This window comes from Zingiber officinale, chromosome 1B (genome assembly GCF_018446385.1).
Source record: "Zingiber officinale cultivar Zhangliang chromosome 1B, Zo_v1.1, whole genome shotgun sequence".
Lineage (NCBI taxonomy): Eukaryota > Viridiplantae > Streptophyta > Magnoliopsida > Zingiberales > Zingiberaceae > Zingiber > Zingiber officinale.
The window spans coordinates 55,307,555-55,379,643 of record NC_055986.1 but is presented as its reverse complement, the minus strand read 5'-3'; the positions used below and the strand labels follow the sequence as shown (position 1 = coordinate 55,379,643).

Here is a 72,089-nt window from a genome sequence, read left to right as displayed (position 1 = left end):
ATTTAATTAACTTCTGTAATATGGTTTAACTTATGAAGAACTCATCGGTTAAATTTAGAGTAAAAATGTTAAGTATCGTTTCCAATCCAAGTTTAACTTCTGAAGGATAATTTGGATTAATAATGTTAAGCATCGTTTGCAATCTAAATTTAACTTCAGTAAAATACATGGGTAGCTAGGATAGTTTTATGCTTATACAAATTTTTATACAGGGGAACTAGAACGGTATTCCGAGTAGTAACCCACAATTGGTATCAGAGATAGGTTTTACATCTGTGTGTTTCGTTTTTAGTTTAATTATGCACATGTTATACATATTTTAGGCATGAAAATAGTAGGATGTGCAAATAGATTAATTCTGTGGTTGCAGGCTCCAACTATTATGACCTATTGTGATTATGTGTGATTGGACCCTTGGACATGTCGAGGGCATTTTATGTGTGTGCATGATTGTATTTATTAAATACAGCAAAAGCTGTTTTAGTTTTAGGATTTTACATTTTGTTCAATCTAGACTTTATGTACATTCCTTTGTGGAATATAGGATCGATATATGTAAAATTTTATTTTTGTCGTGGATCATTGCGAGGCGTGGTGCTATTTGAGGACCAGAGACGTAGCGGAAAAGGAAGCTCGATTGACGCGAAGACATGAGCCCTAGGGCTGACGGTTAGTTTTGACGACTGCTAGGGCTAACGGCATACGGAGGACAGTGATGGAAGATGCCATAATAGTTGAAAAATTATTTTTTCATATTTATTGCTTTTATTTGCTATGATGTGTGTGTGTGCATGATAACAAAATGGGAGAGAGATTTCTAAATAAATTTCATGATCTCTATTACTGATTTGTAAGTGATGCAATCAAACTTGCGCGTTGGTTTTGAGTGTCTTCCTTCACATTGGATGAGTTTGTTTACGGATCACTAGATCAAACTTCCTTTATGGATAATTATAGGAAATTATTTAGGAGCGTGTGATCTTCTTCATCTGAAGGGGCACAATCCTATTTAATGGACTAAGTATCGAGTAATGGTATACACTTAGGAGCATTTAATAGTATCCTCCCCATCGGAGTCACTGCTATTATTTGTGTGACTGAAGGAATACCAACTATTAATTTTATTTGTCACGTTGACAAGAATAAAATTAATGGGTAAAACCTCCTCTTACAAATGTTTGAATTTTTATATGTCCACACTATCGTGGCATATAAAATTCACGGTGTTTTGAGGTATTGGTGAATTTAAATGATATTATTTGAGGAATCAATATTATTCTAAATTCTTAAGTTTTGATCAAAACTTATTTTGTGATTCTTAGGATTTCAAATGGTCTTCAACCCACTTGCTGTTATTCTGAAAGAGAACAAACTTATTGGTCTAAATTATATAGATTGGAAAAGAAACCTAGACATTGCCCTAACTACTGAAGGCTATAAGTTTATACTATTAGAGGTCTGCCCTAATGAGCCTAATAGTGATTCTAGTGAAGAGGAGACTGAGTATCATAAGAAATGGATCAAGGCAGATGAGATGGCGCGGTGTTACATTTCGGGTTCTATGTCAAATGTGCTGCAACATCAGCATCAGGCCATGCATACTGCCTATAACATGATGTACAATCTCAAGGAACTCTTCGGACACCAGAATCGGGCTGCTAGGTAAGAGGCTATGAGAAATTTAATGACAGCCACCATGTCAGAGTGGATACCCGTAAGGGTTTATATCCTCAAAATGATGACTTGAATGAGATACAAATTCTTGGAGCTGAAATCGATGGGGAAACCCAGGTCGATATTATTCTCCAATCGCTACCCAAAAGTTTTGAGCAGTTCCGTCAGAACTACAATATGAATAAAATGATTTATTCATTGGCGGAACTACTGACAGAACTTTAAGCAGCAGTAGGGTTATTTCGTCATAGTTCTCAAACCCACTTTGCTGAAAATGTTTCTACTTCTAAGTCAAAAGGCAAGAAGAAGAAGAAGAAATAAGCTGACTCGACAAAGAAAGTGAATCGATCTCTAGGTACTGGACTAAAAGCAGGAGTGAAGAAGTCGAAAGACAAGTGCTTCATTTGCAAATAGTCTGGACATTGGAAGACGGATTGTCCTCGTAGGAAGAAGAACAATAAAGGTATATCTTATTCTCTAGTAGTTGAAACATGTTTAGCGGTGTTATCTACCAGTACCTGGTGTGTAGATACAGAGCCACTGATCAAGTCTGCAATTCATTGCAGGGATTCCAGGAAACCCGACGACTATATGAAGAAGAGTTGTCTACATGGGCAATGCTACGAAAGTGACAGCTGTTGCAGTGGGAGATGCTTACTTATCATTTGATAGGAATAGAACTTTGATTTTGAGAAATTGTCTTTATGTACCAAGTTTTAGAAAGAATTTAATTTCAGTTTCTAAACTATTTTTGGATGGATATTCTGTTTCTTTTGATAACAAAGTGGCTATCAAGACAAATATGATAGTTATCTGTTCTGATATATTAGTTGGCAATTTGTATACTCTAAATCTAATAACTCCCACAAAGCAACAAATGGAAATTAATAACACATCATCTAATTCTAATAATAGAAAGGAACCTTCAGAAATGAACCAAACATATCTTTGACATCTAAGGCTTGGTCATATTAATTTGTGTAGGATTCAAAGGCTAATAGTCGATGGACTTTTGGGTTTATTGGTGGTGGAAAATTTTCCAACCTGCGAATCTTGCTTGGATGGAAAAATGATCAAAAGACCTTTTAAGGACAAGGGGTATAGAGTAAAAGATGTGTTGGAATTGGTTCATTCTGATTTATGTTGACCTATGACTATCCAGTGGATTCGAATATTTTATTTCTTTTATAGACGACTATTCGAGATATGAGTACATTTATTTGATGCGCCGCAAGTCTGAGTGCTTTGATAAGTTCAAAGAGTACAAGGCTAATGTGGAGAAACGTCATAGTAAAAGTATCAAGATACTACGGTCTGATCGTGGTGATGAGTACCTATCAGGAGAGTTTAGGAATTACTTATCAGAGGTTGGGATTTAATCCCAATTGTTTGTACCTGATACACCCCAATAGAATGGTGTGACGGAACGAAGGAATAGGACTCTTATGAAAATAGTTTGATCGATGATGAGTTATTCAGAATTACCAAATTTGTTCTGAGGATATGTACTAGAAACGGTAGTGTACATTCTGAACTTGGTACCTTCTAAATCAGTACCCTCTACTTTCATAGAATTGTAGAATGAGCATAAGTGTAGTCTGAGACATGTTCGAATTTTGGGTAGTCCAGCACATGTGCTGAAGGGAGATGCTGATAAGTTGAAATCTTGTACAGAAGTTCGCTTGTTTATAGGTTATCCTAAACGAAAAAAAGGTGGTTTGTTTTATAGTCCTAAATATCAGAAGGTCATTGTTAGCACTAATGCTCGATTTTTAGAAGATGACTATGTAATGAACCACAAGCCCATGACTGAAATTGTTCTAGAAGAAATGAGAGAGGGTACGTCTACTTGAGTACCAATAGTGCCCTATCACAAATGATGCACAACTACAGACAGTGTCTCGTCGTAGTGGGAGGGTTGTTAGGCAACCTGAAAGATTCATGTTTTTGGGAGAGTCTTCGGATTTAATCCCAGGTAAACATGAACCTGATCCCCGAACATATGACGAAACACTCCAAGATAAAGATGCAGCATCTTGGCAAAGAGCAATGAATTCAGAAATAAAATCTATGTATTTTAACAAAGTCTGGGAGTTAGTAGAACCACCAAATAGTGTAAAAGCTATTGGATATAAATGAGTCTACAAAAGAAAAAGAGGGACAGACGGGAAGGTGGAAACCTTCAAAGCAAGACTTGTTGCGAAGGGTTATACTCAAAAAGAGGGAATCGATTGTGAGGAAACTTTTTCGCCGGTAGTTATGCTTAAGTCTATCTGGATACTCTTATTTATTGCTGCTTATATGAATTATGAGGTTTGACAAATGGATGTCAAGATAGCTTTCCATAACGGAAGTTTTGAAGAAAACATCCATATGAAGCAACCAGAGGGGTTTATTGCAAAGGGCAAAGAACATCTTATATGTAAGCTCAATCGGTCTATTTATGGACTGAAGCAAGATTCAAGATCTTGGAACATCCGATTTAATGAAATAATTCAGTCTTATGGATTTATTCAGTGTTCGGATGAGTCTTATGTATACAAGAAGTGTGACGAAAACGTGATGGTATTTCTTGTACTATACGTAGAGGACATTTTGATAGTTGGTAAAAATGTCAAAGTATTGTCAGAAGTAAGAGTATGGTTGTCCAAGCAGTTGGATATGAAGAATTTGGAAGAATGCCAATATATTCTTGGGATCAAAGTAATAAGGGATCGCAAGAAAAGAATGTTGTGTTTATCCCAAGCTTCATATATCGATACTATCCTAGCTCATTTTGTTAGTTAGAGCCCTAGAGCCAATCATTTGATGATTGTATGGACTCATGTATATCATATTCTTGTATATTAATAAAGGTATTTGTTTGGTTATTATACTTATTTATATTAGTGCCAAATAGACTAAGTATAATAGCGTCCTTGAGTAGAAGGTTCATACCTATATCAATCGATTAGTTGAATCGATAGTGAGATGATATAGGGAACACTACTCTAAATCATTCCTAGTCGAGTATTAGCATTCAGGGACAATGTTAATACAATAAGACTAGCATGTAGGTCAGCTCGATGACTTGATCTCACAAGTCATGGATATAGAGATATCAAGCTGACACATGGGTATGCATTAGAGAATGTATACTGAATGACCCGCCATGAGAAAGTATCATGGATCGTTATATGAGTGTCATATACTTTCTCATGTGACTATTAGTATGACTATTAGTCCTTAGACCTGAAGTCACCATGGATCCCTACATAAGGAGTTATGTACTTTAGTTTCGTCAAACGTCACCTGTAACTGGGTGGACTATAAAGGCGATTACTGGGTATGTAACGAATTATGCAGAGGGATGTGAGTGATGTAGATGGGATCTATCCCTCCCATATGACGGGAGCGACATCGCTATTCTTGATAGAGTGAGACCACTAAGCGCATGGCCATGCCCAAATGAGTCAACATTAGATGTTGAGCTCATTTGATCGAGTGAGTCTAACTTGGAGTTCAAGATTTAGATTGATTAGAGGATGACACGGTCTATGCCTCATATTGATCAATCTAGATGTCTAGGATAGAAGGACACTTGTCATTATTTTGTGAGGAGTCACAATTAGTAGTCACAAGGTGATGTCGGATCTCGACATTCTTGTAACTTGGGTAGTAATGATGTGTTGCTAGATACCGCTCATTACTTATGCTCCTAAATGGGTTTAGGGCATTGCCAACGTTACAAGAACCTATAGGGTCACACACTTAGGACAATTAGGTGGAGATTAGGTTCATATGATGAACCAAGAGGATTAGATTCATTTGATGAATCAAATTGGATTAAGAGTAATCCTAATTGGGCTAACTTGAGTTCGACTCAAGTTGATTCATGTGTTAAATGAGTCTAATTTAGATTTTGACTCATTGAATCAATTTAATTTAATGAATTAGATTCATTATATTAAGTTGGCTCGAATTAAATGGTTGGATTAGATCCACCATGGTAGAGATTGAGTCAAGTTTGACTTGACTTGAGAAGGAAGACCAAAGGTCAATTTTGACTTGACCTTTTGCCACCTCATTGGTGAGTTGGCATTAGGTGGACCAATAATGATGTTCCACATCATCATGGGTGCCACCTCATGGAAGTTACAAAGCCACTCTCTTAATGGTTTCATATTAATTGCAATTAATGCAATTAATGTGATTTTATGGTTTCATATTACTTGGAATTAATGAAATTCATGTCATTTTGTGTTGCATCTTCCTCCTTCTCCCTCTCAAGCTCTCCCTCTCCCTCTCCTCCCTTGGCCGAACCACATAGGTGCTAGCACACCTTGGTTTTTGGTCATCTCCATCTAGTGTGTCCGTGTGGATACTTCTAGAGGACCGACGCTTGACGGTCTTGAGATCCGGCATCATTTGGACGAGCGGGAACGCGAAGGGCATCGCATCAAAGGTATAAATGGTTTATCCTTATGTAGATCTACTGTAGATTAAAGTTTTCAAACTCGTACTCGTATTTTCGTTCGGTTTTACCTTGCACGAGATCCGTGGCTTGGGCGATTCGGGGTTTCCGCGACGCGAAAAGCAGTTTTCGCGGCCCGAAAAATCCAACACATTTTAGCATGCAAAATTCCAAAAAAGGTTTTCTACCTTTTCGGCATGGAGTACTTTTATCTAAAGAGATGTCTCTTAAGACATCAAAAGAGATAGAGGAAATGAAGGCAGTTCCTTATGCTTCAGCTGTAGGAAACTTAATGTATGCAATGTTATGCACGAGACCGGATATCTATTTTGCCGTGGGCATGGTTAGCAGATATCAAAGTAATCCAGGATAGGGACATTGGATTGCTATAAAGCATTTATTAAAGTATCTGAGAAGGACTAAAGATTATATGTTGGTTTACCAAGCAAATGATTTGCTCCCTGTGGGTTACACGGATTTTGACTTCTAATCAGATAGGGACAATAGTAAGTCTACCTCAGGTTATGTGTTTACTTTAGGAGGTGGAGCCATAGCATGAAGGAGTGTTAAGTAGAAATGCGTTTCAGACTCCACCATGGAAGCTGAGTATGTGACAGCCTCTAAGGCAGCCAAAGAAGCTGTATAGCTCAGGAACTTCTTGATGGACTTAGATGTGATTCCTGGTTTGTCCAAAATCATCACAATTTATTGTTATAATAGTGGTGTAGTAGCAAACTTGAAGGAACCACGAGCCCATAAGGCGAGTAAACACATTGAGCGCAAGTACCACCTGATACGAGACATTGTAAAGCAAGGTGAAGTTGTTGTCGTCAAGATTGCATCAGTAGATAACCTGGCAGATTCTTTCACTAAGGTCCTTCCGCCGAAAGCTTTTGATCGGCATGTTGAGGGGATGAGAATCAGATATATGACAGCATTTATGACAGCATTGTCTTTTAGTATAAGTGGGAGATTGTAAGAATGTATACTAAAAGTTTAGCTTTTTGTATAAACATTTATTTTTAAATAAGAATCACATTGGTCAAATGTCTACATTTATATGCTAAATGTAGTTGTTCATTTAATTTATATTGAAAATAACATGGTGTGTGGTGTCACACAGAAGATCATGTTATCATCTTCCTTATAAATTATAAATAATATCTCACAACCAAGATGGAATGGGATAAACCATTGGAATGGTTGTAGTATAATTTAGTATTAGTTTATCTTGACTTTAAAATTATACTAGTACACTCTGAGTGTATTGAGCAGGACCATTTGAGGTTATTCTTTTTATACTGACTGTAAAAAAGAACAGGACCTCTGTTATTATGGATGTGTGTACTTTTAATCATGATATAATAACAAGCACGTATACTTAATATTTATTTCTTTAATTTATCAAAGGGTGAGATTTAGTTTGTTAAATCAATAGGTCCGATAAGTTGAGAAATGATATTATTTATATGCTGTGTTGTTGATTATAGAATGAAACTGTGTACTAGTAATCTAGGTTGATGATGCCCCCTTGAGGAGCCTATAAGGCGAGTAAACATATTGAGCGCAAGTACCACCTGATACGAGACATCGTAAAACGAGGTTAAGTTGTTGTCGTCAAGATTGCATCAGCGGATAACTTGACAGATTCTTTCACTAAGGCCCTTCCGGCGAAAGCTTTTGATCGACATATTGAGGGGATGAGAATCAGATATATGGCAACATTTATGACAACATAGTCTTTTAGTATAAGTGGGAGATTGTTAGAATGTATACTAAATGTCTAGCTTTTTGTATAAATATTTATTTTCAAATAAGAATTACATTGGTCAAATATTTACATTTATATGCTAAATGTAGTTGTTCATTTAGTTTATATTAAAATAACATGGTGTGTGGTGTCACACAGAAGATCATATTATCAGTTCCTTATAAATTATAAATAGTTGCTCACAATCAAGATGAAATTGGATAAATCATTGGAATGATTGTAGTATAATTTGGTATTAGTTTATCTTGACTATAAAATTATACTAGTACACTCTGAGTGTATTGAGCAGGACTATTTGAGGTTGTTCTTTTTATACTGACTGTAAAAAAGAACAGGACCTCTGTTATTATGGATGTGCGTACTTTTAATCATGATATAATAACAAGCATGTATACTTAATATTTATTTCTTTAATTTATCAAAGGGTGAGATTTAGTTCGTTAAATCAATGGATCCGATAAGTTAGGAAATGATATTATTTATATGGTGTGTTGTTGATTATAAAATGAAACTGTGTACTAGTATCTAGGTTGATGATGTCCCCTTTAGGAGCTCATAAGGATTGTCATGTAAACCCTGCAGGTGGACTTAGTTCGACATGACAATAAGGTTGAGTGATATTACTCTTGGAGCTAAATATTAATTGAGTTGTCAGTAACTCATTTACATTTGATATCTTAAACACATGGAGACTAACACACTTATGATAAGATAGAGCTCATATTGTAATATGAGATTGATGCGGTAGTGCATTAATAAATCTTTAGTGGTATGAGTTATTATTGATGAACTTGAGTTGAGTGTTCGGGGCGAACACGGGAAGCTCAAGCTCATCGGGAGACCAAAATCAATTCCTCCTCTCGATCCCTATTGTAGCCTCTTATTTATAAAGCCTTATATTTATCCAAAGCCCAACTTTTTAACCAAGCTTAAGGGCCGGTCATATCCTTGCTTGGAGCCCAAGCAAGGGGCCGACCAAGGCAAGCTTGGAGCTCAAGCTAGGGCCGACCAAGCCTTGCTTGGTGCCCAAGCAAGGGGCCAACCATGTAAGAAGAGAAAAGGAAATAAAAGGAAATTTTTATTTTGTTAAAAACTTTTCTTTTATGATGTTTTCCACATGTTTTTAAAAGAGGGTTTTAAATTTTAAAATCTTTCCTTTTATAGCTTTCTACAAAGGATTAAAAGAGAGTTTTGAAATCTTTCCTTATTTGTAATTATCTATAATGTTTAAAAGAAAGATTTTAATTTTAAACTTTTCTTTTTGTAACCATGATATAAAAGGAGTTTTATTTTAAATCTTTTCTTTTATAGACATCTACAAAACGATTTAAAAGAGAAGATTTTAATTTTATAAAACATGTCATTTATAGCTAACCACAAAAGAGATTTTAAAAGAGAGATTTTAATTTTTGTTTAAAATCTTTCCTTGTTTAGACATGATGTGGCCGGCGATGTAAAGGAATAAAGGAAGTTTTATGTTTTTATTTTAAAACTTTTGTTTTTTGGATTCACCAAGGATTATAAAAGATAGGGAGAGAGTGCCTCATTGAGAACAACCTAAGTCTTGCATCCTTTCTATTGTGGCCGAAACTCCTCTCCTCTATTCCCTTGGTGGTCGACCCTCTTCCTTCTTTCTTCTCCTTTTGTTTTCTCTCTTGGAGGCCGCGACATCAAGCTTGGTTTTCTCTAGGTGGTCGGTTGTTTGAAGGAGAAGAAGAAGAGAAGGAAGCTCTCTTGTCTAGCATCCCTTGGAGGTTAATTGGTGGTTGAAACTTGGAAGCAAAGGAAGAGGTTGGGTGGATTTTATCTTGGTAGATCGTCGCCCACACGACGTCCAAGAGAAGGAGAGGAATACAACAGAAGATCAAGAGGTCTATAAGCTACTAAGAAAGGTATAATTATTTATTTGTTTCCGCATCATAACTAGTTCATCTTCTTTGTATAGATCTTGAAAAACCAAATACAAGAGGTTATCGATTTTAGGCTATCGTTTTTGTTATCGATTTTGTGTTTCGATTTCATGTTTCGACATTGTGCTTCTATTGAGGTCTCTGTAGTTAAACCTAATTTATTTCAAGAAGTTAAATATCTATTTTCTTTGAAAGGCGTTGTATAGGACGTGGTGTATAATCCCATACCCAAGAAGGCTTAGTGTCTCGCCTTGTTTAACTTGGAAGCCGATCTTTGATATAGATATTTAATTAACTTCTGTAATGTGGTTTAACTTATGAAGAACACATCGGTTAAACTTGGAGTAAAAATGTTAAGTATCATTTACAATCCAAGTTTAACTTCTGAAGGACAATTTGGATTAATAATGTTAAGAATTGTTTGCAATTCAAATTTAACTTCAGTAGAATACATGGGTAGCTAGAATAGTTCTATGCTTGTACAAATTTTTGTACAGGGAAACTAAAACGGTATTTCGAGTAGTAACCAATAAGATATTGGTTCCAACACCGAGAGTATCCTAATCACGAAGTCCACTTACCCTACTAGAACTATGCTAAGGAGTTCGTCTAGAGTTACTTGGGTATTCTCGAACTATACAATCATTCGATTATAGTGATATACTATCATTGTTAAATCTTATCAATGGTAGTAGATACCTCCGATATCCATGATATGATAATTTTTGTCTTATCGAGCCAAAATAAGGTATTCCTTCGTCGTTAGTCTCTACAAATTTCAATAATGGTTGGTCCGGGCGTTGCATCGTTACTACCCTTACTTGACAATTGATTTAACTGTAGTACAATAAGTGACCAACCAATCTATGCCAAAATGGATTTCAAACTCCATCATCTTCCAGTACTCGTAACTCAATAGTGAGGGTATGACCACCAAATTCCAAGGATAACCCTTGATTGCTTAGTTAGACATCGATACCTACTATAAAGGTATCACTACAACTCTCATAACCATACTATAAATGCTCCCCTACAAGAGTCAACAAAAGGGTTAAATATTTTGATCTGAATGTAGACTTCAAGACCATTAATGAATGAACCGGTGATCAAGGCCCTGAGCTACTTTATGGAGTAGTGTTAGCTGAGTTAACTAACCATTGCCTTAAAACCCATTACATTAAGGTAGCACATCTGAGAATTCAAGAACCACCACAAACAAACTATAATGCAGAGAAAACTATCTATGAAAAAAGCTTTTCAAAATCATCACCAACTGATGTTCTGCTCCTCAATGATTGTCTACTACAATCTTCTGCCAAGGGGTGGTCTAGTCTCGTAAGTGATAATAAGTTAGCACTACCTTTTTCACACCAGTGCATGCTATATATCCGAATGTACCTTCTAGGATATCTAACTAGGTACAAGTTATATCTCGTAAGTGTTAATTAGCTATCTCTATACTTGTCTACATTAGTGTAAGTCATTTATTTGAATGTACCTTCTATGTTATCTAACCAAATATGACCGGTCTATGGTCAAAATTCAAATGGAATAGGATATATCAATCCTCTATTGATTGAGATAGTATGGGTATACATGCTTTGTCCATTATCAAAATGGTAGAGGTAGAGGCAGTATTGTTGTTGGTATTTCCTAAGAATATGCTTATTGATCTCCAATAGGTAGTTGACGGGCTTGACCCTTACTTTTTAACTCAGTCTCAATTGGTACCATAGAAGAATCTACATCCTCTACATTAGGTTCGGGTCCTAAGTATCAACTAGTTGCGTTGATGGTCAACCACTACGATTGCAAATAAGGCTTACTCACTAAGTGTCATCATACTAGAACCGAGTAAGTGAGTACATAATAGACAGATATCGAAATAGTTACACCATACAACTAAATTGGAGGGAGTCTAATAAACCATACCTTAATTCTTATAATATTCAAATTGTCTAATAATAAACTACACCAAGTAGTGAACACAAAATGTAAGATAATCACTAGAAATATGCCTTACTTCCCTATAGCTCAGAAATGTCCTTCGATTTGCCTTGCATCCCAAACTCGAAAAAGAATCATAAATCAAAATAAGATGGAAGCCTCAAAAAAATACAAAACCAAGCATTCGAACTCTAACCATGCTTTGATACCAATAAAATTATCACACGCCGAGGGTATACTTGTTAGCCACATCTGATGGTACCCTCTAGTGACAATGTAGGAAATAGATATCAAACCAATTAAAACCAACACAAACACCAATTCGATATAAAATCTCTACACATAAAAATTTGATGAGTATACGTATGCATGTACATGTGATCAAATTAAACTACACAAGATACTATCATCACAAAACCTCAATGATTCAACAAGGAAAAGAAAACAATACATAGTGACAGTTGAACAAAAAATAAATCGAATCCAAAGAAGAATCTAACTCGAGTGGGACCGGCAGCTAAGACTTCTGAGTGACACACAACCTCTATCTGCTAAATAGGAAGGTTAAAGAAAAATAAGAGATAGTGAGTACAAAACACTTAGTGGGTATAAGAAGATAATGTATGATTAATATAGTAAAAGAAGATCAAAGGGATACAATTTCAGGTAAGATACTTACTACAAAAGTAAGAGAGTTAATATATGCAACTGCTAACCAAAACATAAATGACTACATAATCGTCTACTAACCTACTCAACCCAATGTAAACAATTAATCGACAATACATACAGTACATCCAATTCCTACACAAACAAATATACAACTAGCATATAACAAGCATCTAACAAGTATTGACTAGCACAACAACATGCTATAATGAATGGGTCTCGTAACAATCAGAGTATATAAATAGTCACTATTTGCAGGAGAATATCCTATCATGGATGATCTTATGGGTGGACAGAATGATGTTTCTATCTATCTTTTCTACCACTGACTCCAGGAGAATGTTCTAAAACGGATAGTCCCATAGACAGTCGAGGTAAGTAACCAGTCACTATCTACGGGAGAACACTCTACCACGGATGGTCTGGTGTATAGACAGGATAAGTAACCTCAGTCACTATTTGCGGGAGATCACTCTGTTAGGATCGATGGACGCGGCTAGAGAGGGGGGGTGTGAATAGCCGACCTCAAATTCTTTCGTTTCTTCCTACGATTAGGGTTAGTGCAGCGGAAATAACAAATAGAAATGAAAAAGGAGAAGCAAACCTCAACACGAAGATGTAACGAGGTTCGGAGATGATACTCCTACTCCTCGGCGTGTCCGTAAGGTGGACGAAGCCTATCAATCCGTCGGTGGATGAGTCCCCGGAAAACCGGCTAATATAAACTCCTTATGGGTGGAGAAACCTCGCCACAAAAACTTACAACAGCAAGAAGGAGTACAAGTACAGCAAGAAGCAAAATACAATACAACTGTAAAACCTTCGCTTACTTGCCTTCTCTTCGACTGGATGAAGCAACAGCTTCAAGCGACGCCTACAACAGCAGGAACCCAGCCGAAAGGAAGCTCACGCGAAGCTTAGACGAGAGCTCAGCAAAGCTCTAGTGAAATAGTAGCAGCAAGAAGGAACAGAGAGGAAGAAGAAGTGTAAGAGAGAGACTCCACTGTAGAAGCCCTCGGCCCTTTTATAGCCTGCTTCGACCTGCGAGAAGAACAGAGGCCAAAGACAGCAGAAGAATCTAGTCGTTGTCTCTCAACGGCTAGGGCCAGACCTATCAGGCATCACCCTGATCGGTCTGGGGCTGATCTGATCGGTCGTGGGGACCGATCAGGCTCTATGCTGATCGGTCCCCAGACCGATCAGAATGCTTTCACAGAGAGTTGCCCAACTCTCTGTGCGTACCCTGATCGGTCCCGGGGACCAATCAGGCTTCCTGCTGATCGGTCCCCAGACCGATCAGTAAGCTTACAGAGGCACACTGATCGCTTTCTGATCGGTCTCCAGACCGATCCAGGTCTTTGTTTTTGCCCAAACCAAGTCCAAACCAATATCCGGTCAACCTTGACCTGTTGGTACATCATGCTTAGCATCCGGTCACTCCCTTTGACCCACTTGGACTTTTCTCTTCGTGTCAAGTATCCGGTCACTCCCTTGACCTACTTGACCTTCTCAACACCAGATGTCCGATCACCCTTGATCCATCTGGATTTTCCCTTACCCGGCTTCACTCACCAAGACTTTCACCTAGCTTCACTCACTAGGGTTTTCTCCTGGCTTCACTCACCAGGATTTCCAATCTGCCCGGCTTCACTCACCAGGACTTTCCAACTGCCTGGCTTCACTCACCAGGACTTTCCCACTGCCTGGCTTCACTCACCAGGACTTTCCCACTGCCTGGCTTCACTCACCAGGACTTTCCACATCCGGTCCAGAGAACGAGCTACCGAGCCCTCTCTGACCTAGTCCGGAGAACGAGCTACCGAGCCCTCTCCGACTTCCACTTGCCAAGTTCCCATACTTGGACTTCTCCGTGCCAAGTCTCCATACTTGGACTTTTCCCGTGCCAAGCTCCCTGCTTGGACTTTTCACCAGATGTCTGGTCAACTCACCTCGGGTCAACCAGGTTAACCTTGACCACGGGTTGCACCCACAATCTCCCAAGCTTGTATCCTTGTCAATCATCAAGATACAACTTTTCTGTTCACGTCAAACATTGTCAAACATAACTCGTCAAACATCAAAACATAACTCGAGTCAAGTCAACTCGAGTCTGGTCAACCAGGTCAACCTTGACCTAAGGTTGCACCAACAATCTCCCCCTTTTTGATGTTTGACAAAACCCATAATCAAACCCATAATCAAGTTAGTTTAACCCGATAACCTAACTTAGGTTTTCCAATGTTCTTCCCTGAACATTCTCTAGACATTCTCCATTCTCCTCAAACTCGAATGAGACATTCTCCCCCTTTTTGACACACATAAAAAAAAGTGAATCAAGGTCAAGAGTTTCTTCCTAATGAAAGTCCCATACCTTTCATTGAAACTCTTAATTTCCCCCTTGATACTAAGGTCCAACAATTAACTTAGTGATAATCCCATACCACTCAAGTCTTTAGGAGTAAAAACTCCCCCTAAAAGTCAACTCCCCTTGACTAATAGGTAAAATTCCCCCTAAAGGTCAACTCCCCCTTGACCATTGCCCCAACAATGTCTTGGAGAGTTTCAAACCTTCAAAATACCAACTCCCGAGCTGAAATTTCAGACAACCAGTCGAATTTCAACAATTTGGCATGCCCTGATCGGTCACCAGACCGATCAGGCTCCCTCTGGATCGGTCCAGTGACCGATCACACAGACCTGGACCGATCAGGGAACCTCCTGATCGGTCCACGACCTCTGATTTCTGATTTCTGAATTTTTCTTCTCCCGAAATTCAGAAATCTCTAGAAAATCACAGAAAATTTCAAAAATTATAAAATTTTTGAGGATACATTTCTCATAACATATAGTATCATGGAAAAATAGTTTTCTATGAAAATAGCTTCCATTTTTCAATCTTGATACAAAGTTCACAAGTCTTTGAAATAGCTCAAAGTTAACTCATCTTTGTATCACCTTGTTCAATGATGAATGCTATCACTAGAAAAGCTTCATCAAGGTTTTTCAAATCAATTTTGAAATGATTTTAAACCCTTCAATTTAGGATCATAATCTTAGGTCTAAATGTACATGACTTGTACAAAGGCTTTCCCTATGATCCCCAATTAGAATTAGGCTCATCTAGGTACAAGAACTATGCACCTTGATCCTAACTCACAATCCTAATATCTCACACACATCTAAGGTGTATCAAACACATCCAAGTCAATTTTGATGTGAGATATGGGTTTAGGTTAGCTTAATCTAAGTTCTCATGCATTTTTCTAAATAACAATTTGATCTCCATATCAAATTGTGTTTTAGTTCTTAAATCAATTTCATCGATCATTAATGCATAAGATGATGACATGACATATAATTGTATCATAAATGGAAACATGTGCCAATGTCATGATGTCATGGCATAAAGTATGAAACTTAAATAAAGCATGACATTTAACTAACCTAAGCATTATCATGACATTTTAAATGATCATAAAATAAATATGATGTCATGACATGACATATGGCAAATAATATATGGCAAATAGCACATAAAGGTATAGAAAATACCTAATTCCAGCCTTAGTTGTCATTTTTGATAATTTTGATCATTTTGCCATAAATTCTATATTCCTAAGTGTAATAGACCTAAAATCATATCCTCAAGACTTTTAGATCATTATGTGCCAATTAGATTGACTCTAGAAAATTCCTCAAATGTGGTTGGCACATCCTAATTATCTTAGGAATAATTTTCCATTTCATTTTCAAGGCTTGATTACACCTTGAAAATTCCTAAAGTGCCACCTTTTGCCATGATTAGGTTAACTACCTATTCAAGTGAGGTTGGCATACCTTAAACCATCTAGCGTGATGGAATCACGCTCCTAGGAACCCAATACCTATTGGAGCTCATTGGATTCACTAAATATTCACTAGGGATGACTTCCCTAGCAACCCTCCTAATGACCCTCCTAAGCTTTAAAACCTTAGTCATTTGGGACTCATCAAGATCAACCCTAGAGGCGATTCCCCTTGTGACCTTGGTGATGGTCTTCCTAGCCCTAGATTTTATTCCATAATCGAATGGAACATTGTGATAAGTGGGCTTGACCACTTGGGACTTAGGTTTGTGACCCAAACCTTTCATGTCCTTGGACTTGAGTTTTTGACCCTTAGACCCTAGAGTTGACTTCTCTAAATTTTTAAGGGTCTTTTCTAAAGTGTCAAGTTTTGACCTCAAGACTTGATTCTCCTTTTCTAATACCTCAAGTTTTAATTTGTCATTGTTCTTTGAGGTACTCCTAGGCATATGTCTAGTTGTTTTGGGATTTCTACCTACGTTCTCCCTAACCTTAGATGGGTTAATCCTAGGATTGACATTTCTAGTGTTGTCCTTACCTAGGCTAACATGTTTAGCACCTAAGCACATATATTGGTTCCTAAAGTTAACATGCTTATCATTATTAACAATTGCAACAAAACTACTAGCATGTGTCTTATTGCAAGAGTGAGACTTAAATGTTACCTTAGGGTTTGCCTTCGCTCCCCCTATTGACGTACTCGGTCTCTTGTCCTTGTGAGGTTGCCTCCCCCTCGGACATTGACTCCTATAGTATCCCCTTCGCTTGCATTGGAAGCACACCACGTGCTCCTTGCCCTTGCGTGTTGGGACTCCGGCTTCTTTGACTTTTGGCGCCGGTGGAGTTTTCTAACCCTCTTTGGACATTTACTCTTGTAATGTCCAAATTCCCTACACTCAAAGCACATTATGTATAATTTGCTAGAAACTAAATGGCTTGAGTTACCTAGAGTTGAGGATGGATGAACGCTCTCTCCTTCATCCCTTCCGGAGGTAGAAGCTTCTTCTTCTTGCTCCGAACTTGAAGAAGAACTCTCCTCCTCTTCTTCTTTAGATGTTGAGTGGCCCTCAACTTCTAAATCCATTCCTCCATGAAGTGAGCTACTTGGCTCACTTGACTCCTCTTCATGACTTGAAGTGGAGTTCTCCTCATGGAACTTTGCCAAGTTGTTCCACAACTCCTTGGCATCGTTATATCCACCTATCCTACACAAAACATCATTAGGTAAAGAAAATTCAAAAATTTTCAATACCTCATCGTTGACTAAGGATTGGTGGACTTGTTCCTTGGTCCACTCCTTCTTCTCTAGGGTTTCTCCTTTCTTGTCCATCGGAGGCTTGAAACCTAATTGAACACAACTCCAATTTTCAAGGTTAGTCATAAGAAATTACTTCATTCTTACCTTCCAAAATGCGAAGTCGTTGCGATCGTAGAAAGGTGGAATTGTGACGTCTTCTCCAAATAACTCCATTCTCTAGCTCGTGCTCCCCCGGGTGTTGATCCAACGAAGAGCGACCTCGCTCTGATACCACTTGTTAGGATCGATGGACGCGGCTAGAGAGGGGGGGTGTGAATAGCCGACCTCAAATTCTTTCGTTTCTTCCTACGATTAGGGTTAGTGCAGCGGAAATAACAAATATAAACGAAAAAGGAGAAGCAAACCTCAACACGAAGATGTAACGAGGTTCGGAGATGATACTCCTACTCCTCGGCGTGTCCGTAAGGTGGACGAAGCCTATCAATCCGTCGGTGGATGAGTCCCCGGAAAATCGGCTAATATAAACTCCTTATGGGTGGAGAAACCTCGCCACAAAAACTTACAACAGCAAGAAGGAGTACAAGTACAGCAAGAAACACCTTCGCTTACTTGCCTTCTCTTCGACTGGATGAAGCAGCAGCTTCAAGCGACGCCTACAACAGCAGGAACCCAGCCGAAAGGAAGCTCACGCGAAGCTTAGACGAGAGCTCAGCAAAGCTCTAGAGAAATAGTAGCAGCAAGAAGGAACAGAGAGGAAGAAGAAGTGTAAGAGAGAGACTCCACTGTAGAAGCCCTCAGCCCTTTTATAGCCTGCATCCACCTGCGAGAAGAACAGAGGCCAAAGACAGCAGAAGAATCTAGCCGTTGTCTCTCAACGGCTAGGGCCAGACCGATCAGGCATCACCCTGATCGGTCTGGGGCTGATCTGATCGGTCGTGGGGACCGATCAGGCTCTATGCTGATCGGTCCCCAGACCGATCAGAATGCTTTCACAGAGAGTTGCCCAACTCTCTGTGCGTACCCTGATCGGTCCCGGGGACCAATCAGGCTTCCTGCTGATCGGTCCCCAGACCGATCAGTAAGCTTACAGAGGCACACTGATCGCTTTCTGATCGGTCTCCAGACCGATCCAGGTCTTTGTTTTTGCCCAAACCAAGTCCAAACCAATATCCGGTCAACCTTGACCTGTTGGTACATCATGCTTAGCATCCGGTCACTCCCTTGACCTGCTAAGACTCCCCACCAAGTGTCCGGTCAATCCCTTTGACCCACTTGGACTTTTCTCTTCGTGTCAAGTATCCGGTCACTCCCTTGACCTACTTGACCTTCTCAACACCAGATGTCCGATCACCCTTGATCCATCTGGATTTTCCCTTTCCCGGCTTCACTCACCAGGACTTTCACCTAGCTTCACTCACTAGGGTTTTCTCCTGGCTTCACTCACCAGGATTTCCAATCTGCCCGACTTCACTCACCAGGACTTTCCAACTGCCTGGCTTCACTTACCAGGACTTTCCCACTGCCTGGCTTCACTCACCAGGACTTTCCCACTGCCTGGCTTCACTCACCAGGACTTTCACCTAGTTTCACTCACTAGGGTTTTCACAACTGCCTGGCTTCAATCACCAGGACTTTCCCACTGCCTGGCTTCACTCACCAGGACTTATCCGTCTGCCTGGCTTCACTCACTAGGACTTTCCACATCCGGTCCAGAGAACGAGCTACCGAGCCCTCTCCGACTTCCACTTGCCAAGTTCCCATACTTGGACTTCTCCGTGCCAAGTCTCCATACTTGGACTTTTCCCGTGCCAAGCTCCCTGCTTGGACTTTTCACCAGATGCCTGGTCAACTCACCTCGGGTCAACCAGGTCAACCTTGACCACGGGTTGCACCCACAATCTCCCAAGCTTGTATCCTTGTCAATCATCAAGATACAACTTTTCTGTTCACGTCAAACATTGTCAAACATAACTCGTCAAACATCAAAACACAACTCGAGTCAAGTCAACTCGAGTCTGGTCAACCAGGTCAACCTTGACCTAAGGTTGCACCAACACACTCTACCACGGATGATCCCAAAGGTAGACAAGATGTATAAGTGTACAAACCAAAAATGATAAGTAAGAAGTGACAATCACCATTAAGTGTAGATTCTACTGGCAACACCATGGTGTGATCTCCTAAGTAAATAGTCACCATCCCAAACAACCAGTAAGGAGTCAGGTAGGATACTTAGCTATCATCTAGCTATAGTCTATGTGCAATAGTTCAATAACACTTTTTGTTCTAATGGGCAGTTCAAATGCATAAACATGCAATAAGTGACAAGTCTAATGACAAGTGCCTAAGTATCACATCAGTATGTACAATAATAACAATCTCAACTAAGGAAAATCTTAGTCGTATAATTATAATATCCCATCTAATATAATACTCTATGACTACACCTCAGTGTAATCTCATTAGTGTATAGACATAAGCCTAAATAACAAATAAAGGTTTAGTATAATACTCTATATCCTACCTTGCAGTATCGCTACATAGAGGCATAAGTATAAATAGCATGGGTATTAATAAGACTATATGAATATCAAATAGATCAAACTAAGTACAAACAGTTAAGTATCAACTCAAAAATTAGAGTGGAGTCAGGGTAAACAAGTAAATACTACCTAATAAATATATAAACAAATATAATCATTCATGAATATCACAGATCTAAAGAAGATAAACAGAAACTACCTACATTTCAATGTAGAATGTCTAATGATTCCCTCAAATCAAAAAGTGTGTCTCTAGCTCAAATCTACATAAAAGGTATAACAAAAATTAACTCATTAATCAACCTATTTATTAATAACCTAATTAACTATCTGGCTTATCTTTAAATTAATCACTTAAATTAATTAATCAGATACAATTAATTGTTCTATTATACATCTTATCAGTTCAAGTGATTAACAATCAAAGATTAAATCCATTAATCAATAGTTTAAACTATGGTTAATTAAATTGATCATCTCGTCATCAGTTATCTGTCAATAAATTTATTAACCAAACCATTTCATTAACTAATTAATAATCCCCTTCATTTAGTCAACCCATTAATTATCTAATGAATAAATCATTTAATCATACATCAAATAATCAATCACACCAAATCAACTATTAACCTAATTACTCAAATTCAATAAAACCTTACCGTTATCTCCTCTAATGTGATTTTTGGTGGCCAGCAGTGGCACCTAGTTGAATAGTTATGGGCTACAATAGTGGTGGAAACACAAGCAGAAAGGCTTTCAATGCCGAGGATTAGGAATGGCGGTGATGGTTTCATAGAGGTAGCATGCTATCACGACAATAAGGGGTTTGGCTATTGGTTGCTTGTGGCGGATGGTGGCCGATCGTGGCACGTGTTTGGAGATAGAAGATGGTCAGTTTTGGACTGCAACGGTGGCGGCGCATGACACCGCCAGGCAGCAGATTGCTACGGTTCGATCGTGTACAGGATCAGGGATCCCGATCGAGGAGGGCTGGCTACAGCGGGGCACAAGGTCATTCCAGGCGACACTAGTAGTAAGGGCAAAGGCGGCAGTGGTTAGCCAGTGCATCGGTGATGGCGAGCTGTTCATGCTCGGGGGTGGGGGGAATCGATGGAAAGGAAAAAGGAATAAAACTTTTTCAGTTTTAATTAACTAAACATAATCTTTATATACCATCAACTCCTAACTTAAATAAGATATTCTAAATAGGCCTTATACATTATCGGTTTATTCCCCATAAATTCTAAAATAACTCATTTAAAATTTTTTAAACAATCTAGAAATTTGTATAAACTCATATAAAACAATTTCCCTCTCAATTCCTCTCCAAATTAAATTTATTTGTCCCAAATTAGGCATTGTTTTCAAGTATCATGACCGAGTAATTACTTGTGCCTTTACATAGTTTAAGGTGCATGGGAAGAATTATCTAACTGACAATTTAGAGTTGGCAGTAGTTGTATTCGTCTTGAAGATTTGGAGGCATTACTTCTATAGGAAAAATGCAAGATCCATACTAACTACAAGAGTCTTAAATATTTCTTCACTCAGAAAGAATTGAACATGAGTCAAAGATGATGGTTGGAGTTGGTGAAAGTCATGATTGTGACATTAACTACCATATAGGTAAAGCTAATGCAATTATAGATGCATTGAGAAGGAAAACCATAGTCATAGCTTAATTGCCAGTACAAAAACCTCTTCTGATAGAAACCCGAAATTTTGACCTTGAATTTTGTCCCAAGCATAGTGCCCCTAAGTTATGTACTCTAACCGTGTAGTCCACTTTGAAAGAGTATTTGGGAGGGCCAACAATCCGATGAGAAATGGAGAAAGGAGGATAAATTAAAGGGCAGTACATGAAGGGACCGCTATTGAGTGGCTAACACAGATACCCTTCGAACAGAGATCATGTAGGAGGCTCATGCTTCTTTGTATTCCATTCATCTAGGGAGTACGAAGATGTATAAATATTTACATATGCTCTATTGCTGGTCGGGTACAAAGTGCTACATTGGACATTTTGTATCTGAATTTTAACTTGTCAGTAGGTTAAGGCAAAGCGCCAGAGGCCAGCGGGAATGCTTAAGCCACTCCCTATTCTTGAGTGGAAGTGGGAGAATATTATGATGGATTTTGTAGTTAGCTTGTTGAGAATAGTGAAGGGCTTCAATGCCATTTGCGTAATAGAGGAACATCTCACTAAATAAGCACACTTCCTGCCGATGAAGACGACCTTCTCTATGATGCAATACACATAGATGTACATATAGGAGATAGTAAGCTTATACGGAATTCTAGTTTCTATTGTGTCTAATAGAGACACGAGGTTTATGTCATCCTTCTGGAAGAGTTTTCATATAAACAATAAGGATAAAGTTACTATTTAGTACAGCTTTCCATCCTCAGACTGATGATAAGTCGAAAAGAGTGATTTATATTCTAAAGGACTTAATGAAATCTTGTGTGATCGACTTTCAACGGAGTTGGGAATCAAAGTTACCCCTAGTGGAGTTCACCTATAATAATAGTTTCAAGTCATCTATATGTATGGCTCCTTATGAAGCATTATATGGAAGAAAGTGTAGATCGCCTATCCACTGGGATGAGGTCATTGAAAGGGAAGAGATAGGGCCAGAGATTGTGCAGCAGAGTACCGATTTAGTAGTCAAAATTTGTGATGGGATGGAGACTACTCAAGCTGATAGAAGATTTATGGTGAAAAGAGAAGATATCTCAAGTTTGCTGTTGGAGACCACATATTTGTGCAAATAGCACCTATGAAGGGCGTTATGAGATATGATAAGAAAGGCAAGCTTAGTCCAAGATTTATTGGCCCACTCAAAATTTTGGATAGAGTGGGAACATTGGTATACAGAGTTGCCTTACTGCCTAACCCTCTGGGAGTACATATTGTTTTCCACATATCTATGCTTCATAGGTACATGTCGAATCCATCACATGTGCTGAACTATGAACCTCTGTGGCTCACATCTAATCTATCGTATGAGGAGAAGCCTACACAAATCTCAGACAGACAAGAGAGGACACTGCGGAATAAGGTAATAAAAATGGTCAAGGTTAAGTGGTTAAATCACTCCGAGGAAGATGTTACTTGGGAGTCAGAGGAAGATACGAGAAGTCACTACCCAGACTTGTGAGGTAAGTTTTAATTTTGAGGATGAAATTTTATTTAAGAGGGGAAGAATTGTAGGTTTCAAAACAAGTCCACGTAAAATTGTACTTCATAATTAAAATAAGTTAAATTGTTTAATTTATATGATGTTGATTAATTAAAAGTATTTATGTGATTAATTTTATAGTTACCTATGTTTATGGAATTTTAAGCGAATACCTGATTATTGGCCAAGATATGGAGATCAAGAATTATTTAAGAGGAATTCTAAAAAATTCTGAATTATTTTAATGCTTTAGGGGATGTTCTTTAAAAAAAATTAAAGAAATTTCTTGCTGTTTTGGAAACTATGCCTATTCTCTTATATTATGGCTAATAATGATACATATAGGATTTAATTTATATAGAGGATTTGAATATGATTAGTATTTAATTTAAATACTAATTAATGTAACTTTTAGCATAAAGATTTAGTCAAGATTTAAAATTTAGCTAATAAATTACCTAAATCTCAAAAATATGCCTACTTATATTATGGCTAAAAATTATACTTATAGGATTTTATCTATTAGAAGATTTGGATAGGATTAGTATTTAATATAAATACTAGTTAAGGTAACTTCTAGCCTAAAGATTTAGCCATGAAATAAAATTTAGCTAATAAATTACCTAAATTTCAAAAATATGCCTATTAAATAGGCTTATATTATGGCTAATAATGATACATGCAGAATTTAATTTATTTAGTAATAATTTACTTAATTATGGGGCATAGACTTGGAGCAACAAATAAATATGACCTAGGATTATCATCATGGAGGGAATTCAAAAAAAAAAAAAATGGGAGAGAAATCATGAGTTTTGTGGTGAGAAATCAAAGGCGAAGTCGTGACCTATCGTTACCTCGCTCCATCACATCAATAGTTGATTCTACATGTGTTTAGACGCAAAGGCATGTTCTATCCTTTTTCTTGATGCCTTAGTTAGATCATATGTTGTGTTGATAGCATGTTTATGTGTGAAAAAAATGCTCCATGCCTCGATCTTCTTATGTTGTTTAAGTTTATGTTGTATGTATGTATGTATGAGGGTAAGAAAATGTTTTTGAGGAATGTGATTTGACTGTGGCCAATCTCTTTATGTATGGGTGGAGTTATGAACTAGAGGTCTACACCCAGAGAGCTTGCCAAATTATGTATGGGTAGTAGTTTTATTCTGAGGTTCAGATCCTTACCAACCGAGTGCTATGGTGAATGTTTGATCAAATGATTATGTTATGGCGCCACTTTCAGGGAACTGTACTCTACCTAGGATGTTTATGTTTATGTTATCTAAGCATTTAAGTTAAACCCTTTTTTGTATGATTTACTTTAGTGCATGTGTTCTTATATTATTATTTGTTATCATGATTGGAACGTGCTGAGTCCTTAGATTCATTAGATCTGATTGATATAAGAGGCGAGACAGATGATGAGATTGGAGGCCTTGGCAATTGAGCAACCTCGGAATGCTGACAATACAATCCAAAGGCCTTTCAATTTATATTTTCGTATTTTTTTGTTAGCTTTACAAAAAGATTAATCCTAGAATCTTTTTTTGCAAAATGTTTTCAAGATTTTTGGACTAGTTTATTGCCTTTAATTTTAATCCATTATCTATGAAGATTAGTGTATTGGCTTTATGGGTCTCGTGTTATTGCTGGGCTTTCTTTTGATTAATTATGTTCAAAAAAATTGGTAGTGTTATTCTTAAATAATTTTCTTCCAAACATTTAGGTTTGGACTTTAAAGTGTTTCGAGATGCCCAATATATAATAAGTCATCCATTTCGAAATATAGTCGAGTAAAATGCTTATATTAAAAAAATGACACTTGTGTTGTAAAAAGAACAGTTCTGTTTATACTGTTAAAAATTAATGTACTAAGTAGTTAATCTTGTTAAGTAACTAGTTCATAAATTTGAGAAGTATGTATTAAGAGATTTTCTTATGTGATGTGAAGTAATTGTATTTTTAAGAACTGTAACGTGTTCTAGATTCCTAATGTAAATTGCTTATAATAGGAAGTACATAAGAAATACATAGATTATTCAAGATAGTACTTTTATATTCACAGTGCTTTTTAAGTAGTAACTCACTAATAATGTATTATTAGTTGTCGTGTATTCTTATGCACTTAAGTGGGTAGTTAATAACAAAAGTTATTTAGCTATAAAGTGTAGATTTATCAAGATCATGAGTAGTTTTAATCATACGATTTTGTAAGTAACTCAATTTTATTGTTTTTTTAATCTTTTCATGAGCATGTTTGAAACTATTGATTAATGACATACAAAGATTAGTACCTGATATTTATTTAACATTACAATAAAAGAAAACAATGTGGCTAGTACTAGAAATATTAATTGTCCATTAGAAATTATGAATTGCTCAATTAAGTCTCAAAATTTTTAGTTTTTTCAAGGAGCTGAATTACTACTGGTATAAACATAGAAGAATATTTAAGTTTCTTTTCTTGAGTATACATATACAGACATTTTGGAATAGATTTAGGGTTATTTCAAGCTTGGTCATGCCTCAAGGCACAACTTTGCCACTCTTGGCTATGGTTTACATGTCGCAGTCATGCCTCCGAGCACGGCTAGGGGGCCATGCCCCTACTTATAAAGGAAGGGGGGAAGGAGGGGGAGGGGTTTCTCTCCTTTTTGGAGATATCTTGGGGTTTGGGGATTAGCCCGTTTCCTTAGGAAAAGATTTTTTCTTCTAGGGAAAACCCTAGATCCATCATCCAAAGAGACGTCAATGATCCGTCCTTCTCCGGAGTAAGAGAACAACTACAACAATAGTAGAATTCATGGTTATGTATTTCTCCCCTCTTTATTTCACGTATTGAGTTGCAAAATGCTATTTCTTTATCTATTGGTTGTGTTTTCATTCTCTTTAGGGTAGATTCTCCATATATAGAGGGAGCAATTAGAATGTGATATTGATATATTGTTCACTTATATCTTTATGACTTGCTTTATTGTGCTGTGCTTTATTCATGTTTGACAAAATGTGTGCATGGTAAATGCATATGGATTAGGGTGGATTGATCATCTTGTAGAGGAGAAGCATTAGATTATATGACCACGGGACCCTATGATAGGGGATATCTTTTAAAGTAGATTTTCTAGAACGATCCTCTTGAAAGGAGGTTAATTCACTACAAAGGGATTGACTTAATAAGTTTTCTCCAACTTAATATTAGGAAATTATTTGTATAATCTAGGAATTGTATGACCAAGTGCCCTTAGTTAGTGATAAAGGGTATCTCTTTAACTAGACTTTCTAAGTTACCTTTTCACTTAATAGCATTAATCTAATGTTAGAAAGTAATTGACAAACTCTAGAAATTATATGACTAGGGAGCTATTTGTGACAGAAGTATCTATTTAACATGATTTTCTGGGATTTCTTATTTATTTAATGACATTATAACTTGGTATAAACTCTCCAGTATGATCTTTGGGAGGTCATACCATTATTTGGTTAGAATCCCTACATTAGTATAAGCTTGGAGGTAAGGTGATGAATATTCGTAGAGACATTAACTAGCATCATTGTGAAATAGAAATCCTAAGATCAATCCTCCAATCTGTAACGCCCCGCCCCTTCCTACTCAAGCTGACGGGGGTTACTTATCTTTTTTTTTTCTTCTTATTTTATCTTACTTATTTGCTTGTTAATAATCCTCTCTACTTAAAACAGCGGAAGTCTTGTTTATAGTATATATATATTTTTAAAAGCTTTTCTTTTACTTTTCAAATTATCATCACTAACTACCTATCGCATAAAGTCACATAGCATGCTTAACATAAATTTAAGCCATAATACTAATAAGCATGATGAAATGTCATGAAGTCATGAAAGAACGACATAAGCATAATTCTTATTAGATAAAAGCAGGTCTTTCTCTTTTAGCCGAGCCACTACTACACACATCCATCTTGCCCCTCCTGCTGCTCCCTTAGTACATCCATTCCTTGCCTTTATCTGTGGTACAAGGAAAGTAAGCTATGAGCACACAAGGCTCAGTAAGATCCTTCCTATTCACAAAAATCGTAAAGCATAACATGAAGACATAAAGCATAGCATATTCATAGACATAAAGCATAAAGATAACTCATCATATCATGTATAGAAGCATCATAGCGTAATATAATCGTAAGGTATCATAGCATATCATAAAGTGCATCCTAGCATAATATAACATAATCATAAGTATCATGGCATATCATAACATAATCATAAAGTGCATCCTAGCATAACATAACATAATCATAAATATCATGGCATATCATAACATAATCATAAAGTGCATCCTAGCATAACATAACATAGTCATAAGTATTATGCGAGATGACTTTCAAAACATGTATCATGAAAAATATATGCAACATGTCTTTTGAAAACTTATTACATACATACTTAAACATAATCTCAACATGATTAGGGCCCCGGCTTGTACCACATACATAAATGTGCGCGTCCTATGTAGGTCCAAGGTAGCAAGTCTCGAACCCTACAAGGCATACATACTAGGCCCGTTTCTTAGTCCATCGACCTAGGGGCACTTAGGAGCCCATCCCTAACGAGGCCCGTTTCTTAGTCCATCGACCCCGGGGCACTTATGGAGCCCACCCTTGGTACAAGCCATAAAAAGTAAAGTAGCATGTCATACATATCACAATTTTTATCATATCATGCATATTATATTTCCTTTCATATCATGAAGAGTGCTCTTAGTCCCAACTAATAGGGAAGCAACTCTTAGGCATAACATAAAGCATGCATAATTGGGCACACAACACATCATGAATTTGGGCACACAGCACATCATGATCGCATGCATAATTGGGCACACAGCACATCATAAAATTGGGCACATAGCACATCATAAACGCATGCATAATTGGGCACACAACACATCATGAATTTGGGCACATAACACATCATAAGGGTCATCATCATGCATAGGTCATAAGCATACATAAATGAGCAGAGAAACATAACATATTCTTATCATATCATGAAGCATTGCATGTGAGACACATAGAATTTCATAATTGGGTCTCTAACCCAAATATCATGAAGTGGCCGAAACATGTAGTTGTTGACTAGGTTAACAAGCACCATAAAAACATATGAACTCTAAATCATTATCATATCATATATCATAAGGAACATCATGAGCATGTTTAACATGGGTTCTAAGTTAAGCTTTTATTCTTGTCATGGCCGAAACCTAGCAAGCATGTTTCTAGGTTACAAGTAGCATTAAAGCTTGGGGACCCTAAATAAATATCATAACACATATCATAAGGAACATCTTGAGCATGTTTAGTTTGGGTTCCAAGCTTCCTAAGTCTTTAAACATGTCATGGCCGAAACTTATCAAGCATCACATTTGGTTACAATCAACATACAAGCATGTGAACCCTAAACTAATATCATTTCATATACCATAAGGAACATCATGAGCATGGTTAGTTTAGGTTCTAGGTTTCCTAAGCTTGTAAACTTGTCATGGCCGAAACCCTAGTAAGCATAATTCTAGGTTACAAGTAGCATGAAAGCATATGAACCCTAAACCAATATCATAACATTTATCACAAGGAACATCTTGACCAAGTTTAGTTTGAGTTCTAAGCTTCCTAAGTCTTTAAACCTAATGTGGCTGAAACTTGTTAAGTATGCAACTAGGTTTTCAAGTGGCATAAAACCATGGGAACCCTAAACCAATTTCATAGCAATTATTATAAGGAACAACATGAGCATAGTTAGGTTAGGTTCTAAGTTTCCTAGGCCCTTAAACTTGTTATGGCCGAAACTTGTAAAGCTTGGAACTAGGTTTCAAGTGTCATAAAAGCATGGGAACCCTAAATAAATTTCATAGCAATTATTACAAGGAACATCATGAGCATAATTAGGTTAGGTTCTAAGTTTCCTAGGCCCTTAAACTTGTTATGGCCGAAACCTCATGAGCATGAAATACAGTTTCAAATCAACATACAAGCATGAGAAATATCATGTTAACTTCATATCTTGTCATAAGGAAAATCATGGCATGCTTGGTTTAGGTTTAAGTTCTCCTAGGTCCTTAATTTTGTCTTGGCCGAGAGTTTTAAGGAGAGAAATCTTAATTCTAAGCAACATACAAGTATGAGAATACTAAACAAATCTCTTATAAAAAAAAGTACATATCATAAAAATCATGGTGAGCATATTTAGGACTTAATTTTTCCTAAGGGTCTTATTCTTGTTGGCCGAATTTACCATGGATCACACCTTAAGTTTTTAGAAATCTATTTTCATAAAGGAAAGCACCAATGAACTACTTGTACCACAGGTGAGGGAATACTTACTTCCTTTCGCTTGTGTTTTTTCTTAAGGAAAAGGTACCCTAGGTGCAAAGGAAGGAGAGAGCTTCTTCTTCTTGCACCTCCTTTTGTTTCTCTTGCTTGGAAGGGGTAGATCTTGAAGGCTTCTTCTTGTAAATTAGTTTTCTTGGAGAGGAAACTTAGCCTAGATTTTGGAATAAGGAAAGGGAGGGGCTCTTGGTTTTGGTGGAGAATGAAGAAGGAGAAGGAAGGAGGAAGAAAAAGAATTAAATCTCTTATTTTTCTTCTCCCAATCCTATTTATTCCTCTGTAAATGAAGCATGTCTTCATTCATTCCCTCAACTCCTCTTTTCCCTCATTCCTTTAATCCCACGAAAATAGAGAGAGGGAGGGAAGTAGTCAATTTATCTTTTGCTTGCTTCTTCTCTTAACCAAGAGGAAGGGAAGGTAAGCAACTTGGTTTTCTCTTGCTCTTTTACTTAACCATCTTCTCTCCTTTAACTACCATTTCTATTCTCTTTTATTCACTTATCATTCATTATTCTAGTGGTTACAATCCACTAATTTAACTCTATTACTTGTGGGAGGTTCAAGGTTCAATCCTTGACCTCACCTCTTCTTATTCTATTTTGGTTTCTATTTTTTCCTTTTTTCTTTTCTCTTATTCTTTTTATTTTTTTTATGCTCTAAAGAAAATAACACCCATATACTTATCTTATAATTTCGTGGGTGTTACAGTACCTCATACCTCATAGAAAGTTCGTCCTCGAACTTAGAATAGCAACGTCAGGTGGTACCGGACTTCCGGCTGAGTGCATCGGCCACCTTGTTCGCTTTTCCTGGATGATAAAAGATTTCACAATCGTAATCCTTGACTAGCTTGAGTCATCTGCGTTGTCTCATGTTTAGGTCTTTCTGCGTGAAGAAATATTTCAGACTCTGGTGGTCTGTATAAATCCTGCACTGGGCTCCATATAAGTAATGCCTCCATGTTTTCAGTGTGAAGACCACAGCTGCTAATTCTAAATCATGGATGGGGTAATTTCTCTCATGCTCTTTGAGTTGTCTAGAGGCATAGGCGGTGACTTTACCATCTTGCATGAGTACAGCTCCAAGTCCTAGTAAGGAAGCATCGCTATAAATATCAAAGCCTTTGTTACTTTCCGGAAGAGTAAGGATCGGAGCACTGGTCAGTCTCCGTTTCAGTTCCGTAAAACCCTTCTCGCAGTCGTCCGTCCATTCATACTTTTTGTTTTTCTTGGTGAGAATCGCCATAGGGGCTGTAATTTTGGAGAAATCCTCTACGAACTTCCTGTAGTAGCCCGCTAGTCCAAGAAAACTTCTGATTTCACTGGCACTCTTTGGCCTGTTCCAGTTACTTACAGCTTCAATCTTGCTTGGATCTACCATGACTCCATCCTTGGAGATAACATGACCCAAGAATATTACTTGGTCTAACCAGAACTCGCACTTGGAGAACTTCGCATATAGTTGTTTTTCTCGGAGGATCTGCAGTACAATATTCAGATGTTCGGCATGTTCTTCCTGGGTTCTTGAATAGATGAGAATATCGTCAATGAAGACGATCACAAATTTATCGAGATATGCCATAAATATCCGATTCATCAAATCCATGAACACAGCAAGGGCATTTGTCACTTCGAAGGGCATAACTACGAACTCATAGTGTCTGTATCTTGTTCGAAAGGCTGTCTTTGGTATATCATCTTGTTTCACTTTCACTTGATGATAGCCGGACCTTAGGTCAATCTTAGAGAAGACGGTTGCTCCCTTCAATTGGTTGAACAGGTCGTCGATCCATGGAAGGGGGTATCTGTTCTTGATTGTCGCATTGTTCAGCGCTCGATAGTCTATACACATTCGCATAGACTCATCCTTCTTCCTCACAAATAGTACTGGGGCTCCCCATGGAGAGTGACTAGGGCGAATAAGTCCCTTGTCGAGTAACTTCCGTAGCTATTCTTGAAGTTCCTTCAACTCAGTCGGCGCCATCCGGTAAGGTGATTTAGAGATCTGTTAGTACCAGGAACTAATTCAATCGTAAATTCTATTTCTCTATCAGGGGCTAATTCCGGTAGTTCATCGGGAAATACTTCTGGATAGTTGCATACCACCCTGACCTCTTCTAGCTTCTGGCCCCCGGTTTGCCTTGTATCAATCACGTGCGCTAGAAATCCAGTACAATCCTTGTCTAACATCCTCTGTACCTTTATAGCTGATAAGAATCTTTCAGTTTCTTTCCCAGGTTCCCCAATGAATTCAAACATCGGTTCAACTTCAGGTCAGAAGACTACTTTTCTCTTACGGCACTCGATTAAACGCCGTACTTGCTCAAGAAATCCATGCCCAGTATAATATCATAATCCCGCATGTCGAGTACTATCAGATTGCAGTAGAGTTCCCTGTCTGCGATTCGGATAGCTATGACCCGCAGTATATGATCTGATGGCATAACTTCCCCGGATGGTAGAGTTGTTAAGAACGTGCCATTTAGTGTTTGGGGTGGCATGTCTAATTTCTTCATAAATGGTGCTGAGACGAACGAGTGTGTCGCCCCAGTATCAAATAATACTATAGCATACTGACTGAAAATAGGCAGCTGACCTGTAACGACAGTAGAGGCGCTCGCCACATCTTCTTTAGTAAGCGAGAAAACCCTGGCGTTCGTTGTAGTTGGCGGGGCTTCCAATCTCCCTTGGCTAATCGGTGTCCCTTCAATAGCAGCTTGCATCTGATGTAATTGTGAGGGGGCACTCTTGTTCTGGTTATTCTGCTGGGGTGGTGCCTGAAACCGATTAGTGCAGTCTCTGGCCAGATGTCCTTCCCCTCCGTAATTATAGCACTTTCTTGTACCCTTGTGGCATACTCCGGAATGCAGCTTTCCGCAAATAGTGCACTGAGGGTATTTTGGTTGCTTATTCACTGAGCCACCTTTAGCATTGTCCCATTGTTTCCTTTTTCCGGTAGAGGTCCCTTTCCAGCTTGTTCTGGTACCTGAGGGTCTCTGTCCTTCTGTTCGGGCCTGATTCTTGTTCTCGTTCATCGCTTTCTGATAATGTTCTGTGATTAGGGCACTGCTGACCAATTCCTCTGTAGTCTGCGGTCTATTAATTCCGCCGGCCACGTTCAGTGCTATCTCAGGTCGAAGCATCTTCAGCATCAGTCTGACCCTTTCTCTTTCTGTGTGAACCAACTCTGGACATAGGCGTGCTAGACGGTTGAAGCGCTTTACTGCTTCATTCACTGATAGGTCACCTTGCCGAAACTCGGTGAACTCGTCGTAATGCTGGTTTGTCACTTGCATATGGAAGAATTCTTCGAAGAACTCTGTCTCGAAGTCCGTCCAGTCATCAGATTAATCTGTCTCTTTGCCTTCACTCTTTCCCACCACATTCTTGCGTCTCCGGAAAAGCAGAATGATACACATTTGATCTTTTCCGATACGGGCCAATCCAGTAATTCCACTATGCTTTCCACTGTCTTGAACCAGGCCTGAGCGTCCCATGGCTCGCAAGTACCTGAGAAGTTTTCCGGCTTCAGCCTTAGCCACTATATCAAGTAGGTCTCCTGTCAGACCACTGGAACAGGGGCTATCGGTGGTACTGGTGCAACTACTGGGATGACGGGCACTGCAATCTGATTTACTGGCGGGGTGGCAGGATTTTCTTGCTGACCCATCAAAGTCGTGATCAGCTATTGTTGCTCCGTGATCTGACGCTGGAGGTCAGTAACTACCTGGGTCAGATCTGGTGGAGTTGCTGTCTCGTCTGCTCGGGTAGTACGTCTTCTAGCCATGCTTATCTTCATTAAATGACAATGAATTATCGTTATTTCTATCCAGGCTAACATAAGATCATTATCATTCTTATTCTATCATCATGCATACCTAAACTAGAACTGTGACTTATCATCATCAAGAATAAGTAAACAAGCATAATATTAAAGCATCATAGAAGAATTAAATTAAGCATATAGATTCTTACTTGGAGCGGCAAGATGGAGGCTTGACAAGTGTGTAGTGAAAAGGCTAAACCTGGCTCTGATACCAAACTGTAACGCCCCGCCCCTTTCTGCTCAAGCTGACGGGAGTTACTTATCTTTTTTTTTTCTTCTTATTTATCTTACTTATTTGCTTGTTAATAATCCTCTCTACTTAAAACAGCGGAAGTCTTGTTTATAGTATATATATTTTTTTAAAACTTTTCTTTTACTTTTCAAATCATCATCACTAACTACCTATCGCATACAGTCACATAGCATGCTTAACATAAATTTAAGCCATAATACTAATAAGCATGATGAAATGTCATGAAGTCATGAAAGAACGACATAAGCATAATTCCCTTGCCTTTATCTGTGGTACAAGGAAAGTAAGCTATGAGCACAAAAGGCTGAGTAAGATCCTTCCTACTCACAAAAACTGTAAAGCATAACATGAAGACATAAAGCATAGCATATTCATAGACATAAAGCATAACGATAACTCATGATATCATGTATAGAAGCAGCATAGCGTAACATAATCGTAAGGTATCATGGCATATCATAAAGTGCATCCTAACATAACATAACATAATCATAAATATCATGGCATATCATAACATAATCATAAAGTGCATCCTAGCATAACATAACATAATCATAAATATCATGACATATCATAACATAATCATAAAGTGCATCCTAGCATAACATAACATAGTCATAAGTATTATGCGAGATGACTTTCAAAACATGTATCATGAAAAATATATGTAACATGTCTTTTAAAAACTTATTACATACATACTTAAACATAGTCTCAACATGATTAGGGCCCCGGCTTGTATCACATACATAAATGTGCACGTCCTATGTAGGTCCAAGGTAGCAAGTCTCGAACCCTACAAGGCATACATACTAGGCCCGTTTCTTAGTCCATCGACCTAGGGGCACTTAGGAGCCCATCCCTAACGAGGCCCGTTTCTTAGTCCATCGACCCTGGGGCGCTTATGGAGCTCACCCTTGGTACAAGCCATAAAAAGTAAAGTAGCATGTCATACATATCACAATTCTTATCATATCATGCATATTATATTTCCTTTCATATCATGAAGAGTGCTCTTAGTCCCAACTAATAGGGAAGCAACTCTTAAGCATAACATAAAGCATGCATAATTGGGCACACAACACATCATGAATTTGGGCACACATTACATCATGATCGCATGCATAATTGGGCACACAACACATCATAAAATTGGGCACATAGCACATCATTAACGCATGCATAATTGGGCACACAACACATCATGAATTTGGGCACATAACACATCATAAGGGTCATCATCATGCATAGGTCATAAGCATACATAAATGAGCATAGAAGCATAGCATATTCTTATCATATCATGAAGCATTGCATGTGAGACACATAGAATTTCATAATTGGTTCTCTAACCCAAATATCATGAAGTGGCCGAAACATGTAGTTGTTTACTAGGTTAACAAGCACCATAAAAACATATGAACCCTAAATCATTATCATATCATATATCATAAGGAACATCATGAGCATGTTTAACATGGGTTCTAAGTTAAGCCTTTATTCTTGTCATGGCCGAAACCTAGCAAGCATGTTTCTAGGTTACAAGTAGCATGAAAGCTTGGGGACCCTAAATAAATATCATAACACATATCATAAGGAACATCTTGAGCATGTTTAGTTTGGGTTCCAAGCTTCCTAAGTCTTTAAACATGTCATGGCCGAAACTTATCAAGCATCACATTTGGTTACAATCAACATACAAGCATGTGAACCCTAAACTAATATCATTTCATATACCATAAGGAACATCATGAGCATGGTTAGTTTAGGTTCTAGGTTTCCTAAGCTTGTAAACTTGTCATGGCCGAAACCCTAGTAAGCACAATTCTAGGTTACAAGTAGCATGAAAGCATGTGAACCCTAAATCAATATCATAACATTTATCACAAGGAACATCTTGAGCAAGTTTAGTTTGAGTTCTAAGCTTCCTAAGTCTTTAAACCTAATGTGGCCGAAACTTGTTAAGTATGCAACTAGGTTTTCAAGTGGCATAAAACCATGGGAACCCGAACCAATTTCATAGCAATTATTACAAGGAACATCATGAGCATAGTTAGGTTAGGTTCTAAGTTTCCTAGGCCCTTAAACTTGTTATGGCCGAAACTTGTAAAGCTTGGAACTAGGTTTCAAGTGTCATAAAAGCATGGGAACCCTAAATAAATTTCATAGCAATTATTACAAGGAACATCATGAGCATAATTATGTTAAGTTCTAAGTTTCCTAGGCCCTTAATCTTGTTATGGCCGAAACCTCATGAACATGAAATACAGTTTCAAATCAACATACAAGCATGAGAAATATCATGTTAACTTCATATCTTGTCATAAGGAAAATCATGGCATGCTTGGTTTAGGTTTAAGTTCTCCTAGGTCCTTAATTTTGTCTTGGCCGAGAGTTTTAAGGAGAGAAATCTTAATTCTAAGCAACATACAAGTATGAGAATACTAAACAAATCTTTTATAAAAAAAAGTACATATCATAAAAATCATGGTGAGCATATTTAGGACTTAATTTTTCATAAGGGTCTTATTCTTGTTGGCCGAATTTACCATGGATCACACCTTAAATTTTTAGAAATCTATTTTCATAAAGGAAAGCACCTATGAACTACTTGTACCACAGGTGAGGGGATACTTACTTCCTTTCTCTTGTGGTTTTTCTTAAGGAAAATGTACCCTAGGTGCAAAGGAAGGAGAGAGCTTCTTCTTCTTGCACCTCCTTTTGTTTCTCTTGCTTGGAAGGGGTAGATCTTGAAGGCTTCTTCTTGTAAATTAGTTTTCTTGGAGAGGAAACTTAGCCTAGCTTTTGGAATAAGGAGAGGGAGGGGCTCTTGGTTTCGGTGGAGAATGAAGAAGGATAAGGAAGGAGGAAGAAAAAGAATTAAATCTCTTGTTTTTCTTCTCCCAATCCTATTTATTCCTATGTAAATGAAGCATGTCTTCATTCATTCCCTCAACTCCTCTTTTCCCTCATTCCTTTAATCCCACGAAAATAGAGAGAGGGAGGGAAGTAGGCAATTTATCTTTTGCTTGCTTCTTCTCTTAACCAAGAGGAAGGGAAGGTAAGCAACTTGGTTTTCTCTTGCTCTTTTACTTAACCATCTTCTCTCCTTTAACTACCATTTCTATTCTCTTTTATTCACTTATCATTCATTATTCTAGTTGTTACAATCCACTAATTTAACTCTATTACTTGTGGGAGGTTCAAGGTTCAATCCTTGACCTCACCTCTTCTTATTCTATTTTGGTTTCTATTTTTTTTTCTTTTCTCTTATTCTTTTTATTTTTTTTATGCTCTAAAGAAAATAACACCCATATACTTATCTTATAATTTCGTGGGTGTTACACAATCACTCTCCTCTCTCTTGCTCTCTCAACCTCTAGTTCTTAAGACTTCATCTAATTTTCGATCGTCTAGATAACTTGTTTTATAAAATTTACTAGTGCTTAATCGACTGTCCCTATGAGATTGATATTTTTTTAGCTTGACGATATTCCTTGCACTTTCATATGGACAAATAAGGTAAGAGCATGAAGTGGCATGGATATGCCTTTCATAAATGGCATAGCCATGGGGGGTCCTGGAAATGAGGCACGGTCATGCCTTTGGGACACGACTTGCTTGTGTGAAGTATATTGGAGATGAGGCACGGGCCATGTCAAAAGATACAGCCCTAGGATTTTGCCTTGCTGGAGCGAGACATGACTGTGCCATAAGGAACAACTGTGCCATGGTTCTGCTGGGGCACGACTCTAGCTAGCTCCTAGGGGACATGATCGTGTCTTTTGGAGTAACGACAATGTTAGCTTGAACACAGTAGTGCCACGAGGCATGACCATATTTGCTGATTTTCCTCCAAAGCTGCTCCAATGTTTATTTTTGCTCCGTTCTCACTCTAAACTGCACCCTATCAATGAAAACATGTAAAAGGTAGATCTTCAAATAAAAAGAGTAATTATCCTGATACAATCATAAAATAGGGTGTGATTACCTAAATCATGCTCAAGAAATACAAGTAGATGTATGCCAAATAATGCATAAAAATATATATAATCTACGCACATCAGTTGTGCGTTTTATAATTATGTTATTGGTTTAATTTAGAATGGTTAGAGATAAAAAAAAGTTTTAACCAACTTTGACAACATAACATTGGAATGAATTGGGATGATAGTATGCTAAGGAATTTTGTCGAAGGCATGTTTAGGTCGAATCATATATGTCCTGTTTAGGAATTATGAGAAATTTGACAAGGGCACTTTTTATTTCATATTTCACTTATTAATAAAAGACCAAGTTGGTTATATATTTATTTCAGTTCAATACTGAATGAATAAGTATAATAATTATTGGTTAGTCTTAGGAAGATCGTACCGGTTCCACTGTACAAAAATTTTGTACAAGTGTCGAACCTTTCCTTAAATAACCTATTGTGTTCTTTAGAAGTTGAATTAGGAATCACAAATGGAACTTAACATTATTGATTCCAAATTTAACTTATCTATTCTTAATGATTTAGACTTGGATCGCAAGCGAAATTTAACACTATTGATCCAAATCCACCTACGTTATAAATTTAATTAAATATTAATTTCCAAAATTGGCTTCCAGGTTAAACATGACGAGACACAAGACCTTCTTGGATATGGGAGCAACCACCACTTCCTACACAAAGCCTTTTAAGGAAAGCTAATATTTAATTTCCTTATATAACTCTAGGTTTAACAAAAAAGAACAATCGAATCACAAATTTGAAAAACAAAGAAAAACACAAACACGAATTACTAATTCGAAAAATTAGAATCTATTGCCTCTTGTGTTTGGAATTCTAACAAAGAAAAATAACTAGCATGATGCGGAAGAAAATTACTAGTTATACCTTTTCTTTGCAAGCTAATGACCTCAAGATCTTCTGCCGTATTTCTCACCTCGCCTTGGACGTCGTGTGGGCGACGATCCTCCAAGATGAACACCACCCGAAGACTTCTTCCTCCTCCTCTAGAATTCGGCCACCAACACCATCAAGGAGCAAAAGAGAGCAAAGGGAAAAGAGAGGGAGAGAGGGGCTGGCCACTTGAGGATCACCAAGGCAAATAAGGGAAGAATTTTTACAAAAATTAAAATCTTCCTCTAGTTTTTCCATTTCCCTTTTTATTTTTCCTTTTTTCCCTCTTCATTGAATCAATCACCAAATCATGGATTGATTCGATGATGATTTGGCCGGCCCCTTGCTTAGGCACCAAGCAAGGGTGGCCGACCACTTATAGGAAGGAATAATAATTTTTTTTATAAAATTTTACAAGAATAAATCCTCTTATAAAATTTTACAAGCTCCCTTTCCTAAAGTGGATGTTAAAAAGGAAAGTTTTAAAAAATTAAAATCATGTTTTAAAATTTAAAACTTCTCTTCTAAAAATTTCTTTTTTTAACATGATTACAAAAATAGAAAATTTTAATTTTTAAACTTCTCTTCCATTTTTCTAAAACCATGAGGATGGTTAAAAAATGAAAGTTTTAAAACTTTTAAAACTCTCTATTAAACTATGTGACCTAATTCAAATAAGGAAAGTTTTTTAAATTAAAATCTCTCTTTTAAAACTTATAGTTTTCTACAAAGAGAAGATTTTAAAAATTCAAAACACCCCTCCTATTTGAATTTATTATGGTCGGCCCCTACTTGCTTGGTCACCAAGCAAGAGGGCCGACCCTCTTAAGGAGATGGTGGCCGGCCATTGCTTGGTCACCAAGCAATGGGCCGACCTCCTTTCTTGGACACCAAGAAGGGCTTTTAATGAGTGGTTTATAAGGCACTAGTGAGGCTACGACAAAGACCTAGAGGAGAAATTTGTTTTGGCCTTCCGATGAGCTTGAGTATCCCGTGTTCGCCCCGAACACACAACTCAAGTTCATCAACAATAACTTATTCCACTAGAGAGTTATTGTTGTACTACCACACCAATCCCAAATTACATTATGAGCTCCTTCTTACCATGAGTGTGTTAGTCTCCTTGTGTTTAAGATAACGAATGTCCACTAATTAAGTAAGTTACTGACAACTCAATTAATATCTAAGTCCAAGAGTAGTACCACTCAACCTCATTGTTATGTCGGACTAAGTCCACCTGCATGGTTTACCATGACAATTCTTATGAGCTCCTCTTGGGGACATTCTCAATTTAGATTACTAGGACACAGTTTCCTTCTATAATCAACAACACACACTATAAGTAATATTATTTCCCAACTTATCGGGCCTGTTGAGTTATCAAGCTTAATCTCACTCTTTGATAAGTTGAAGAAATAGATACTAAATATATATGCTTGTTATTATATTAGGATTAAGAATACACACTTCCATAATAACTAAGGTCTAGTTCTTTTATTAAGTCAGTATAAAAAGAACTTACCTAAAATGGTCTTACTCAATACACTTAGAGTGTACTAGTGTAATTTATTAGTCAAGATAAACTAATACCTAATTACACTACGACTATACCAATGGTTTGTTCATTTCCATCTTAGTCGTGAACAATTGTTTATAATTTATAAAGAGTTGATAACATGATCTTCTGTGTGTGACACCATACACCATGTTATCTACTTTATAAATTAATTGAACAACTATATTCAACAAATAAATATAGACATTTGACCAATGTGATTTTTTTATTTCAAAAATAAATGTTTACAAAAGCTAGGCTTTTAGTATACACTCTAATAATAATATCCTAGGATAATACGTTTTAGTCTACAACTATCAATTGGTTGAATTGATAGTGGGATGTTGTGGATATATAGAACACTACTCATAACTATTCCTAGTCAAACATTAATATACAAGGACAATATTAATGAGTTGAGACTCGCATGTAGGTTAATGAACAATATTAATCTCACAAGTCATGAATATGAGATATCAGGTTGACATATGGGTATATATTAGAGAATATGTACTGAATGATCCATCATGAGAATGTTTCATGGATCATTATATGAGTGTCATAAATATTCTCATGTGACTATTAGTATGAAAAGTCCTTAGACCTGAAGTCACTATGGTTTCCTATATAAGCAGTTGTATATTTGGGTATTGACAAACGTCACCTATAATAGGGTGGCACTACAACAAAAACCTTCATAGACATCGGTTTTCCACCGGTGTCTATTTCATTTTCGACCGATGTCTATGAAACCGATGTTAAAAGTCTGCTATTTTAGACATCGGATTAAAACCGGTGTAGTATCACTTAACGACACCGGTTTTACAGTGGTGGAAAACCGATGTAATATTAGTTAATAACACCGGTTTTACAGCGGTGGAAAACCGATGTAATATGTATATTTTTTCACAAATTTGATTTCCGAAACCATGAAAAATCGACAATAACAAAAAAATACACAAATATTCATAAATTATACAAATATTCTTCATTCAATAATATCCATAAAATACACAAATATTAACAAATTATATAAATAATCTTCTTAGAACAATATCCATAAAATACCCAAACATTCTTTTTACATCAAAAGCTAGCTAATAGATATACTATCCCTAACCATTAATGGGTACCCCACGGAGTAGTAGGCCTCACTTCCTGTCCAGATCCAACATTCAATCCTTTCCCTAGGTCCCATAGCATAGTTCAGTGGTCGGCTCTGAAGTCCTCAGTGGTAGAAGTCCGACCCCATTCTCCTTTTCTCGTTCGCACCTCCCTTTTCCCAGTCATCCCTCTTCCCTGTCATCTGTGCAATTAGTTTGTAAATTCAAATAACCAGAACACGAGAAAAATATACATATTCAATGACATTCAATAAAATATATAATATAGTTAAACAAAGTGAAGACCTTGACAAAATTAAGACTCCAATGGTTTAGTCATGCATATTGCATAGAGTTCAATTGAGGAGTAAGAACTAAGAACCATATAGCTGACCAAATAGTTAGCAAAAATATGGGTTCATTGATGTTGATAATATATTTCTCTGTCCTATTTACTAATAACCACCTGATATGGGTTCATTAAAAAATTTTGTCATATTTTGTCAAAATTAGAATCAACTAGCTATAGACTGAAACTGAGCCTAAGCAGAATCAGAATCATAAACTTGCTGAACAATCTTGGGCATCCTACAATAGATTATCCAAAAGTTGCAGAACAAAGTTGTAAAAAGTAGTAAAAGATTTGCAACTCTTATTCGATGCATAACAACAATTTTGATTTTGACACACGAGGCATTAACACTTGTTTTAACTTGACGCTATCTACTTGATAAAGTCAAGCAAAGACATTTACCTTCACTTCGATCCTTGAATCCTCGAATAATACATGCAAGACTCCAAGGCCTTCCACCAGAGCATGCTTTTGCTCCACCTTTTAATATGCCATTGTGTTGCTTCACTCTGAGAATATGTCATCTTTTGTCAAACAATGGGAAGGGTTTCACTTACATATGCACGAATCTATATATTCATCAACAACATCTTCCTGCCAGACGAATCTAATGAAGGTAAAGGCACACAAATAATACAAAAAAAAATTCTTCTGAGTGTGTGTTGATAAAATATGGCTACGCACCTTAAAAGTCCTCATATTTAACAGAGAAACTTTTCCACCTGATGCAGACGTTGCATAAGAGTCATTCTTAGATAAAGCAATACAAGCAGTTGCTTCTTCTGGATTGTTATCACTCCTTTCATTGGTCATAAGAATACCATTTGGTGGCTGACGGAGCTGAGGAGCAACAGATGCAGTTGACTGAACAAGCAAAGCAAACAATCAGCACTAGGCTTATAGCAAATAGATAATTTCTTACAACTGTTTCTTTCTGACCTTGCCCGATGGATTTCGTTCATCGCACGGCCACTGCCAGAGTTTATGCACTGCATTGGAACCAAGTGCTAGTAAACTGCATCCAGAAGAAAAACTGCATTGGAACCAAGTGCTTTGATTTTACCATCAGTTGAAGTTGAGAAGAAAAACTTCACAGATAGAAATAATGAAACACTAGAAATATATAATTCTGTTTCTGTCCAGTATACTGTTTCTATCCAGTTGAAGCATCCCACACCTATTCATCATGCAACGGAACCTGTTAAGAACATACAATTCTTCTTGTACAATCTTCTGACTGATCAACCACATGGTTTTACTCACTTTAATTGCCTTGTCATTGCCGCAAGTGATGATCGAGAGAGTCTTCTTGGGATAGGAAAAGGCAATGTCATTAACACTGCCTATATGAGCATCAATCTGCAGAACAAGATGCTATCATCATCATCATATATATGGTTGCCAAACACCATAACTATTAACTGACCTCCAAATGTTGTCGTAATTCTTCATTTAAATTAAAAGCATAGATCTGCACTAGATGCTTTGAAAATGCAACACCTATTAGTATCACAGAAGAATAACAAGAATTTTAGTTTGATGAACTTGATCAAAATAATCCAACTTTGTTTTTTTGCTTCGGCATACCAAGAATAGAACCTTAAGGACTCCACAAGCATCTGTTGATAGATTAGAACAAAAAATACTTTGTTCACTACAGCAAAGAACAAAAAATGATAAAATATAAATTAATAAAACATATAAATAAAGTCCAATTCGATCGAAAGCTTACCACATATACACAACTATGCAAGTGTCTGTGATTGGCTTCAATTCACAAAAGGGAATTATGTCATTGCAGTTAACATAGACTGTGCGCTCCATGCCAAACACAAAAGGGAATTATGATATCAAGTAACTGTGTCAATTAAAGAGCAAGTTGAATCTCAAGTAGATGTTGATGGTCCATTTGCTGCATGCTTACATTGAGAACTTGTTGCCTTTGCCTTGTCATCTCATTCCCACCCACGAGAAAGTAAGCAGTGTGCCTGAAAGCCAGCCTAAATAATAAAAATAATAATAGTATTCATATCATCAACAAAGGAAGACACAGTGTGGGTTGATATGTGCCTGAAAAAATTCATCATTTTGACTTTTGAATTAGGATCGATGCTCATGGTGCTATCGAGTGCTTGTTGCATGTGGTGCAACCACCTCTCAGCAGCTTGGTGTGTAACAGGGAATGGTGCATGTCGTCCGATCAGAGCTGGATGACCTGCAATAATGATTGATTCAAACGAAACCGTGTTGCAACAATTCAGCCAAAGGTTTCCCTTCATTACAGAAGCAAACTTAGAACTAGAATCTATAGAGAGAGATGGATGTATCAATTTCTTGTATATTTTTCAGATTTTTTCTTCTGTATCAGCTGAGTCCAGATACTAAATTGTTCTTATGATTTCCTTACCAAATGAATAAAACATGCCTTTTGTTGCATCAAACTCCATAATACTGGTCTAAATATAGCAGCATATCCACAAACTAAAATTAATTATTCATAATAAATTCAAATGCACGAACTCAGGTGTTTCAGTTATGTGACTATTTTTGATATAATCACATAACCGAAACACCAGAGATATGATCGGTATAACAATATCTCAGTATGCATCAAAGTAGGACACCAACCATTCTTGTACTTCCTAACCACCATTCTCCTAAAGGCTCAATGAACAAATCCTGAACACAAGGTGATTACAAAAGAGAATAGAGTATTTAAGAGGTCATATGAAATTACAATGATACGAATATCATCACAATAATCAATTTGTGTAAGATTCTGATCATATAAAACAAATATAAAATGATAAATTTGGAAGATGCTAAATGATTTTGCTACTTTAAAAGGCGAAACAAATAGTGCAAGTTTCAGAAAGAAGCTATCAGACATCAAAAGAACAAGTTCCCTTCACCTTTCCTCTAGGAATACAGATTAGGGCCTCCCATCCTCTGAATGAAGAACTCGTACTGGTTCCAAATCCCGTCCTCCTTCTTCGAATTCGAAAAGATAGATCAGAACCCCACTCTTCCTCATCAGCGAAAACCCTACCAACCATCTGTGTTAACAAAATCAGAGATGGTCATAATCAATCGAGCATCTACAACGGACGGAGAGGGCCGCGGAGGAAGAGGTAGGTAGATCAGCTCACCTGTTGTAGAAATTGGTTGAGAGATCGATGAAGGGCTGGATTCCGCCTAGGGTTTCGAAGAGGTTGGTCTCGTCGATGGCGAGGCGTCGCTCACTGCCACTTCGCTCGAGGACGAAGGTAGCGTATTATCTATAGCCTTGATAATTGTGGCGCCACCCATTTTGACTTAACCCACCTGCTAAACTATTGAAGATGAGGAAGAACTTCAGTAGTGACAATGGATAAAGAAAAAAAATTTCGGAATGTAAAGAAGGACTCCAACGATGACAGTGAATGTTGGACCGGAGATGGATGAAGGAAAAACTATCGGAATGCGAAGAAGGCCTCCTCTTCTCAACCAAATGGAGGAGTTGGAGGAGATGCGGTGTGGTTGGACGGAGAAGCAAGTTCGTCGTGTCTTGATCCTGATCGGGAGAGGATCTAGGAAGGGGGGAAGAGGGAGATGAGGTTGAGAGAGATGGTCGGAGGTTTAGGTTTAGGTTTAGGCTGAGAGAGATGGTCGGATGGTCGGATGGTCGGATGGTCGGAGGTTTAGGTTTAGGCTGAGAGAGATGTCTCGGTTTAGGTTATCGCGAGAGAGATGGTCGCACGGAGGAAGGGGCGGGATAAAGATTTAGGTTTGGAGGGAATTCACAGTGTGCAGATTTTGGCTTGTGGGGAAAATTAAAATATTTTATTTGGGTTCATTAACATCGGATTTTAAAAACCGATGTTAAAATCAGTGTCTATTAACGAAAAAAAAGGCGCTCATAGACATCGCCTAAAAAACCGATGTCTATGAGCTAAAATCTGCGCTCATAGACACCGGTTTTTAGAAAAACCGGTGTAAAATACTCAAAGACATCGGTTTTAGCCTAAAACCGTTGTTGTTCCACTGATGTCTATGAGCGATTTTGTTGTAGTGTGGACTAGAAAGGCTGTCACTGGGTATGCAATAAGTTATTCGGAGGGAGTGAATGATGTAGATATGATCTATCCCTTCCATATAACGGAAGTGATATCTGTGGGCCCCTTGATTAGTAGGACACAAGAATGCATGGTCATGCTTAAATGAGTCAATATGCGATATTGAGCTTATTTGATTTTGAGTGTGTCGTCTTCTTAGAGATCAAGAAACACAAAGATTGATAAGAGGATGTTATGGTCTATATCTCATTGATCAATCTAGATATCAAGAGTTTAAGGATTAAGTCATACAAGATGATAGCCACGAAAAGGTTAGGTCGGATCTCGACATTCTCATCACTTGGATAGCAATGATGCCTTATTAGATGCCACTCATTGTTTATATATCTAAAATAGTTTTAGAGACATTGTCAATGTTACGCGAACCTATTGGGTTACACACAAAGAACAAGTTGATTTAGAGATAGGTTCATATGATGGATCATTGGATTAAGTCTAATTCAAATTGGACTCATGGAGTTAGACTTAATTGGATCCAACTATTGGATTGAATCCAATTCAAATTAGACTCATTGAGTCAATTTGGATTAATGATTAATGAGTTTGACTCGTTGATTGATTTGATAAATTTGAATTAATGAAGAAGAGGATTATTGTTCGATATAGAATTAATTGATCATGCATGGGATAAAGACTAATCAATTTTGAATTGCTCATGTGTTGAATGCATTGGATGAAGACAAATATTAATGTCAATTAAGGTAATTGACATTAAGACAATTTCATGAATGAGTACAAAAGAGGTTTTGGATTCATTTTCATGATGAGAATTTTGTTCTTGCTCTTCTTCTTCCTCTCTTCCCTCTTATGGCCGAAACCTCCTAGTGTGGTTGCTAGCACAACCTTAGGTGTTTTTTCTTCTCCATTTCTTAAGTTCGTGAGACGGACGGAAGGCTTGTTCGTGTGGACACTAAAAGAGGCAAGAAGGTTTGATCGTGCTGAGATCTTAGCGGTCGGGAGTTCGTGTTCATGCACTAAAGGTATAACTCCCTTTAACAAATACTTAGTATATGGTTTTCTTTCGTATGGATCTTCTGGAAACAAACTTATTTTTCCACTCCGCTTTCTGCGTGTTTAGTGCTATAGCTCCTTACCTGTTCTACATGGCGCACTAGAACTAGTGGATCTTGCTGAAATTACTTGAGTCAAACATGAGCTAGTTAGACCAAAACCTAGTATTAAGTTCTTTAGGTTGGTTGTTTTTGGAAAGTTTTATGTTAGGCACGTGGCTACATTAATGATATACTTTGTGACTCACCAAAGCCAGGAAGCTTACCCTATAAACTCCTCGATGAACTCAAAGCTAATTTTGAAACAAGGGTTAAAGAATCTTTTACAATATTTAATCTAATTAATTAGCCAACTAACCAATTAAGTAATCAACTTAATTTGAATAATTAATCTTCATATAAATTCAAATATAATTAATCAATTTCAATTTAATCAAAATAATAATTAACTAATTCAAAATTAATCAGCAATCCAAAATTAATTATTCAAAATTAATTCAGGATAACTTAATTCTAATTTAATTAACTGAATAATTTATTTATTACTAATTAAATTTAACCCATAATTAACTTTAAACTTAACCAAATTAATATGAAAATAATTCTATATTAATTAATCAACTTATTTTAATAAATACTAAATTAATTATTCAGTTCAAAATCAATTCGAAATTACTAATTGTTGATTTGAAATTAATCGAAATAATAATTCAAATACAATCAAAAATTAATATGGAATTTAATTCAATTTGAAATTAATTTAATTAAATTTAATGTAATTAAATCTCAATTTAATTAAATATAACGTAAATAATTAAATTTGAAATTAATTTTCAACCTAATTAAATCTAACGAAATAATTCAATTCGAAATCAATTTAATTAATTTTAATTAAAAATTTATTTAATTAATCTTAATTCTTTATCAATTATTAACAAAATTTAAAAAGTTAAACTTGATATGAAACTTAATCAAATAAATCATCTCTCACACTTATCAAATTATTATGTTGGAAAATCTATAATGGGTGAGATGTAAAAAAAAGTAAATTGAAAATATTTTTTATCATATCCCGAGGATAAGGTTGTCCGACAAAAAAAATAAAATAACGGACAGTACTTCCCTTGTAGCAGTGACCAATGAAACATGTATATAATGTCACAAGACTACGCACAAGCTATCAACATCCCACATGACTGAACATACACAACCACACAGTTATATACACAGCTCACATGGTTGGAACAAAAAGAACATAACCACACAGCTATATAATAAATATCCCACACGGCTGAAACAAAACACAACAAAAAACATAAATAGAACATAAAAATAACACAACATAATAAACTGACAGCATGCTAGCATGACTTACATCATAATAAAACTCAAAAATGAATTAAAGTGACCACAAGGTTCAAAACTATAAACAAGACAACATAACTTGATACCAAGTCAAAATACAAAATACAAATAGCGTAGAATGAAATAGCAGTGGAAAACTAATCTCAGATATGACATAGGATTGGCAGTAGGATCCCACAACCAACTCTTCTATCATTTACCTGTTACCTGACAAAAGAAAAACCAGTACAAGGGGTGGTGAGTGTGGATCACTCAGCGGGTAATAAGAACAAGGTAGTGCATGGACAAAAATGTAAGGCGATCATAGATATACAGTCTCAAAAGAGAAATAAGGACATAGTCATATATGACATGATAAACACACGTACTAGTACCAATTTATCACACATGGTATAACGATAAGTAAATCACAAGGATCAGTAACAGACTTGCTTTTAACTCTTGGGCAATCTATATAACAATATATAAATGTATGATAAAACAATACTAGATCATCAAATGTGAGAGCAACACTCCATCACAATAATAAACCATATGTGGGAGCAATGCGCCACCACTAACAATCCATCGTATGTGGGAGCAATGCTCCACCACAAGCAATACAATATTTGTGGGAGCAACGCTCCACCACAAGTAATACAAGATATGTGGGAGCAACACTCCACCACAAGCAAATACAAATGACGAAGACATCTAGCTATCTAGCTAAGGACTACACGAGCACACTCTATCACAAATAACACATGGACAGTCCGAAATGTTAGTGTCCCTGTCTATGCGAGAACACTCTACCACATATAACTTGTGAGTAGATAGGATGTAGCTATCTAACTACAGGCTATGTGAGAACACTTTACCACATATAACCCGTGACAAGCCTGAAATGATAGTGCCCCTATCTGTGCGGGAGCACTCTACCACAGATAACTCGTGGGCAGAAAGGATGTAGCTATCTAGTTACGGGCTATGTGAGAACACTCTACCATAGATAAACTATGAGAAGCCTAAAATGTCAAGGTCTCTATTGTTGGTGCTGGAAATTCCGTTTTGTGTAAATCCCCTGTACAAAAATTTTGTACGAGCACAGAACCTTTCCTAGCAACCCCCATGCTCAATCAAACATGTGTTTGATCAATCAAGCAAGATCTTGATTGATCAAAGCGCACCTTGATCGAAGCACAAGATCGTTGTCCTCTTGTGTTGGTATTCAAATCGATATCCAAAATCGACACGAATAAAAAAAAACCAATTACGCATCGGAATTAAAGAACTAGTTGTACCTTTCTTCGTAGCTAAAGACCTCTTGATCTTCTGCCGTATTCCTCTCCTCTTCTTAGACGTCGTGTGGGCGACGATCTACCAAGACAACACCACCCTCTTTTCTTCTCTTCCAAAACCACCGGCCACAAAAGAGTCACTAGGATGGGGCACCTTCTAATCTTCTTCTTTCTCTTCTTCTTCCTCTTCTTTCTCTTCTTGCTTTTCTTGCTCTTCTTCCCTTTCTTCAAGCCGCCGCCCACAAGTGGATGGGAAGGGGCGCCGACCACCAAGTGAGAAGGGGTTGCCAGCCACCAAGGGAGAAAGGGGGGCGCTGGCCACCAAAGAGGAGGAGGGAATAAGGGTGCCGACCCTAAGCAAGGAGAAGGAGAGGGAAAGGGGGGAGGAGAATAGGTTTGTGCCGCCGACCCTAGGAAGAGGAGAGGGGGCGGCAACCACAAGGAGAGAAGGGATTATGGAGAATAAGAAAAGTAGGTTTTAGGGGCCACATCCTACTCCTTGTTATAGACTTATCGTTAGTTACAAGGAAAGAAAAATTAACAAAATTTTGTTTAGAAAAAATCTAAACAAACTTTGTTAAAACAAATCAAGTTAAGTTAAACTAAACCAAGTTAAGTTAAACCAAACCAAGTTAAACCAAACCTGATTATGGATGGGTGGATGCGAGGCTTTATATATAGAGGCTACAACAGGGACCTAGAGGAGGAATTGACTTTGACCTCCTGATGGACTTGAGCTTCCTGTGTTTTACCCGAACACCCAACTCAAGTTCATCAATAATAACTCATACCACTAAAGGGTCATTATTGAACTACCACATCAATCCCATATTACAATATGGGCTCCTACTTATCATGAGTGCGTTAACCTCCCTGTTTTTAAGATATCGTATGCCCGTTAATTAAATAAGTTATTGACAACTCATTTAATTAACATCTGACTCCAAGAGTAGTACCACTCAACTTAATTATTATGTCGGACTAAGTCCACTTGCAGGGTTTACATGATAATCCTTATGAGCTCCTCAAGGGGACATCATCAACCTAAATAAATAGGACACAGTTTCCCTTTACAATCAACAATACACCATATAAATGGTACTATCTCCCAACTTATCGGGTCTATTGATTTAATGAATAAATCTCACCCATTGATAAGTTAAAGAAATAAATACTAAGCATATGTGTTTGTTATTATCTCGAGATTAAGAGTACGCACATCCATAATAATATAGGTTTTGTTCTTTTATATAGTCAGTATAAATCGAACAACCTCAAATGGTCCTGCTCAATACACACATAGTGTATTAGTGTAATTATATAGTCAGGACAAACTAATACCAAATTACACTACAACCGTTCCAATGGTTTGTCACTATTCATCTTAGTTGTGAGCTACTATTTATAATTTATAAGGAACCGATAATCATGATCTTCTATGTGGCACCACACACCATGTTATCTACAATATAAATTAAATGGACAACTGCATCGACGTATATAGAAATATAAAATGCAGATGTTTGACCAAAGTGATTCTCATTTCAAAATATCTCAAAAACAGATGTTCATACAAAAAGCTAGGCTTATAGTATACATCTCAACAATCTCCCACTTATACTAAAAGACTATGCTGCCATATATGCTACCATACATCTTATTACCATCCCCTCAACATGCCCATCAAAAGCTCTCACCAGAAGGGCCTTAGTGAAAGGATCTGCCAGGTTATTCGCTTATGCAATCTTGGTGACAACAACTTCTCCTCACTTTACGATGTCTAGTATCAGGTGGTACTTGCGCTCAATGTGTTTACTTGCCTTATGGGCTTGTGGTTCTTTCGAGTTCGCTACTGCACCACTATTATCACAATAAATTGTGATAATTTTGGACAAATCCAGGAATCACATCTAAGTCCATCAAGAAGTTTCTGAGTCATACAGCTTCTTTGGCTGCCTTAGAGGCTACCACATACTCAGCTTCCATGGTAGAGTGTGAAACACATTTCTGCTTAACACTCCTCCATGCTATGGCTCCACCTCCCAAAGTAAACATATACCCCGAGGTTGATTTACTACTGTCCCTATTCGATTGGAAGTCGGAATCCGTGTAACCCATAGGGATCAAATCATCTGTTTGGTAAACTAGCATATAATCTCTAGTCATTCTCAGGTACTTTAATATATACTTTACGACAGTCTAATGTCCCAGTCCTAGGTTACTTTGATATCTGCTAACTATGCCCACGGCAAAACAGATATCCGGTCTCGTACATAGCATCGCATACATTAGGCTTCCTACAGTCGAAGCATAAGGAACTGCCTTCATCTCCTCTATCTCCTTTGATGTTTTAGGACATATTTCTTTAGATAAAGGTACTCCATACCAAAAAGGTAAAAAACCTTTCTTGGAGTTTTTCATGCTAAAACAAGCTAGGATAGTATCGATGTATGAAGCTTGGGATAAGCACAACATCATTTTCTTGCGATCCCTTATTACTTTGATCCCAAGAATATGCCCACATTCTCCCAAGTCCTTCATATTAAACTGCTTGAATAACCATACCCTTACGTCTGATAACACTTTGACAATGTTGCCAACAAGCAAAATGTCATCTACGTATAGTACAAGAAATACCACCACGTTTTTGTCACTTTTGTTGTATACACAAGACTCATCCGAACACTGAATGAATCCATAAGACTGAATCACTTCATCAAACCAGATGTTCCAAGATCTTGAATCTTGCTTCAATCCATAAATGGATCGATTGAGCTTACATACAAGATGCTCTTTACCCTTCGCAATGAATCCATTTGGTTGCTTCATATGAATGTTTTCTTCAAGACTTCTGTTAAGGAAATCTATCTTGACATCCATTTGCCAAACCACATAATCCATATGAGCAACAATAGATAAAAGAATCCAGATAGATTTAAGCATGACTATCAGCGAAAAGATTTCTTCATAATCGATTCCCTCTTTCTGAGTATACCCCTTCGCAACAAGCCTTACTTTAAAGGTTTTCACCTTCCCATCTGCCCCTCTTTTCCTTTTGTAGACTCATTTACATCCAATGACTTTTACACTATTTGGTGGTTCTACAAGCTCCCAGACTTGATTAGAATACATTGATTCTATTTCAAAGTTCATTGCACTTTGCCAACATGCTGCATCTTTATCTTGGAGTGCTTTATCATATGTCCAGAGATCAGGTTCATATTCACCAAGAATCAAGTCCGAAGACTCTCCAAAAAACCTGCATCTATCAGGTTGCCGAACAACTCTCCCACTACGACGAGGCACTACCTGTAATTGTGCATCATTTGTGACACGTGTTACAGTTTCTTTTGGTATCTCATCTTGTACCGTTGGTACTAAATTAGACGTGCCCTCTCTTATTTCCTCAAGAATAATTTTACTCATGGGCTTGTGGTGCATTACATAATTCTCTTCTAAAAATCAGACATTGGTGCTAATAATGACCTTCTGATCTTTGGGACTATAAAACAAACCACCTTTCGTTCCTTTTGGATAACCCACAAACAAGCGAACTTTTGTATATTATTCCAACTTATCAGCATCTCCCTTCAGCACATGTTCTAGACTACCCCAAATCTGAATGTGTCTTAGACTAGGCTTACGCATATTCCACAATTCATTGGGAGTAGAGGGTACTGACTTAGAAGGTACCAAGTTCAGAATGTACGCTGGCGTTTTCAAAGCATATCCCCAAAATGAATTTGGTAATTCTAAATAACTCATCATTGATCTAACTGTTGGTTGCTACTCGGAATAACGTTCTACTTCCCTTGTACAAAAATTTTGTACAAGCATAGAACTATCGTAGCTACCCATGTGCTCTCCTGAAGTTAAATTTGGATAGCAAACGATGCATAACATTATTAATCCAAATTGTCCTTCAGAAGTTAAATTTGGATTGGAAATGATATTTAACATTTTTACTCCAAGTTTAACGATGTGATTTTCCTAAGTTAAACCATATTACAGAAGTCAATCAAATATCTATTTCAAAGATCGACTTCCAAGTTAAACATGGTGTGGCACTAGGCCTTGGGTATGAGATCATCTACCACTTCCTTGACAAAGCCTTTCAAAGAAATCAGATATTTAACTTCTTACAGTAAACTAGGTTTAACTACAAATACCTTAATAAAAACACAATATTGAAACATGAAATCGGAAAATAAAATCGATAACAAAATGATAACCTAAAACCGATAACCTCTTGTGTTTGTTTTTTCAAGATTTATAAAAAAGATGAATGATAACCATGATTTTACTGTATTATTTTGATTCATATAAGAATGGTTTGATGTTGATTTCATAGGTTTAAATCATGGTTACATCATATTTTATGCATTGTATAGATTTTGGACTTAATTATAAATTATTTTATTTTCGTGTTATTTAATGCTAATATTTGATTCTTATTTTGTAGGCATCAAAGGATTTTGGATTTGGATCTATTTGAACCGAATTTGTGCTCGAATCGAAGTTTAAACGAGAATATCAAGCTGTAGAGCATTATGGACCGTTCATCAAATATTGGATAGATCTGAACCATCAAGTGAAGATCTGGTCAATCTGACCTAAGGGAGAGTAGATCCAAACCCTAGATCAAGATTAGCACCTTCAGATCGGATTTTAAGTGACTTTCCACCGTTGATCAAGATCCAAATCAATTTCAATCGTCCGTTCAGGTCTGGATCTGATTCAAAACAAAGAAGCTACAGTGTTTTCTCTTCATCGATTCCTCCGCACTATGCTTCGCGTCCCGCGGCGAGCTTCTTCCGGGATTCCAACCCCATCTCCACTTCAGATCCATTTTCTGGCCAACTTCATCGGCGACGATGCTCTCAGATACTTGCGACTAGCTTCCGGTGATCTGACCTCGCTCCAAGGCGTTCCTACGACGAGAATTGTGTCCGCGAACCTCTGCTCTATCGCGACTGATTTGGAGGCGTTCCTCCAATCGGTGGTTCCACTTCCATCAGTGAGCATTGGCGGCGTTCCTCCACTGCTACTAGACCATTCACGGCGACATTCCATCCATCTTCTTCTCCACATCAGATCTGAGGTTGCAGCTCACAGATTGTCAGATTTCTTGAGGTTGGCAGCTCCGATCTTCATCAGTTTCGCTTGGAGAGGTGTCCGGTGAATCTAGTAAAGGTTTAGTTGAGTTTAGCTACTGAGATTGTCTTCAACGATTGCTGAAGTGAGGTTTCACCGATGCTTCCTTGTGTGACGGCAAGGAGAAGTTGCCGTGAGAAGTGATTTGGTGTTGAGATGGTTTAGAGTTTAATTTTTGTATTCTTTTACTGTTGATAGATTTAGATTTCAGTTTATATTATTTGGATTCAGTAATGATAGTTATTTTTAGCTTAAGTGTTTTAATTCAAGTGATTTTGGTAAAATAGTTTCAATTGATGTTTGAAATTGTTCTTAATTCTGCTTTAGCTTAATTTGTAGCACTGTTGAGAAGTTTAGTTTCTATAGTTAGGATTTAAATTTTTCTTTAGATCGTATTCATTTATGTCTTGTTGTTCAATCTTAGTTTAAGTGAGTGTTGATGGTTTAATGACAACGTAAGGTGATAATACGTTATGGTTTGATTATTGGCACCTAGTTAGGTTTTCTTTATGCATTAGAATAATTTCTTAATTGTTGTGCTTTCATTTTTTAGATTTAAATTCAAAGTCTAAACTCCCCCATTTATATATTAAAATCCCAAAAATAGGAATAACTGACAATCCTAGATTACATCTTACCCGTAGTTCCTCAAGAGATCGATCCTGGGCTCATTATTACAATATTATTGTGTAGTTAAGGGGTTCAGTGAATATACATTGTTAATTTGTTTTACGAGTGTGACATACTTGTTATCAAATTTTGGCGCCGTTGCCGAGGAATACATTGTTTGATAATCTTAGGATTGTTCTTTATTTGGAAAACTTAAAAATATTTGTTGTTTTGATTGATTTCATGATTATATATCCATGTGTTTGATTTTATTTGCTCCTGAGTCTTCTAATTTTATTTGCTAGTATTTCAGTGTAAGAACAGGAAATTCTTTTTACCATGAATCCATATTATCAACATTTTGGAGATTGGAGGGAGAGTCTTTATTATCAGCCTCAGACTGGGAATTATGCGCCTAAATATCAGTATGAGGATGTACAAGAACAATTTGCAAAGTCAATATGGAAGTCCAATGAGATTGTGCAACAAATGAGAGAGCATCAAGAGGACCAATTTTCAAGGATACAGAACATACAGAGTCAGTTAGATCAAATTGGATCATCCATCAACCAATTACAAAAACAAAGAGCCAGTGAGGAGATGTATTGTGGAGCTCTTGTCAGGCCTGACACTGCATCTACTTCTTCACTATATTCTTTTAGTACTTTTTTATTGTTGTGATGATGTAGTTGTTCAAATTTCTGATTCTACTAATGATGTTGCTTTAGATGTTGTGAATGATGCAGGAATTGGAAATTTACATGAAAAGAATTTAAGTGTAGGGGAATGCTTACTGGAAGCATTACCTCAAGAATCACCAAGAATAGAGGATGTAAGTGTAGGGACTTGTGCTATAGAGCCAAACACCCAAGAATCACTACATGAAGTTGTACATTCACCAGAACTAGAGTCTAAGCATTTACTTGGTGGAAAGGAGGTAACAAACACCACTCCAGGTACCTTTCAACATGACAAGGTGAGTATTTTTTGTGATTTTTCAGAAAACTTAATAGAGGTACCAAATGTTGACTTTATTAGATGTGATTCATTTTTTGAAATATCTTTAACCCACACTAATATTCTCTTATTTTCTTTTTATCCCACTTGCGTGTGGGAGGTGTTTTCTTTTATTGATGTTATAGGAGAACATAAGCTTCCGGAGTGGATGCTTACACTGAACCGCCTCAGATCTCCAGAAAGAATTTTCAATGGAAAAATGATTAATAAGAAGAATTAGAGTGGAACCATGATTATTCCATTTCTGGGGTGGATACTTCTTCTAAACCTTCTTCAACCACCGGGAATGAAAGGAGAGTTAGTTCTAATTTAGCTTTATTTTGCATTTTAATTCATGTCTTGTTAATAAATTCTTTATACATTTCTTTAGTTTCATACTTTTCATTTTGCATTTTACTTCCATACTTTGCATTTAGTTTAGTTACATAGCATGCCATTTTTAATAAAATTCTCCATGAATTTGACCATCAATTTTATATTTGACCATCAATTTTAGGTCATATGACATGATTGGATGCTTTACTTACATGATATTGGTTAGTTTGGTGGGTGAATTCCATTTTAATTAATTAACCTTCATTGCATAAAAAATACCTAGAAAGGACCACTACAAGCCTATACTCTATTATTCTCTTTTGTGTGACATGCACTCATAACAATTGAACTCTAGAACTTGCTTGGTTTCTTTTCAAAGTCACAATAGCATATGGATGCATGGAAAAGAAGGATAATTATCATTGAACTCTTTTCTTTAGTCTATTTCAAAGTCTAATTTATTTTTCCCATAATTTTCTCAGAACATTATCTTCTAGTATTTTAACCTTTGATCACCTTTGCTTGGTCCATTTTGTTGAGAGTTTTGGATTAATTGCTTGATGAGTTAGCTTGACTAGATGGACAAAGGTTTAAGTGTGGGGGAAGTGTACTCTATTGAAATCTTAAGGATTGAAGAGTGGCTGATGACGTTTTCCTCAAGGATTGCTGGAAGGAAAAGGAGTTACTGAATTGTAGATTCTGTGATGTGAATTGGCACATTGAATTAACCTTAATTTCAGAATTCTGTTTACACATATTCAGAAATTTAAGCATCCAATCAGAACTTATAAATCAGTTTCATTTCTGTCTTATTATGTTCTTGAATTCAGAAATTCCAATTCAGTAACATATAAGTGAATGCATTGATAAGAGTGGAAGCTTAGTTGAATTTAAGAATTTGCTGAAGATAAATGGTATGCTTGTCTTTCATGGCATCTGAAATAAGGAAGGATGATTTCAACACAACATGATTTCAGCACAGAATCTGGACACAAAAATGCTAGACAAGTGAGCTATTGAAATTTGATCACAATGGACTTTAATGGGGAATTCATTTGGTGATTATTATTTCATCAACGAAGTACTTGAATATAGCATCATTTGCTTGGGAAAGTTGAAGAAAAGGGTAGCAATTGATCCTTTAAACACTAATGTGATAATGCTGGAAACAGAATTCAGTTACATGGGGTATCATATTGCAGGGCAGCATTCTGATAGTGTCAAATTGCTGGATTTTTGAGTTGCAATAAGTTTTTTCAAATTGACATACTTAAGCTGAAATAAGATGGGAATTCAAGTTATTATTTGATTAAATGATTGTAAGTCTATGGGAATTAATTGTTGAAGCTTGAAGTGAGGAAGCAGTAAGGAATTCAGAATTCTGTGAGACAAATGTAGAACATGAGAAGTATTGTAACTTAGTATCAAGTGTATCAAAAATCAGAAGCAACATTTAAGCAATTGAGGAGCTTAAGTGAAGCCTTACAAGATGCTGTAACAAATAGTATTCTTGCTTCTATGGCCTCTACAAATTTTATAACAGAATTTTATAATGAAGAATAATTGAACAATGCAGGAAATTCAGAAACAGAACTAAAACAATGAGCTTTTGTAGCTACTGAAACTGAACAATTTCAGCTGTTGATGGTTCTTCAACTATAGAATGGTTGAATCAGATTTCTAAACTCATCTGATGGAGCTCCATCTGTTTGAATCTATTCTGAACTAGATTTGCTGTTGCTTTGAGCTGAAAATGGACTTCTGTTTTACCCTGAACTGCTGCAGGAATTGACTCGATTAGACTCACTGATCCTTCAATTTTAGGTTTTGTTAATTGTCATTAAGAGAAGGAAATTGTTATAAGTATAAAGATCTGTAGATGTTTGGAAGTGCATTGGTTCAAAATTTTGAATTTTGTTTTCAGGAAACACTTTGGTTATTTAAAGGCTGAATGATGCTCTATTCTTTGCAAGGGACCTCTTCATTAAACTAATCTACATTTTATGTAACAACCTTTTGATTACTTGAAGTAAAATGAAGAAAGCTTAAGCAAGAGATGTAAGAATTCAGCTCAAATCTAAAAAATCAGTATTTTCTTGTGCATAATTCTTTCTCAAATTGTGGGATATGTATTGAACTTGAAAAATTGGAATGATATAGAAATGAATTTCACTTTGGAATGCTAATGAAGTTACTAGAAGTACTTGATAAACATTTGATTTGTTGGAAGTGAAGCTGATAATAAGCAGAAGTTGACAGAAATTGAATCTACACATCTGGATTTCTAATGGAAATTCAATGTTACAAATGACCAAAATAGAGAGGCTACTAAAATTATAAATGAAGTGCAGAATTTAAGCCTAAGGATCTTTGAGTTATAAATTTTTTTTGAAACTCGAATCTTCAGTTGTAGAATATGAGAAAACTAGTTTCAAATCTTTGGAGATTCTGTAACTTTAAATTCTGCTTGTAATAGACTGTCACAGTTTATGATTGAAACTTAGGTGAAGAAATTAATCTGCTGAAATGAAAAGTTCAAACCTGATAATTAGTTATTGCTTCCTGAATATTGATTGAAGTTTGCTTGGATTGAAGTTGAAGTTGATTTCTTGAATCTAAATGTTGCAATTATTTCTGTATCGTAACTTAGCTTCAAATGTTGCTGTTAAGGGGGTTTGAGCAATGATCTAATTCTATCAACTTGTTAATACCTGAACTTGTTTTGGGTACAAGATTTTATAACTGATATCTTGAATGTAAACTTCAAAATCGAAGAAGGGGATGGTTTCATTACTGATGTTTCAACATGTTGCGTGCCAAGTTTTCATTGAAATTCTCTGGTCATTGAAGAACTTTAATGCAGCAGCAGATGGGAAGGAATTAAAAGTATTTCTCAAATTGTCCAACCACAACTGAATATCTGACAATGGTAATGGGATCACTGATTAGAAGTTATATCCAAATTAGTGTGCTATTCCAATATAAACAGTTCCAAATTGTTACATGCTCAGATTCTAGTTATATCCTAAAACTAATCATATATGATTCTAGTTTAAGTTCATTTGAATTCAGATTCTAAAATTTAAGTTTTAGAAATCAGAAGTTATTAAGTTGAATTCTTGGTGGTTACAAATTGCATTGTTGAACGAAATTCCTTCTCTAGTTTAATTCCTTTTCATAGATTCTGATTTCTGAAACTCACATTGATTCAATTCAGAAACTAATACTCTTGATTTGAAGTGTCCTGGAATTAGTAACAGTTGAACTGTGCTTTCTTATTTGAGGCATCAGCTGGAAAACTAAAAGAGTATGAAATTACAGGAGACATGTGTTAATAAAAAGCAAGGAACACTGATAGAAAAGAGACCCAAAATTTGTTGATTACTTTAATTCTCAATACTGATAATTAATCCGGCAAGTTGGGGATGCGGATAGAACTTAGACAACATTATGCCAGTTGTAAACTTTGAATTATCTAGTAATATGGAATTTCTTGGAATCTCAAATCTGAAGAGCTGATGAGTTGTGGTTTATAGATTTGCTTGTCAAGCCTGAATCTAGAACATACACACACTTGTGGTGAACGAGCTGTTGCTGGATTGAAAAAGCAAAAAAGTATTTCTGATGTTTGGATATTTGTACAGTTAGCATTATGCTATTTACAACAGTAAAGCTTATAGAATTAGAAATAAGATCTAACAATTTCTGCTAATCAAGATTTGATAATTTCTGAATTGTTTTACTGAGATACATTGATGTGGGCCAGGGAATGTTTCAAATTGTTGAAATCTTTGAATTTCAAGAGAAAAAAAAATAGAATGGTAAAATGATGCTACCTTTGATGTATCAACCTCAACATATTGGAAAACTGACTTGTGCCAACTGATGATGCTGTCTTCATCAGCATAAATCTGAAGTGAAGCTTTAATTCTTACAGAGCTGAATGATACCCTTTGCCATATTAGCAAAATCCTTAAATGAAGAGTGTCAATTTTCTGAAACTGCAATTCTAAATTGCATTATAGATATTATCAAAACTATTCAAGACTAGCAACTACCTTGAAGCTAATTTTTTAAATTGAGTCCTTGAACTGATTTTATGAACCCTTTTGTTGAGTTGTTAAAATGCATACAGGAGTTCCACCAGAGAAGGCCTCAAAATTGATTAGTTTTTGCTTCAGAATTTGAGTTCGAACATGGAGAATGCTTGCTGTTAAGATAGGAATGAATGGAGTGAAGAAATTCAGAAAATGCAGAGTTCTGTAAATTAATTAATGTGGCATTTCTGTACTATATTGGGAAATGAATTTTAATGAATTGTTGTGGGACAGGATACAAAAGTCTGATGTTTGAATCTGCTAAAGACAGAAACAGAGAAAAAGAAAGAAAAAAAAATTCTGCAGAATGAATACAAGAAATGTGTCTTGAAGAGTATCAAATTTTTTGGAAAGAATGATGTTTTGTATTATCCAAGACGACCAATGTTTTAAGTGTGGGGGAGGGAGTTCTTTTCTATGAGGTGATGTGAGATTGTTTTAGTTCCAAATGTTGGAATGGAAGTGGAAAAACAGAAAAAAAAAAAGTGAAGAAAGAAAAAATGGCAAATCAAAGAGTATCAAATGTGTAGATATAGTATCAAGATTCTATGTTTGCCATCAAATTGAAGGGGAGGTTAGCTTGATACTTTGAAGTGGTAATGACAAATGGTATTCATCTCTTTTAACATCAAAATGGTAAACTCATCAAGTATATTCCTCCAATACTGTCATCTTCTCATTTTCTTCATTAAATACTTTTCTTTTGCCTATTTCATTCACTTTAATTGTTCTTCTTGATTTCATCTAAATTCTTGATGATAAATTTATTTTGATTCATGTATGCTATGTTTATAGTGGTGGAGAATTAGAAAATAAGCAAGCTTATGGTAGTAAAGTGTTGTGAGTGACATTGAGTGAGCTCCACTTATACACAATTTTGAGTGTGAGAGATAGATTAGGTAAATCCCTTGTGAGATTGCAACTTGCTTAATTTTTCAATTGGATTGAAACCACTACTATACTTACTGATTATTATTTAGATTGTATTCATGATTGTTTGTGATCTTTAGATGGTCTTAGTTAAATTCCTTTTACTATCTTTTAGAAATTGTTAGGGAATTTGTGTGGAGATGATTTTTGGTTTTCTTTAATTTCACGAGACGTTCAAGGCTAAGTGTGGGGGATTTGATAACCATGATTTTATTGTAATATTTTGATTCATATATGCATGGTTTGATGTTGATTTCATAGGTTTAAATCATGGTTACATCATATTTTATGCATTGTATCGATTTTAGACTTAATTGTAAATTATTTTATTTTTATGTTATTTGATGCTAATATTTGATTCTTATTTTGTAGGCATCAAAGGATTTTGGATTTGGATCTATTTGAACCAAATTTGTGCTCGAATCGGAGTTTAACGAGAAGATCAAGCTGCGGAGCATTATGGATGGTTCATCAAAGATTGGATAGATTTGAACCATTAAGTGAAGATATGGTCAATCCGACCTAAGGGAGAGTAGATCCAGACCTAGATCAAGATCAGCACCTTCAGATCGGATTTTAAGTGACTTTCCATCGTTGATCAAGCTCCAAATCAATTTCAGTCGTCCGTTCAGGTCTGGATCTGATTCAAAATAGAGAAGCTACAGTGTTTTCTCATCATCGATTCCTCCGCATTGTGCTTCGCGTCCCGCAGCGAGCTTCTTCCAGGATTCCAACCCCATCTCCACTTCAGATCCATTTTCTGACCTACTTCATCGATGACGATGTTCTCAAATGCTTGCAACTAGCTTCCGGTGATTTGACCTCGCTCCAAGGTGTTCCTATGGCAAGAATTGTGTCCGCGAACCTCTGCACTGTCACGACTGATTTGGAGGTGTTCCTCCAATCGGTGGTTCCGCTTCCATCAGTGAGCATTGGCGGCGTTCCTCCACAACTACTGGACCATTCCCGATGACATTCGATCCATCATCTTCTCTACATCAGATCTGAGGTTGCAGCTCACAAATTGTCAGATTTCTTGAGGTTGGCAGCTCCGATCTTCATCAGTTTCACTTGGAGAGGTGTCCAATGAATCTGGTAAAGGTTTAGTTGAGTTTAGCTACTGAGATTGTTTTCAACGATTGCTGAAGTGAGGTTTCACCGATGCTTCCTTGTGTGACGGCAAGGAGAAGTTGCCGTGAGAAGTGATTTGGTGTTGAGATGGCTTAGGGTTTAATTTTTGCATTCTTTTACTATTGATAGATTTAGATTTCATTTTATATTATTTGGATTCAGTAATCATAGTTATTTTTAGCTTAAGTGTTTTAATTCAAGTGTTTTTGGTAATTTAGTTTCAATTGATGTTTGAAATTGTTCTTAATTCTGCTTTAGCTTAATTTGTAGCACTGTTGAGAAGTTTAGTTTCTATAGTTAGGATTTAAAATTTTCTTTAGATCGTATTCATTTATGTCTTGTTGTTCATTCTTAGTTTAAGTAAGTGTTGATGGTTTAATCACAACATAAGGTGACAATGCGTTATGGTTTGATTATTGGCACCTAGTTAGGTTTTCTTTATGCATTAGAATAATTTCTTAATTGCTGTGATTTCATTTGTTAGATTTAAATTCAAAGTCTAAACTCCCCCATTTATATATTAAAACCCCCAAAATAGGAATAACTGACAATCCTAGATTACATCTTACCCGTAGTTCCTCGAGAGATCGATCCTGGGCTCGTTATTACAACATTATTGTATAGTTAAGGGGTTCAGTGAATATGTATTGTTAATTTGTTTTACGAGTGTGACAGACTAGTTATCAAATTTTGGTGTCATTGTTGGGGAATACGGTGTTTGATAATCTTAGGATTGTTCTTTATTTGGAAAACTTTAAAATTTTTGTTGTTTTGATTGCTTTCATGATTATATATTCATGTGTTTGATTTTATTTGTTCCTGAGTCTTCTAATTTTATTTGCTAGTATTTCAGTGTAAGAACAGGAAATTCTTTTTACCATAGATCCATATTATCAGCATTTTGGAGATTGGAGGGAGAGTTATTATTATCAGCCTCAGGCAGGGATTTATGCGCTTGAATATCAGTATGAGGATGTACAAGAACAATTTCTGAGCCATACTACTTCTATGGCTGCCTCATAGGCTGCCACATACTCAACTTCAATGGTGGAGTTTGAAACGCATTTCTGCTTAACACTCCTCTATGTTATGACTTCACCTCCCAAAGTAAACACAAAACCCGAGGTAGACTTACTATTGCCCCTATCTGATTGGAAGTCAGAATCCGTGTAACCCGTAGGGAGCAAATCATCTGCTTGGTAAACCAACATATAATCTCTAGTCTTTCTCAGGTACTTTAATATATGCTTTACGACAGTCCAATGTCCTAGTCCTGGATTACTTTGATATCTGCTAACCATGCCCACGGTAAAACAGATATCCGGTCTCGTGCATAACATTGCATACATTAGACTTCCTACAGCTGAAGCATAAGGAACTGCCTTCATTTCCTCTATCTCTTTTGATGTCTTAGGAGAAATCTCTTTAGATAAAGATACTCCATGCCGAAAAGGTAGAAAACCTTTCTTGGAGTTTTGCATGCTAAAACGAGCTAGGATAGTATCGATATATGAAGCTTGGGATAAGCACAATATTCTTTTCTTACGATCCCTTATTACTTTGATCGCAAGAATATGTCTGCATTCTCCCAAATCCTTCATATCGAATTGCTTGGACAACCATACCCTTACTTCTGACAACACTTTGACATTGTTGCCAACAAGCAAAATGTCATCTACGTATAGTATAAGAAATACTACCACATTTCTATCACACTTCTTGTATACATAAGACTCATCCGGACACTGAATAAATCCATAAGACTGGATTACTTCATTAAACTGGATGTTCTAAGATCTTGAAGCTTGCTTCAGTTCATAAATAGACCGATTGAGCTTATATATAAGATACTCTTTGCCCTTTACAATAAACCCCTGTGGTTGCTTCATATGAATGTTTTCTTCAATACTTCCATTAAGGAAAGATGTCTTGACATCCATTTGCCAAACCTCATAATCCATATGAGCAGCAATAGATAAGAGTATCCGGATAGACTTAAGCATAGCTACTGGCGAAAAGTTTCCTCATAATCGATTCCCTCTTTCTGAGTATACCCCTTCGCAACAAGCCTTGCTTTGAAGGTTTCCACCTTCCTGTTCGTCCCTCTTTTTCTTTTGTAGATCCATTCACATCCAATAGCTTTTACACCATTTGATGGTTTTACTAGCTCCCGACTTTGTTAAATACATAGATTCTATTTCTGAATTCATTGCTCTTTGTCAAGATACTGCATCTTTATCTTGAAGTGCTTCGTCATATGTACGGGGATCATGTTCATGTTTACCTGTGATCAAGTCCGAAGACTCTCTCAAAAACATGAATCTTTCAGGTTGCCTAACAACCCTCCCACTGCGACGAGGCACTGCCTGTAGTTGTGCATCATTTGTGATACGTGTTGTAGTTTCTTGTGATATTTCATCTTGTACTGTTGGTACTAAAGTAGACGCGTGATAACTATCATTTTGTTATGACATTTTGATCCATATAAGCATACTTTTTAATCTTCTCATGTGTTAATTCCACATTTATATCATATTTCATGAATTACATTCATTTGTGGACTTAATTACAAATTATATCATATTTGAGGTATTTGATGCTAATATTTTGTTATATGTTTTGTAGGATCAAAAGGGTCATGGACTTGATCAGATCAGACCAAGTTTGGATTCAAATCTAGGGCTAATTGAAGAAATCAAGTTCTGAAGCAATATGGACCGTCCATCCAAGATCGGAGCGGATCTAAGTCATCTATCAAGATCTGGTCCATCCAAGCCAAAGAATAGTAGATCACAACCATTGATCAAGATCTGAAGATTTGGAACAGATTTGGAGCAATTTACACCGTTGGATCGATCCTAGGAAATCACAGCCGTTCATCACAGATTTCAGATCTGATTTAAGTGGGAAATGAGAAGCTACAGGGAGTTCGTCAACTTCTACAGTCCTCGCGTCAAAAATAGAGGAGGCGCGATCCTTCTCCAGCGATTCCGATCCACTCCACCGCCGGCGAGCAAGCGAGGTCAAGGGCACTTCCCTTCCTCCGGTGTTCTTTCACAAGCAACCGGCGATGCCACGATCATCTGATCTCAACCCACTGCCGCGACTTCGTGCGAGAAAGAAGAAGCAGAGAAGGTGAAGAATCTGGTGGTCTCGGCCGATTCTTTTGTCTTCTAGCCGGCGATCTTTCTTCCCTGAAGCTCCGCATCCATCTGAACCATCATAAGTGTTGCTTCTTCTTGTCCTCTAATCTTGATCCATTTCCAGCCGAATTTATCTCCTCTGTTATCTTCATCACTGAGTTCTTCCTCCGATACACATCAGATTCAAGCTAGGGTTTCCTAGTTTGATTAGTTTCCTTATCTTTGATTGAATTGTTGTTTTGTTGTAGTTGATCAATGCATAGTTGATTCAAAATTCTCTTGTTATTGCTTTGAACCCTTCGGTTAAGAGTACTGTTCTTGATGTCTAAACAATTTAGGTTTGCTTAATGGTTGCAATAGGCTATTCTTGGTTATTATTTCTTTCAATGCAGTAGTTTAGATTAGTAGATTCTTTTCTTGTTACTTTCCATGAATTGAATTTTCAAATGTAGCATAAATTTTGGTTCTTATTTCTTCTATTTGTTCATAAGTCATTTCTTAAATCCCAATTTGTCTAGAAAACCCAAGCCAACAATAATTGATCCTAAGACTATCATCCTACTGTTTACATTCCTTGAGAGAGACGATCCGAGTCATCCTATACTGCATTAGTGTAGAAAGGAGTTCGGTGAAATTATTTGATACCCAAATCACGACAAAATCGGGTTTATCAACGCGTCATCTTTCATTTCTTCTAGAACAATTTCACTCATGGGTTTGTGGTTCATTACATAGTCCTCTTCTAAAAATCGGGCATTGTCTACGTATACAAAAACTTTTTGACCTCCGCAAGTGTACGGATATGTCGTAAGTAATAATAAAAGATATCGAATCCACAGAGATTGGAATAAGCACTAAAGATGTCTCAAAGCGAGTTAGCTAAACAACCAATCAATTGATTTTCAAATTTTAAGTGTAACTATGAAAGGTAAACAAAGAAATAAAAGAATAAGAAACAAGAATAAGGGCAATGATAAAGGTATGTTCTAGGAGTTTTGGTTTCTTTGTAATGTTATTCAATGTAATGATCTACCAAATCTTATTTCTCAATTGTTCATCATTTTTAGAAGGTTGCCGGTTCCCTCTTGCAATAGATAACCGGTCTAGCACTGAAATATATCTAAATGCGATCAATTAGGAATGAACCCTATGTTGTCCTTACACGGGCTTGCCTGTCACGTGTACCCCTCAAAAAATCAACATAGAAATCACTACTTCTCAACCTCATTAGTTATAAAGATTAATGCATACAATCTATCCTACCCTCTTGAAATACCTAATTTCCCCTTCAAGATTACCCCTCAAACGTCCTTACACGGACATGTTCCTGTCACGAACGTCCCTTGGAAAATCAAATGAGGAATTACCTCTAAAAGATCCACAAGATATTCAAACATTCAATCAAGCATGGTAATTAAGCCCTAATCACAACAATCCACACAAGAAAGAATAGATACAAACAGGGCAAAATCATAGAAATAGAAATGTTGGCAAATCCACAAGAGTTTACATCAAATCTCCATTACAAATACTCCCTCCATCCTAGAGCAAGAGATCTAGTCCATGCAACAAGGAAAGAATCCAAAAGAAGAAGAAAAGATAAACATCTTGATCCCCAAATCCAAGAAAGAAAGGGAAGAAAAGCTTATCTACGATGAAGAACCGTCTTCGGATCCAATCCTCGCTCCCCGGAGTCGAAACGTTGAAGATCCACCCTTAGAATTGTCGGAAATCCCTCCAAGAAGGTGGAGGAATACCCAAATCTTGAATTCCCCCCCAAGAGGGAGAAGATCCCCTTTTAAATCTTGAAGAAACCTTTATATAGAGGTGGAGTTCGGGCGCCACAGGGCCTCGAGGCACGACCGTGTAAGGTTCACACGGCTAGAGCCATTCCCTTATCTGCCAACCTTACACGGCCGTGTGTGGTACACGGCCATGGCTTGCTTCTGCTAATGCTCCCCTTGCACGGCCGTGGACTATAAAACAAACCACCTTTCGTTCCTTTAGGGTAACCTACAAACAAGCGAAATTTTGTATGAGATTCCAACTTATCAGCATCTCCCTTCAGCACATGTGCTGGACTACCCCAAATCCGAACATGTCTCAGACTAGGCTTACACCTATTCCACAATTCTTTGGGAGTAGAGGGTACTGATTTAGAAGGTACCAAGTTCAGAATGTATACCGTCGTTTCTAAAGCATATTCCCAGAACGAATTTGGTAATTCTGAATAACTCATCATCGATCTAACCATCTCCATAAGAGTCCTATTCCTTCGTTCCGCCACACCATTCTCTTGGGGTGTACCAGGTGCAGACAATTGGGATTGAATCCCAACCTATGATAAGTAATTCCTAAACTCTCCTGAGAGGTACTGCCACCATGATCAGGCCGTAGTGTCTTGATACTTTTACTGTGACGTTTCTCCACATCAGCCTTGTACTCTTTGAGCTTATCAAAGCACTCAAACTTGTGGCGCATCAAGTAAATGTACCCATATCTCGAATAGTCATCTATAAAAGGGACAAAATATTCGAAACCACCTCTCGCTTGGATAGTCATAGGTCCACACAAATTAGAATGAACCAATTCCAACACATCTTTTGCTCTATACCCCTTGGCCTTAAATGGTCTCTTGGTCATTTTTCCTTCTAAACAAGATTCGCAGGTTGGAAAGTTTTCCAACACTAATGAACCCAAGAGTCCATTGGCTATTAGCCTTTGAATCCTACTCAAGTTAATATGACCAAGTCTTAGATGCCAAAAATATGTTTGGTTCATTTTCGAAGGTTCCTTTCTCTTATTAGAATTAGAGGATGTATTATTAATTTCCATTTATTACTTTGTGGGAGTTATTGAATTTAGAGTATACAAATATCCAACTAATATACCATAACAGATAACTATCATATTTTTCTTGATAACCACTTTGTCATAAAAAGAAACAGTATATCCATCCAAAAATAGTTTAGAAACTGAAATTAAATTTTTTCTAAAAATTGGTACATAAAGATAATTTCTCAAATTCAAAGTTCTATCCCTATCAAATGATGAGTAAATATCTCCCACTGCAATAGCCGCCACTTTCGTAGCATTGCCTATGTAGAGGATTATCTCTCTTTCATATAGTTGTCGGCTTTCCTGGAACCCCTGTAATGTATTACAAACATGATCAGTGGCTCCTGTGTCTACACACTAGGTACTGGTAGATAACACTGCTAAACATGTTTCAACTACTAGAGAATAAGATATACATTTATTGTTTTCTTTCCTACGAGGACAGTCCGCCTTCCAATGTTCAGATTGTTTGCAAATGAAGCACTTGCCCTTCAGCTTCTTCACTCCTGCTTTTAGTCCAGTACCTAGAGATCGATTCACTTTCTTTGCCGAGCCAGCTTGTTTCTTCTTCGTCTTCTTCTTGCCTTTTGACTTAGAAGTAGAAATATTTTTAGCAAAGTGGATTTGAGAACTATGACGAAATAGCCCTTCTGCTGCCTGAAGTTTTGTTAGTAGTTCTGTCAATGAATAAATCCTTTTATTTATATTATAGTTCAGGCGGAACTACTCAAAACTTTTGGATAGTGTTTGGAGAATAATATCGACCTGGGTTTCCCATCGATTTCAACTCCAAGGATTTGTATCTCGTTCAAGTAAGCTATCATTTTGAGGATATGATCCCCTACGGGTGTTCCCTCTGACATGGTGGCTGTCATTAAGTTTCTCATAGCCTCTTGCCTAGTAGCCCGATTCTGGTGTCCGAAGAGTTACTTGAGATTGTACATCATGTTATAGGCAGTAGGCATGGACTGATGCTGATGTTGCAGCACATTTGACATAGAACCCGAAATGTAACACCGCGCCATCTCATCTGCCTTGACCTATTTCTTATGATACTCAATCTCCTTTTCACTAGAATCACTATTAGGCTCATTAGGGCAGACCTCTAACAATACAAACTTATAGCTTTCAGCAGTTAGGGCAATGTCCAGGTTTCTTTTCCAATCTATATAATTTGGACCAATAAGTTTGTTCTCTTTCAGAATAATACCAAGTGGGTTTAAAGTCATCCTAAGAATCACAAAATAAGTTTTGATCAAAACTTAAGAATTTAGAATAACATTGATTCCTCAAACAATATCATTTAAATTTACTAATGTCTCAAAACACCATGAATTTTATATGCCACGATAGTGTGAACGTATACAAATTCAAACATTTGTTAGAGGAGGTTTTACCCATTAATTTAATTCTTGTCAACCTAACTTTATGATAAATAAAATTAATAGTTGGTGTTCCTTCGGTCACACAAATAATAGTAGTGACTCCGATGGAGAGGATACTATTAAATGCGCCTAAGTGTAAACCATTACTTGATACTTAGTCCATTAAATAAGATTGTCCCCTTCAGATGAAGAAGATCACACGCTCCGAAATAATGTTTTATAATCATCCACAAAGGAAGTTTGATCTAGTGATCCGCAAGCAAATTCATCCGATGTTGAGAAAGGCACTCAGAGCCAACGCGCAAGTTTGTTTGCATCACTTACAAACCAGTATTGGAGACCGTGGAATTAATTTATAAATCCCTCTCCCACTTAGTTGTTTAAGATGAGGATTTTAACATGCACACACACACACACATCACAGCAAATAAAAGTAATAAATATGGAAAAATAATTTTTCAACTATTATGACCTTTTCCATTACTGTCCTCCGTGTGCTGCCAGCCTTAGCAGTCGTCAAAACTAGTCGCCAGCCCTAGGGCCCATGTCGTCGCGCCCATCGAGCTTCCTTTTTTGCTGCGCCTCTGGTTCTCAAATAACACCACGCCTCGTAAGGATACGATCCGTGACAAAAATAAAATTTTACGTTATTGATCCTATATTCCACAAAGAAATGTACATAAAGTCTAGATCGAACAAAATGTAAAATTCTAAAACTAATACAACTCCTACTGTATTTAATAAATACAATCATGCACACACACAAAATGCCCTCGACATGTCCGAGGGTCCAATCACACACAATCATAAAATGCCATAATAGTTGGAGCCTGCAACCACAGAGTTAATCTATTTGCACAACCTACTATTATCCTGCCTAAAATATGTATGACATATGCATAATTAAACTAAAAACCAAACACACAGAGGTAAAACCTAGCTCTGATACCAATTGTTGGTTGCTACTCAGAATATCGTTCTAGTTCCTCTGTACAAAAATTTTATCCAAGCATAGAACTATCATAGCTACCCATGTGCTCTACTGAAGTTAAATTTGGATTGCAAATAATGCTTAACATTATTAATCCAAATTGTCCTTCAGAAGTTAAACTTGGATTGGAAATGATACTTAATATTTTTACTCCAAGTCTAACCGATGAGATCTTCCTAAGTTAAACTATATTACAGAAGTCAATCAAATATCTATTTCAAAGATCGACTTCCAGGTTAAACATGGCGAGGCACTAAGCCTTCTTGGGTATGAGATTATTCACCACTTCCTAGACAAAGACTTTCAAAGAAATCAGATATTTAACTTCTTACAGTAAACTAGGTTTAACTACAGAGACCTCAATAAAAACACAATATCGAAACATGAAATCGAAAAATAAAATCAATAACAAAACGATAACCTAAAACTGATAACCTCTTGTGTTTGATTTTTCAAGATCTATACAAAAGATGAACAAGTTATGATGCGAAAACTTATAACTAATTATACCTTTTGTAGCATATAGACCTCTTGATCTTCTATTGTATTCCCCTCCTTTTCTTGGACGTCGTGTGGGCTATGATCTTCCAAGATGAAATCCACCCAAGCTTCTTCCTTTGCTTCCAAGATTCGGCCACCAACTAACCTCCAAGGGATGCTAGACAAGAGAGCTTCCTTCTCTCCTTCTTCTCCTTCAAGCAACCGGCCACCAAGAGAAAGCAATGCTTGATGCCGCCGGCCTCCAAGAGAGAAAACAAAAGGAGAAGAGAAAAGGATAAGGTGTAACGCCCGCCCTCCCTGCTACTAAAAGGGACGGGGCTACTTACTTACTTAACTATTCCAGGATACATGCATATTTAAAATTTCTTTCTAGTAACATAAAGCAGCGGAAATGTCATGAAGTTATACTGGAATGTAACATAGATACAATTGGTTCATGTCAAACATAACAAAAATAACATAGCAGGTCTTTATTTGTCTTAGCCGAGCCACTGCCACACACACCTCCTTGCCTCTCCTGCAGCTCCCTTAGGTCATCCATCCCTTGCCTTTATCTGTGGTACAAGGAAGTAAGCTATGAGCACACAGGCTCAGTAAGATCCTTTCCTACTCACAAAAACC

The 72,089-nt window shown here is 36.9% G+C and overlaps 1 pseudogene; it reads right to left on the bottom strand.

Moving 5' to 3' along the window:
• Positions 1 to 43,476: 43,476 nt before the first annotated feature.
• Positions 43,477 to 54,430, bottom strand: LOC122038445 (annotated as a pseudogene).
• Positions 54,431 to 72,089: the final 17,659 nt, after the last annotated feature.